This window comes from Papio anubis, chromosome 4 (genome assembly GCF_008728515.1).
Source record: "Papio anubis isolate 15944 chromosome 4, Panubis1.0, whole genome shotgun sequence".
Taxonomy (NCBI): Eukaryota; Metazoa; Chordata; class Mammalia; order Primates; family Cercopithecidae; genus Papio; species Papio anubis.
Genome location: NC_044979.1, coordinates 157,880,711 through 157,952,799, shown reverse-complemented (window position 1 = coordinate 157,952,799; position 72,089 = coordinate 157,880,711). Strand labels below are relative to the sequence as shown.

Below are 72,089 nucleotides of genomic sequence, written 5' to 3'. Positions count from 1 at the left end.
CTTAGGCTATTTACATTTAAGGTTAGTAATTATTTGTGAGATTTCGAATCTATCATAAGGTTGTTAATTGGCTGCTCTGTATTCTTGGTTGTGTAGCTGATTTAAAAGGTCTCTGGGATGTGTGCTTATATTTATTTTTGTGGTAGAGGTATTGTTCTTTAATTTCCATGCTTAGAACTAACTTAAGGATCTCTTATGAGACTGGTCTGGTTGAATTCCCTTAGTTCTTGCTTGTCTGAAAAAAATTTTGTTTCTCCTTTACATGAGATAAAGTTTAGTTTGTTGAGATATAAAACTCTTGGTTGGTGCTTCTTTTCTTTAAGAATACTGAAAACAGGTCTGCAATCTATTTTCCCTTATAGTGGTTCTGCTAAGAAGTCCATTGTTAGCCTGACAGGGTTACCTTTGTATATATCTGGCCTTTTCTGGCGGTTTTGATTTTTCTTTTCTTTAATGTTGACCTCGTGATCCGGCCTTTTTTTTTTTCTTCCTGATTGTCTTTAAGATTTTTCTCTTTAGTGTTGACCCTGAAACCTCTGGTGACTACATGTCTTGGTGATGTTATTCCGTATAGTCTATCCTAGGTTTTTTCTGAATTTCTTGTATTTGGTTTTCAACTTCTCTGACAAGATTAGGAAATTTTCTTGAATTATCCCCTCAAATATATTTTCCACATTGTTATCTTTTTCTCCCTTTCTCTCAGGGATGGCAATAATTTGTAGGTTTAGTTATTTTACATAACTCCATTTTTAAAAACTTTGTTCATTTTCTTTAATTATTTTTTCTTTATTTTTGCCTGACTGAATTTGTTTGAAAAACAATTATTCAAGATCTGAAATTTTTCTGCTTGGTGTATTTTACTGATAAAACTTTCAATTGTATTTTGTAATTCCGTAAGTGAGTTTTCTAACTATATAAGCTCTTACTAATTTATCTTTAACGTGTTCATCTCTTCCTTCATTTTCTGGATTGTTTTAATAGTTTATTGGTGTTGATTTTCAGTCTTGTTTTCACTTTGTTGAACTTCCTTGTCATCTGTGATTTGAATTCTTTATATGTTATATTTGTGTTTCCCTTTTGGTTGGGGACCATTGCTGGAGAAACAGTTTGATCCTTTAGGGCTGTTACAACATATACATTTTTCATGGACATGCTGGCACTTCTAATTTGTGTAATCATTTTCATGCAAATATGATTATTCCCTTTCTTTTCCTATATTACTGTTGGTTTTTTCTTTCCTTTCCCAGGTGGTGTGACTGTAGAGTAAAATGGGTAGGGCTCTTTAGTTTTGCTTCTATGGCCCTATGCACCTCTGTCAGCAGCTCTTATATTGTGCTGTGTCATCTGACCTCCAGGCCAACAGATAATGCTAACCTAAGAGAGCCAGCCATGACAAAAGCAGGTCAGTACATAACTCATCTTTTAATTTTACTGTGAGGTACTCTCTATTGTTTCAGGTGATGGGTTGGATAGTGGTGAGCCCAGTGCTCTTTGCTTCCTGCTCTATGTTGGTGGGAGGACAGAGCAAGGCAGAGCTAAAGTCCCTGGTTGGCTCACAAATACCCCTATTGCAAGCACAGGCACCAGCCCCAGTGAGCATGGCCGGGGGAATCTCCTGGTGAATTTTGCGGAGTCCTTTGCTGGAGTATAGGGGAACTGCAACAGCTCCTCATCATAAGGAGTCAGAAATGTGGACTGTTGCCCTATCACACTCCTGTTCTACAGCTGTGACTCTTAATTCAGATTTTATAATGTGGATATAAGCCTTGGGAAATGCCTGATTTGTGACTCTCCTTGGGAATGGTTTTGGGTCAGAACCTCATTGCTCAGCCTGATACAGATAGCTTTGTGGCTCTCTTGTTCTCCAATGTGGCAGTACTGCTTCTTCATGTAAAGCAGGGCCTCCACCTTTGGGCTTGTGCAAATGGGGGTTGGTAATGGTAATGGCTGCCTCAGTCTGACCCCAGGCCCTGAAGAAGGTGGTCAGGTGCCAGCAATGTTGGAATGGGGTAAGCCGTTCTCTAATTCCCCGGCCCCTAGATGTCCCACTGGACTGTGTGTATGGATTGTGTGTATGAATATAGAATCAGCTGGATGGGAAAGAGAGGGCTCAGGTTAGCCCAGGGCTCTAGTGCTGGCCATGATGGGAAGGGATAGGCTTGTCCCAGGGTCACAGGCTGACCTCTCAGGCAGGGGCAGGCAGAACACTTAGGCTATGGGAGTCCAAGAGAAGACTATGGGTGCTTGAAGGTTAGGTTTCCAGAAGGTCTCTCGGCCACAGCTGAAATCCGCAGGTCAGGGCAAAGTGGGTGCACTGAATCCAGAAGGACATAAGCCACAATTACCATTTTTTTTTCTTTTACTAATAGTCTTTTTGGTTGCAAGTCTAACAATTCTTTGGTTAATTCCAGATACTAAAGATTGTTTCTTAATTTTTTTCTAATATTTTAAATATTTTATTGCGTTACATTTTACATTTAAGTCCATGATACATTTTGAGTTAATTTTTGTGTAAAGTATGATATTCAGACTGAGGTTCTTTTTTTAAATTTTTTTTTTATTTTTTGCCTGTTAGTGTCCATATGACCCATATGATGATGAAAAGTCTATCATTTTTCTATTTAATTACGTTTACAACTTACTAAGAAGGGCCGGGCGTGGTGGCTCATGCCCGTAATCCTAGCACTTTGGGAGGCCGAGGCGGGCAGATCATGAGGTCAAGAGACTGAGACCATCCTGGCCACCATGGTGAAACCCCGTCTCTATTAAAAATACAAAAATTAGCTGGGCGTGGTGGTGCACGCCTGTAGTCCGAGCTAGTTGGGAGGGCTGAGGCAGGAGAATCGCTTGAACCAGGGAGACAGAAGTTGCAGTGAGCTGATATTGTGCCACTGCACTCCAGCCTTGTGACAGAGTGAGACAATGTCCAAAAAAAAAAAAAAAAAAAAACTTACTAAGAAATTAATTGGTCATATTTGTGAGGGTCTATTTCTGACTTCCCTATTATGCTTTATTTATCTATGTGTCTATTCCTTTCCCCAATATCATATACCCTGTCTTGAATACTGCAACTATATAATAAATATGTAGTATTTATAATATGTATTATATTATATATTCATATTATAATATGTATTATACATATATATTTACATTATAACAATATGTATTTATAATGTAGTAAACATACTACTATGCATATAGTTAATATGTGTGTATATATGTATTATACATTTACATATAATGTAAAGTGAGGACTACTTAAAAATCATGGTGTTATTTTAAAGTTAGAAGAGAACATAGTATGAGATATTTTGTTAAATATTCTTAAATTTATTCTTAATATTAATAAAATACTTTATTAAAATGTTCTGATTTTACATGTTTAATAACATTAATGTTCTTTTCTATTTTGCAGAAAATAAGATGATCACAAAAGTAGCTGATATTATTATTCTTAAATCTAAACTCAACTGCTTTTTTTTTTAATGACTATTGCTAGCTAAGCTTTCTATCTCTAATTATGCACCACTGCCCACATGCAAGTAGTATCCATTTCTTTAGTACAGTTACGTATCCCTTTGGCTTCTTTAATAAAGATATAATAGATATAAAACATCTTTAAATAAAAGTCTTAAAAATGATTTACATGTGGAGACTTGCATGCCTAGTATCACAGAAACATTTTAATCAATATACTAATGAGGCAGGTACTCTAGACAATTAAGATATTCCCTAGGGACTCTTTAAGCACTTCTGAAAACAAGTTCACAGTTTTGAGGACACTTTTGGACCATTTAGTGCAATGAAGCATTAGTTATTTAAATGATACCCTCAGGACCTAAAATAATTAAGTGGCATTAAACAACTTTCCAAATTTTCACATAAAAATTTTGAGGACTCCGATAAACAAAAAGATCATATACATGTTTTTATGTTAGTTGTTGTCATCAACTAAGTTTATATCATTGTTATTTTATATTACAAAGTGACAAAAACCTGGGAGGAGATTCTTTAAGGCCATCTACTTGTGTTCTCAGGAGTCTACATATTTTCCTTCTATTGATTCATTGAGAGAAAAAAAAAAAAGCCAAATTCTCTGGGATATCTCATAGGCAATTTATAGTTTATTTTCAAATAGCCTTCAATGCAATTCCTTATTGGCCAGTTTAAATTCTTTATTTCAGGAAAATTGAGATAAAGTAGTAATGGTGTTTAGCATATTGCTAACTAATAAATAAGTCAAACTTCAGAATTCGCTTATTTTTCTACTAATATTAGTTCTTATTACAGTAAAAATCCTTTGGAGATCTTCTAATTAGATTAATACTTTAATAAGCCACTGGTTTCCACAGAGTTCTTTTCGAGTTTGTTCTGGAGGCCAGAAAAAGGTAAAATAACCAGACTCTGACCATGGTAAGTCTGATAATAAGCATAAAATAGCACTTAATTTAATAGCAAGTAAAAAATAAATGTCTGTTTAGCAGGTGAATGATTAAGTGATTGTACACTTTGGCAGTTCAGCACAGAGCCAAGCAGAATGAGCTTGATCTCAGCTCCGTGATCTTAGCCCATGTAAGCCTTAATTTCGTCTAGTAAATAGCTTTGCTAAATGTAAATATCTTCTCTTACATATTTATATAATATCACTCAATGACAGTATAATATCTTTTTAAAATAATCTTAAGAAAAAAGTGAAGAATATAAATTCATATGCAGACACATATATTATGCAGAATAATTATGTAGATCAAGGCTCTGCAAACTGTAGTCACTCCCCCAAATTTACCTCACTGCCTCTTTCGTAAATAAAGTATTATTAGGAAATGGTTATATCCATTTCTTTTTACATAGTCTATGACTGCTTTTGTGCTAACATGGCAGAATTCAGTATTTGAAAGTAACCTTATGGCTCATGATATTGACATGATTTACTATCTGACTCTCTTCACAGGCACACAAAGATGTTAGGAGATATCTGATGTAAATTATAAAGAAGAAAAGATATGTAGAAAGAAATGCAGTACTGAATAGATTTAAATTACATAAAAATAAGTTAGTATTCTGATTTTTTTTTAAATGTACGATACATTAAAGACATTCACATCTAGAACTAAAAACTGATAAAATCAATGTTTCCTTAAAATTCGTTAGAGGCGGAGCGCGGTGGCTCACGTCTATAATCTCAGCGCTTTGGGAAGTCAGGACTTGAAGACCAGACTGACCAACATGGTGAAACTCTGTCTCTACTAAAAATACAAAAATTAGCCAGGTGTTGTGGCACACGCCTGTACTCTCAACTACTTCCGAGGCTGAGGCAGATTGCTTGAACCCAGGAGGCTGAGGTTGCAGCAAGCTGAGATTGTGCCACTGCACTCCAGCCTAGGTGACAGAGAGAGACTCCCTGTCAAAATAAATAAGTAAATAAATAAAAATAAAAGCAGTTAGGCTTGTTCTGTGAAATATTAATATGTTTATAATTTGGGAGGATATTAGTGCAAGTAAAAGAGTCGATGTTAAATCCAGAAGATATTTAAATAACAAATAGTGTTGAACACTGCATTTTGAAGTGCAAATAACAATGCATATTAATATTATTTTAAAACAATAAAGAGACTATGCAATCATCTCCAAAACAGATGCATATACAAAAGTAAATATGTATTATGTCACAAAGCAAACCTCAACATATCCCATGTAGTAGAAATTGTAGTTTTTATACAAACTCTACAAAATAAAAAAGCCTAACAGTGAAAGCAAAACAGCTATAGATATTTACAATTGAGTTTTAAATGTCTAAAAATTATATACTCAAAGAATAGTTCCGAAAAAAAGTTACACATTTTATTAAGAATAGCAGTAGAAAAAACACAATATATAAAATCTAGCCAAAGATGTAATGATAAAATGCATGCTCTTGAACCTTTTTACTTACAAAATAAAATAAAATTTATGAAGCACCAAATGAGGGAAATAGCTATCCCATTGAAACTACAACAAAATATACAAGCATGTGAGTGCCAAAATTAATTAGAATTCAGTTGAAAGCAACATAATTGATTATAAAATTCAAGTATGCTTTCTTGGATAAGGATTTTTAAGACCATAGGCTAATTTAATTGGATAAAACCTATTAAATGATATATAGAATAAACCTGAGAGACAGGTAAATTATTATAAGTGGGAGATGACATCTATTTAATAATTAATTAGTTCAATAGGTGGTTAGTTGCAAGGAGGTCCAAGTTAATTTAGAATAGGGGAGAGGATTAATTGTGGTTGATGAAAGGGAAGTGATGGGCAGATAGTGAAAGATTTAAAGGAATATTTTCAAAAGTGTCAATGTAAATTATATCTACTATTTGAGTTCACTGGGAATTAAAAGGATGGGAACTTAGCAAAGAAAAGATGATCAATTCTTCTCAAATCGATCTTCACACTTAATGTAATTCCTAGCAAAATTCCAGCAAGAACATTTGTTGACATAAAGTATATCTATCATTTGTCTGTAAAGGTATAAGCCCCAGGATCGCTAAAACAATCTTAAAAAGAATAAAGTAAAAGGGGTTATTCTACTTTATATCAAGCCTTATTACACAACCGTAGTAAGACAAAGTAGTACTGACAGAGAAATAGAAACAAGGATCAATGGAGTAGTATAGAAAACCCAGAAATAGACACATTTTTAAAAAATTCCCACATTTATTGTTATTTATTTAAAATAATTATTATATATTAAATATAATGTTTGATATATGTATAGATAATGAGGTGATTAAATGAAGCTAATTGGCATATCCTTCTCACATACTTGTGTGTGTGTGTGTGTGTAGTTAGAACACATAAAATCTACTCCCTATGCAATTTGAAGTATATATTACTTTATTATTATCTATAGTCACAATGCTTTACGATACATCTTTAACACTTATTTATGCTAACAAAAACATTGTACCCTTTAGCCAATATCTGCTGATGTACTCCCCCACCCACGGATGCCCTCAGCCCCCGGCTACCACTATTTTACTCTCTGCTTCTATTGAATCTACTGTTTCAGATTCCACATATAAATAAGATAATACAGTATTCATCTTTCTGTTCCTGGCTATCTTTACTTAGCATAATGTCTTCCAGGTTCATCCATGTTATCACACACGAGAGGATTTCCTCTTTTTAAAAGTCTGAGTTGTGTGTGTGTGTGTGTGTGTGTGTGTGTGTGTGTACACCACATTTTCCTTATTCCTTCATTTGTTGATAAACAGTTGGATTTCATATCTTGGTTATTGTGCATAATTCTGCAATGAACAGGGAGGACAGGAATGCAGATATCTCTTCAACATACTGGTTTCATTTCATATATGTACCCAAAACTGGAAATACTAGATCATATTATAGCTCTACTTTTCTTCTTCTTTTTTTTTGGTTTAATCTCCATACTGTTTTCCATTATGGCCATACTACTTTACCTTCTCAACAACTGTAAGGATTACTTTTCCTCTATATTCTCAATATTTTGTCTAATAGTCATTCTGACTAGTGTGCAGTGATATCTTATCATGGTTTTATTTTTTATTTCCCTGATGTTTAAGAGTGTTGACCATTTTATCATATACCTGTTGGGCATCATGAGCTCTTCTTTTGAACAATGTCTGTTCAGGACCTTTGCCCATTTAAAATCCAGTTATTGGTTTTCTTACTGAATTGACTTCCTTATATATTTTGAATATTAACCACTTATCACATGTATGATTTCCAAACATTTTCTTCTATTTTGTGGATTGTCTTTTTATTCTGTTTATTGTTTCCTTTGCTTTACAGAACTGTTTAATTTGATGTGATTTCATTTCTTCATTTTTTATATTTGTTTCCTGTGCTTTTGGGGTTATATTTTAAAAATTACTGCACAGATCAATGTTAAGAAGAATTCCCCTACGTTTTCTTCTAATAGCTTTACAATTTCAATACTTTTAAGCACTAATCTATTTTGAGTTGATTTATGTTCATAATGTCAGATAAGAATTTCATTTCAGGCCGGGCACCGTGGCTCACGCCTGTAATCCCAGCTCTTTGGGAGGCCAAGGTGGGCGGATCACGAGGTCAGGAGACTGAGACCATCCTGGCTAACACTATGAAACCCTGTCTCTACTAAAAAATACAAAAAACTAGCCAGGCGTGGTGGTGGGCGCCTGTAGTCCCAGCTACTGGGGAGGCTGAGGCAGGAGAATGGCGGGAACCCAGGAGGCGGAGCTTGCAGTGAGTGGAGATCTGGCCCCTGTACTCCAGCCTGGGCGACAGAGTGAGACTCCGTCTCAAAAAAAAAGAAAAAAAAAAAAAGAATTTCATTTCATTCCTGCCCATATGGATAGTGTATTTTCCCAACACTATTTATTGAAGACATTTATTTCTTCATTATGTCTTCTTGACAACTTTATTCTTTATTGAAGATCATTTGACTGTGATTTATTTCTGGGCTCTTTATTCTGTTCCATTGGTCTTATGTTTATCTTTATGCCAGTATCACGCCAGTTTAATAATTATAGTTTTAGAATATATTTTGACATCAGATACTGTCATGTCTCCAGCATTTTTTCCTGTTACTATTAATGGTCTTTCATGGTGTCATATAAAATTTAGGATAGTGTTTTCTATTTCTCTGAATAATGTTATTGTAACTTTGTTAAGGATTGCTTTTAAAGCTGTAGATCACTTTGGGAAGTGTGAACATCTTAACAATAATGAGTGTTTAAGTTCATGAAAAGAAGATACCTTTCCACTTGTTTATGTCTTCTTTGATTTTTTTTCATCAATTTTTTTTTTTGGTTTTCAGTGTAAAGATCTTTCATCTCCTTCAAAAAAATGATTCCTATGTATTTTAACTTTGCAGCTATTGTTAAGTGCGATAATTTTCGTAATTTATTTTCTGAATAGGTTGTTGTTACTGATTTGTAAATGCTACTTTTGTATGTTGATTTTGTATTCTGCAACTTTATTGAATTTGTTCTTGAGTTTTAACAGTTTTTTGTTGGAATCTGCAGGGTTTTACATATATAAGATCATGTCATCCACAAATAGGTAATTTTACTTTTTCCTTTCTAATTTGAATGCCTTTTATTTCTCTTGCCTAATTGCTCTGACTATGCCTTACAGTTCTATGTTGAATAGAAGTGATTAAGAATGAGCATTCTTGTCTTGTTCTTAATTTTATAGAAAAAGATTTTGGTTTTTCACTGTTAATTATTAGTATTAGCTTTGTGCTTGTCATATATAGTACTTTCTTTATTGAGATAAACTTTTTCTGTATCTAATTGGTGAAGAGGCTTTTTTTGTGTGTGAGAGAGGATGTTAAATTTTGTCAAATGCTATTTTCTGTGTCTACTGGGATGATTACATGCTTTTTATGCTTCATTCTGTTGAATTGATGTATTATATTTATTCTTTTGTCTATGTGAAACCATCTTTGAATCCCAAGATAAATCTTCATTTATCACAGTATATGATCCTTTCAATGTGTTATTGAAGTTAATTTGCTAACTTTTGTTGAGGATTTTTTGCATTCATTGTTGTCAGGAATATTGCCTATAAATTTTCTTTTCTGGGCTATCTCCTTGTCTTGGTTTGGTATTTGAGTAATTCCATCCTCATAAAATGAGTTTAAAAGTGTTCCTTCCTCTTTAATTTTTTGGAGGAGTTTAAGAAGGATTGATATTAATTTTTGTTATATGTTTGGCAGAATTTACCAGTGAAGCCATCAGGCTCTGGGCTTATCTTTGTTGGAAGTTTTCTGATTCCTGATTTGATCTCTCTACTCAACATTGTTCTGTTCAGATTTTCTATGTCTTTATGATTCAGTTTTGCTAAGTTTTATGTTTATATGAATTTATCAGTTTCTTCTAGGTTATCCAATTAGTTGGCATATAACTGTTCACAGTAGTCTCTTACGATCTTTTGTGTTTCTGTGGTATCACTGTGCTGTCTCTTCTTCCATTTCTAATTTTATTTAATGTAGTCTTCTGTTTTTATTTTTTTACTTTAGCTAAAGTTATGTCAATTTTGTTTATCTTTTTGAAAGATAAACAAAATTTTAACTTAACTTTCTTCCATTTACATTTTTGTAGTTTTTCTAGCGTCAATGTTATTATTTTTTTTCTCTGATCTTTACTATTTTATTTCTCTGATCTTTACTATTTTATTTCTTCTGAATCTTGGCTTAGTCTGTAATTTCAGGTTGTTTGAGATATGTTTTCTTTTTGAATGTAGGCATTTATCACTAAAAACTTTTCGCTAACAACTGCTTTTGTTGCAATCCATAAGATTTGATACGTATTTTAATTTTCATTTATTTCAAGATATAATTAAAAAATTTTTCCTTCTGATATTTTTGATCCATTGATTCGATCAGAAACATATTGTTTTAATTTTCACATATTTATGAATTTTCCGATTTTCTTCCTGTTGTTGACTTCTAGATTCATACCATTGTAGTCAGAATATAAACTTGACGCAATTTCAATCTTCTTGAATTTGTTAAGACTTGCTTGGTGGACTAACAATTGATCTGTCTTGGAGAATGCTCAGTTGTTCCTGAAAATAATGGGGATTCTGCTGCTGTTGGATGTAATGTTTTGTACATTTTTGGACTATGGTTATTTGGACTATAGAGTTATTGATGTTCACTCTTTCCTTATTGCTTTTCTGTCTGGATGATCTATCGTTGAAAGCTAAAGTTCTCTACTATTATTATATTGCTTTCAGTTTCTGCTTACATTTCTGTTAATATTTGCTTTATATATTTAGTAGCTCTAGTGTTGGCTACATACATAGTAGCATTATGATATCCTCTTAAGAAACTGACCATTTTTATCTTTACATAATGACCTTTTGGTTACTTTGGACAGTTTTTAACTTAAAGTCTGTTTTGTCTGATAGAGGTATAATCTTACCTCTTCTCTTTTGGTTACCGTTTGCACAAAGTATCTTTTTCAGTTCCTTTACTTCCAGCCTATGTGTGTCCTTAAAACTAAAGTGAATCCCTTGTAGACAGCATAGAGTTTGATCTTGCTTTTTGTTTTGTTTTGTTTTTGAATCAATTCAGCCAATCTATGTCTTTTGATTGGAAAATTTGTCTCATTTATTTTAAAGTAACTACTGATAAATAGGCAAGGGCTTACCAATGTCAGTTTGTTAATTGTTTTCTATTTCACAAACCATTTGTTTACTCTTCCTCTACTGCTGTAGTCTATTGTGATTTGTGGTTGTATGCTTCATTTTCTTTTCTTTCTTTTTCATGTCTCTACTCTTAGGTTTTCTTATTTCCTTTGTGGATATTATGTAGCTTACGTAAAACATTTAATAATTGTGATGGTCTGTATTATGTTGAGAACAACTTCAACCACGTACAAAAATCATCTATGTTTTAACTTCCCTTCCCCTCATATTTTATGTTGGTGATGTCACAATTTACATTTTCATATCATGCATCTGTTATCAAATTATTGTATCTACAGTTATTTTTAATTCCTTTGTCTTAAATACTTTTGAGATTTAATTGGACATTCATCATGTGATAGGAAAGGTCACTTATTTACTTCATTCAAATCAACTGACTGTTCCTTTAAGTTCCATTAATAAAATCCCTTCAGTTCTTTCACTTGCCACAGTGAGTAACATTTCTGCAACTGGCAAGAATTCTTTAGCACTCAAAGACTAAGGTGTAAGTTCGAAGGCTAAAGTGTCCCTTGAAAAATCCTATATTTACCTTTGTAGCATCATCTTGTTTTGAAGACATAAAGTACAACTTTGAATGACTGTATTTGTAGAAGTTTCCTGACATATTTGCTAATAGAGACTCTTTAACTTGGTCAACACTTATTGACAAGTTTGACAGGAATTTACAATCTTGTCAAAAGTCAAATAGTTGTCAATATATGACAGAATAAGTATTATCTGAATATTAGAATTGTTTCAATATTTGTTTTCTCTGTGAGCTTTTACAAACCATTATGCTATTTATTAAAAAATAAACATTTTCTGGCACTGATACGCAATAATGACAGCACAAGCAGAATGCTAATAAATAACAGCCTGAGGACCAGAAAACTGGGAAGATTATTGGCACCTCATATATTCTGTTTAATCAAACAAATGCATTTGCCTCTGTTGATCATATTGTGCATCTGGACAGGCACAGACATTACTAACCTAAGGTAGAGCTGCCAGCATGGAAGGGAAAGAAGGGTTTTCAAACATGAAAATGATTAAGGCAACATTCCCATTCATCTACAACTGTGGTAGAAAGAGACACTGCTACAATTCCAAGCAGCAATGATAATGAGCAAGATAATTATCCGCTTTGCATAATATATACATAATTTAATTGAGCCCAATTTTCCTCTTAAATTCCAAAAGGGAGGTCCTCTTTAATGTCACAAAGTTTACCCTAGGAAATTCTTCCCTATTCAGTATATTCCCTGGATGCCGGGAACTACATTGACTGTAAAAATCCCACTAATTTTCCAAACATCATTTAAAAATGTTTCATTAAAAATCGTTTTACCAGTTAGTACTTCAGTTTGTTTTCCTACCAAAACTGAGATTAAAAAAATCAAAGCTATGTTTTCAATCCACTTGAATGTTTAATAGTATACAGACTAAAACATGCATGCGTGTGCACAGGTGCACACATGGAACCATACACGCAAATAAAACAAATTAATGATAATAATAAAAAATGAAAAAGTTGTGATTACTAATTATTTTTAAAAAGCGATTTTGGGAAAACAAATAGCTACTTATTTCCTTGGTTTCCTTAACATATTTTTAAGAAGATATAAATAGTGTTGAGTTCGAAATCCATACATGTATTATTATTCCAAACTTTTGATAATACAGACATAAATGCAAAATAGTATTTTATTAGTTATATATTTACAGGCATTTATTTTTATATGAAATAATAGTATTCTCTACTTCCCAAAAACCTTATGTGTAAAAGTTATTTGAATGTCATTTTTTGGACACCTCAAGTAGTTATCAATTATGAAACAGTACAAAGAAGCTATGCCTAAGATATTAATATATTTATTGGCTAAGAACCAATTTTTGTCCTACGAATGTACGAATCTATTTATTTTCTATAAACTCTCCTTTTTTCCTGAATTTCACAGCAATATGTGTTCAGCATATAAAATTTGAAAAGTACAGTAAAGCATAAAGAAACCGCTCATAGCTACTTATGATTTCAATGCCTCCTCAAAGACAGAAAACTCCTGTTGAATTTGTTGATTTACAATTCTCTTTTTAAAAATATTTTAAGTAAAATATATTTTTAGGAAAATAACTGATAATTCCCCCACATTCCTGCATAAAATAACATGGTGAACTACTCCACCAAAAGTTTCACCCACTGGAGGAAATACATACTAGAAGATAGTAATATTGTTTGAATATTTGTCTCTGCCAAAATCTCATGTTCAAATGAGATCCCCAGTAATGGAGGTTGGGCTAGGTGGGAGGTGTTTGGATCATGGAGGCAGAGCCTGCATGGCTTGGTGCTGTCTTTGCAATAGTGAGTGAGTTCTCATAAGATCTGGTTTTGGTGTGGTACCTTCCCTACCCTGTTCTCCCTCTCTGTCTCTCCCTTTCTCTCTCTCTCCCTTTTTCTCTCTCTCTCTCTTGCTTCTGATATGCCTGCTCCCACTTTGCCTTCTGCCACAATGGTAAGCTTCCTGAAGCCTTCCCAGAAGGCTAAGCAGATACCAGAACCATGTTTTCTATGAAGCCTGCAGAAGCATGAGTCAGTTAAGTTTATGTTCTTTATAAATTACCCAGTCCTGGGAGACTCTTTTTAGTAATGCAAGAATGGCCTAACACAGACAGTTATCATTTTTTTTTACATGTGTCTTCTTCTACCCTAAGGAAAGTGAAGAATTTAACAGTTTGGGTAGGATGGTGAGAGCATGGTGTTCACAAGCCACATTTCCCTATTGAGCAAGTTGAAAGCAATATTATCAATTGCAATGAAGACATTTTATTGACTATGTTGTATGTTCAGACACAGTATATACTCTTACATTCATTTTCCATAGAGAAAGCAAATAAATAAGTGGAACTTGCTTACCGATTCCCATTATTTTCTATTCTGTTTGTTTAGGACTCGACCGTTGGTTACTTGGCAGTCCAAATGGCTAGGTTTTACAAGTAAAGTAAATAACAAAGAGACCTGCATGTATTAGATATTGATGAACAATTGCCCTCTCATGTTAAGGAAACCTAGTACTTTTATATATTGACTGGCAGTCCTTGTGAAATTCTCAAGTACAATGTCCAGTGATGGTGGGAATAGCAATTGTAACTCCAAAACATAATTTTAAAGAAACCACAGGTAAAACGTGCTTCCACTCTTTAATCACATTTATCATGTTTATAGAGCATTTACTATGTATCTGAGAATGTTCCAGTTTCTAGAGTTTTGTTAGTGAACAGCATAATAATAGTATGTATTACCAATTTTCTGTTCTTTTTAAGTTATCTCTATGATATTCATTTTTTAAATGTAACACACCATTCTTGGCTAATGTTTTTCCCCAAATTTTTCCTCTATTATCAAATATGCTGTGGTAAACTTTGTTTATATTCAAATTGCCCCAGTGACAGAGTCCCATCTACAATGTTGCTATGTTAAAGAATATGATAGAATTATATAATCTCAGTGACATGTTCCTTCAAAATCTTTATTAACAGACATGATATAGGCAGTGTTATCTGTTATTTTAAATTGTCTGTTTCAACACATCCTTACTAGCACTGAGAATTTCGATTTAACTTTTTTTTTGCCAGTTGGAGACACATAAATTGTAAGTTTTAAATATTTTACCTACAATCATGAGCATTTCATCATTTGTGAACATTTTGTTTATGTCCTTGATTATTTATCTTTTGGGTGAAAACTAAGGAAAGAAGAAAAACAAAAGATGAATAGCATGCTAAGTGCTTTACGATGATCCATCCAAGGATCATGTGTTCATCATGATGTGCTCCTGGATGGTCCCAAGACTCACCCTTCTAAGGTAGAACTGCCGGCAAGTCATGTTTCTATGAATACCAGGAAAGCATTACATACTTTTGTTTTCAAAACATGTCACAATTATATTTTTCTTTTAATAATAAATGTTTTAGCTTCCTTACCATACTAACGATGTAGTTGTCATCATTTCTCAGTATTTTTTTAGTTTTTACAATGAGTGCAATTCCCTCTGTTGCATTTTATAAATACTTGTTGCTACCCAAACAAAAGCATTATTGACTTTTGTTTCTTAACTACTGATTGACTTATTAATTTAAGGAGTTTTCATTTATTTGATCAAAATGAATGTTTAAATTTTTTTTTTTTTTTTTGAGATAGAGTCTCGCTGTCACCCAGGTTGGAGTGCAGTGGCATGATTTCAGCTCACTGCAAACTCTGCCTCCCGGGTTCACACCATTCTCCTGCCTCAGCCTCCCAAGTAGCTGGGACTGCAGGCATCCGCCACCACGCCTGGCTAATTTTCTTTTTTTTTAAAGGCAAAAATGTCTTCATTTGCAGACAAAATCATGTATGTAGAAAATCCTAAGTAATCTACAAATTAGCTACTAGAACTAATAAGAAAATTTAATGATGTCTCATTAAATTTAATGATTTAATGATGTCATATTTTTAAATATGTCAATATTTAAAAATTACTGTATTTCAACTTACAAGTGATGAATGTTTGGATAATGGGATTTAAATAATCCATTTACAACAACATCCAACATCCAAAATATAAAATACCTAGCAACAGACTTTATAAAAACATACAATGAAAATTAAAGCACGTTGTTGAGAAAAATAAAAAAAGAAAATCCATAAAAAGACATTATATTCATTAACTGGAACACTTAGTATTTTTAAGATGTCAGTTCTTATCAAATTTATGTGTAGACACAATTCAATCCCAATCAACATTCCAATGGAAAAGCGAAGTATAATACCTAGAATAACCAAAACAATGTTTAAGAAGTAGAATAAAATTGAAGAATTTATGCTATTTTAAAAGACTTACATTAAGCTACAGTACTCAAGTCAGTGTGGCATTGACCCAAGAATAGACATATAGACCAGTGGAATAGAATAATAGGTGAATTCAGAAATATATATATATTCCCCACAGAAATACTTGATTTTCAAACAAAATGCTAAGGGCTAATGTAATTAAACGGAGAAAAAATGGGATGGGGAAATTTTAGGTTCATTGGGTTCACATCAGTGGGACTTAAAACTGCGATTACTTTTGCACCAACCTAGTATTTTCAACAAATGACACTGACTTTATTGGATATCTATAGAGAAAAAAGTGAACATTTATCCTTATTTTGCACTATACAAAAACGTTAACTTGAAATGGATTATAGACCTAACCATAAAAGCTAAAACTTATAAAACTTCTGTAAGAAAACACAGGAGAAAAAATCTTTGCAACCTTGGAATTTAAAAAAAGGTATTTAGATAGGACATAAGAAGCAAACACCATAAAAGAAAATTAGTGGCCAGGCGCCGTGGCTCATGCCTGTAATCCCAGCACTTTGGGAGGCCGAGGTTGGTGGATCATGAGGTCAGGAGATCGAGACCATCCTCGCCAACACAGTGAAACCTCGTCTCTACTAAAAATACAAAAAAAAAAAAAAAAAAAAAAAAAAAAAATTAGCTAGGCATGGGGGCACCGGCTAATTTTTTGTATTTTTAGTAGAGAAGGGGTTTCACCGTGTTAATCAGGATGGTCTCGATCTCCTGACCTTGTGATCTGCCCACCTCAGCCTCCCAGAGTGCTGGGATTACAGGCGTGAGCCACTGTGCCTGGCCTAAATGTTTTCATTGAAATAAACAGTATAAACTGTCCCCCGTATGTGAAATATTAGTTTTTTATAATCAGTATTCTTTCTATTTTTTATAAGGGCGTAAGATAGAGCAAAAAATGCACAAAAACATTCTGGAAAATTATTCAGTTTTAAATAATGGGCATGTTATAAACAAGAGGTGGAAAAGTTCCATACCTTGTGTTGCAATCACCTTTCATTCAATTTTATTTTAAGAGACGGAGTCTTACATGCTGGACATTGTAAAAAGAATACAGCACTCTTAACCCTTAATGTTTCAGTTCCTGGGATTTTGTTACTGAACAGAGTATAAAAAGAAAGCCATAGCTTTTATGAAGTTCATATTCTAGGAGCAATTATTAATCCAGAAAAAAAACTAAATTGTTTTAACCCATTCAAAGATTATAAAGATGCTCCAGATTGGAAATCTAAATGTACACTCTCAAATATTAACAAATTAAATGGGGAAAAAATGCATTAAATAAACTTATTCTGGGGGTATATGTTTATGTTGCTGAATACAATGGTTTTCTTTCCCCAAGTACATGAATACAGTTTTCTAAATGAATTATAACAGTCTCAGATAGAAGTGGTGTTTGGTAAGTTTTCTTTTGTTTTTTCATTTCTCTTTTTCTTGCATACAGACTGTGACAAAAAAAAAAAAGCCTAAAAAACAATTTTTATTCCTACATTTGTTTTGGTTTTATTGTCCATTGCCTGTATGAGAATTAATGATATATTTTATAATCACCACCAGCAACAAAGACAGTTTGCTGTATAATTTTAAGGCTCAATTATTATTTTTAAATTTAGTTTTATTTTCTTATAGATATTTGGACAGCAAATTTAAGAAATAAGTTTGGCTGGGCTCGGTGGCTCACACCTGTAATCCTAGCAGTTTGGGAGCTCGAGGCAGGTAGATCACGAGGTCAAGAGCTCAAAACCTGCCTGGCCAAGATGCTAAAACCCCTTCCATACTAAAAGTACAAAAATTAGCCGTGCGTGGTGGTGGGCCCGTGTAATCCCAGCTACTGTGGAGGCTGAGGCAGAGAATTGCTTGAACTCAGGAGACGGAGGTTGCAGTGAGCTGAGATTGCACCACTGCACTCCAGCCTGGGCGACAGAGTGAGACTCTATCTCAAAAAATAAATAAATAAATTAATTAATTAATTTTAAGAATGCAGAACCTACAAGAAAAACAAATATTCCATGAATATATTTCACAGGGGAAGATCAAACATACATATAAAAGACAACTGGCAATTTTCTAAGTTATGATAATTAGTACAGTAAATTACATAGTGAAATCACTTCAACTCTGTTTAATAAACATATCTGAAAAAAATTAGATGTTTTGGTTGCTCAGTTAATGAGTACTGTATTTCACTGCTGTTTTGAGGAACAAAGAAGATACGACCGTACCTCACAGTGAATGGTAACAAAGAAGGATATATATGCCTTATTGGGTATGTAGATATGTTTCCTTTTAGTACAGTCACACAACATTTAGTTACGTAAGTTTGTATTCTCATTGCTATAATTAAAAAAATGAAATTAAATTAAGGTTGGATATTTTTCATATCATAAAGTGTCTTGGTTTTTAATATATTGCTTCCAATACATTACTGCATACAGGTGACTTTGAAGTAATAGCAAAGTGATTGATCTCCCTTCTAATTATTCTCAAGTTATATAGTTATGTCATTAGATAAATCAGCCTCATATATGACACATTCAGTATCTCCATCATATTGTCTAGCTAAACATCTGAGAAGGAAATGTATAAAATTTTATGTGAATTATTACACTAGATCTGAAATTACCTGCTCATTACCATTCAAATCATTGGCAGCTTAACAAGTCAACTCCAGTGATGAGAAAGAAACATATGTTGTCATACTGTACATATTGTTGTGCTTGGACAAAAATAGCATTGTCACACATAAGATACTAAAGGGAGTATTTTCATTGTAGTTTACAAAATTAAGTTCAAAGCTAATTCTGTCTTGTTTACTAAAATTAGTTGTATGTTTTTCATTAATGTGCAATTCATGTGTCTTTCTAAGGCACATATGCATTTCTTCTTTTTCAAATATCACAGTTTTGTAAATATTCGATAATAATTTGGTTGTAGTCTGGAAAATAATAATCACATAGCATCAGTAAATGTATACAAGATCTCATGCACAATTGAATTAAAGCAGATAGCATGAAAGAGTCTCATGGATTAAATCACTGTGGTAAAAGTTGAACAAACATTTACATTAAAGTTTATTATAGAACAAAATAAAAATAAATTGAAGCAAATAACTTATGTTGTATTATAGATAAAACAACATACTATATCAAGAAAAACTTCCTCCGTAATTTTGCTCTGTAACACTGTGTATTAATATTGTGCCTTGTGATTTCACGGTAATCAGGTTGTTCAGTTTTGTGATTTGCTGTTTATCACAAAAGACCTTCTGTTGTTCAATTAAAAAAAAATCCTGGAGAAGGAATCCATTAATGAGTAAAGCATGGCAATCATGTTGTCTTCAAATAATGTCTTTAAATAAATAATACATTCTGAATCTCAAGAACCACTTATCTGATTCAGTGACAAAACTGAAAGGGATTTGGTTCCCAGAAGTTTGTGCTGTTTGCAGCATTCTGGAAGTAAAGGGTTGAATCTGACTGAAGTGCCCTGTCTTCAAACTCAATTGTCTTTGATGACGATACAAAGAAAAAACAAAAGAGAAAAATTTATAAAACTCTCCAACTTTCCAGAATGCTATAAAGGACCCGAGTCGGAGGAGTTAAGTAATATCAGAAATGTTACACTATGACTGTTTGTTGCAATGTGCTACAGAGTTTGAACTGTTTTTTGCAGATGTGTCTTTAAAGGCATGAGACAGACTCCTTAGAAGTTTGTTTCAACTGAAGTATCTTACTTATATTATGGACATATTCAAGTGAACTGATATCATTAAATGTCAAAATACATCTCAGAAAATACTTTTACTAGAGATTCTATACTAGATCAAGAACTCGGTGAAATGATTTAGGCTTAGTGATACTTACTACTTCTCATGCGTAGACAAATTAATTATCTTTTAAAGTGGATTTTACCGTTTACAGATATGAATCTGAGGCTGTTCAGAAGGCAGTAAGCCAAAAACTTTTATACTTGTATTCTTTTGATTGAATAACCATAAATCTATACATTTTTATATAGAAGAGTTTGGGAGGAAACTGCCAGGCAATTATTTTTGTGACTCTGCGGTGGCATGGAATGCGACCTATCTTATAGTGTTGTATATTTCACAGAGATTGAAAATGGTATTACTCTTTAATTCCAGAATGATGAAAGGCATTGCACTCTCTTAAACAACTAGAACATTGACAGGAGGATAATTAGGAGCATATCTGCAGACGTTGCATTTTAATGAGAACATAATTATTCATCTGAGTTTCTCTAAACAAAAATTTTTGCATATGATATGCTGAACTCATTAAAGAAACACGGTATTTTGAGAAAAAAATGCAATGATATTTAAATGAAAGGTTAAGTGCCACAGTAAAAATAAGATATAAACTTTGAAAAGTTTAACTCATTGGCATCTGTAGTAATTGTATTTGTCGTATCATTAGGCAAATGATATTTTATAATATAAGTGAAATAACTAAAATATGTTGGCTCTCAGAAGAAAAAAGTTATCTATATACACTCAGTAAACATGAAATCATAACAAAGAAACAATCTTAGCATACATGTTAAATGTCTTAAAAATAGTTATTTAAGAAACTATTGCATAGTTCTCAATTTCTGACATTAACCCTCTTCTCATAACGAGGGTAATAAACTTCAATGACTTTTTATACAACTTTAAATAGAAATATTTAGGATCAAAAAAGCAGCCTATTTTAATTCATTCATTTTTAATAAGATTTCTTTTAATTATTGTATTTTAAAAAGGAGAGTAAAAACTTGAAGCAGCTATGAAATTTTTTATATTCTCCTTCCTAGGATTAAAGGAACCTAGAGCCTAAAGCAGAAAGCCTAGAAGAAATTTCACATACTTTACCTTTTTTTTTTTAATTTAACGGGAAAAATACCTGCAAAGAAACTCTTCAGCTTGAATCCGTATCATTTACCATCAAATTCTGAATTAGCTTGCAAACTAGGTAGTAGGGTCAATCAGAAAATTTTTGTGAGAAACAATCTGTAAAACAGCTTTAAAGGAAGAAAGAGATACTAGAAGTGAAATAAAAATGCCATTAAGTTTGGATGTCATCTTACAAGAATCGTTGTTTGCTGCGCTCCCTGGATTTTCATTTTTAAAATCATGTTATTTATTTTGTTTTTGGAACAGCGTCTCACTCTGTCACTCAGGCTGGAGTGCAGTGGTGCAATCATGGCTCACTGTAGCCTTGACCTCCCTGGCTTAAGCAATCCTCCCACCTCAGCCTCCGGAATAGTTAGGACTACAGGTGTGCCACCACACTTGTCTAATTTCGTTTATTTATTTGTAGAGACAGAGTCTCACTATGTTGCCCAGACTGGCCTCAAACTTCTGGGTTCAAGTGATTCTCCTGCCTCAACTTACCAAAGTGCTGGGATTGCAGGTGTTAGCAACTGTGCCTGGCCACCCTAAGTATGAATATTTTCATAATTGATCTGAAAGGCTACAAATGAGGTAGCAATAGGTGACTGGGATGAACCGAAAAGTGTTACTGGGTTCTGCCTCAGAAACCACTGTGATTTGAGTTCAGTAGGTAAATAGGAGAGAATTTGGGAGGAACTGAGATCCTTCCTTATATAAAAAAAATTGTAATCATCAAAACAAATCAGTTAACACTTCTGTGCTTCTGAAAATATCTTACATTGCAATCTCATGTTGATGTAAAAGAAAACTAATATCATTTAAAAATATTAAGTAATAAAACATTGCAACTGTTTTCTCAAATTTCCAGTCACTATTCCCTTGCATACAAATCTCTGTTGTTTCACATAATGCCTGTGCAACTTTGTTTTATTGCATGTATTAATTCTTCTAAAAAGAATTTTTTATTCTGAATCTAAACTCCATCAAAATGTATTTGAAAGCCTTTCTTTCAGTAATACTTTTAGTTAACTTTTCTTTCTCAGGTCTGGGTGTATTCAAATACTATTAACTTTGTTAGATAAAAGAAGCTGTATCTACCCAACTGATCCATATGTAAGTTCTCACTCCACACACAGACTAACAGGGTCAATTTCACTGACTTAATTTTATTTCAACAGGTTATTCTTTAAGTTTGACTATAAAGAGAATGTATCTTTCCTTCCTTCCTTCCCTCCTTCCTCCCTTCCTTTTCTCTTTCTCTTTCGTTTCCTTCCTTCCTTTCTTCCTCTCTTTTCTTTCTCTTTCATTCTTTTCTTTCTTTCTTTGTTTCCTCTCCCCTCCCTCCCTTCCCTCTCTCTTTCTCCTTTCTCTTTCTTTCTTTTCTATCTTTCATCTCCCTTCCCCACTCCCTCTCTCCCTCCCTCCCTCCCTTCCTCCCTTCCTTCCTTCCTATTGGGAGAACCTGCTCCTGATGTTTAACATGGGTTCTTTTCTATTTCCTAAGTGTCTCGGCTGGGTTGAGAAATAAAGGGAAAGAGCACAAGAGAGAGACATTTAAAGCTGGGTGTCCGGGGGAGACATCACATGTCGGCAGGATTTGTGATGTTCCCCGAGCTGTAAAACCAGCAAGTTTTTATTAGCGATTTTCAAACGGGGAGGGAGTGCACGAATAGGGTGTGGATCACAGAGATCACATACTTTACAAGGTAATAAAATATCACAAAGCAAATGGAGGCAGGGCGAGATCACAGGACCACTGGACGAGGCGAAATTAAAATTGCTAATGAAGTTTTCGGCAAGCATTGTCGTTGATAACATCTTATCAGGAAACAGGGTTTGAAAGCAGACAACCTGTCTGATCAAAATTTATTAGGCGGAAATTTTCCTCCTCATAATAAGCCTGGGAGTGCTACAGGAGACTGGGGCTTATTTCATCCCTTCAGCTTGGACCATAAAAGACAGCACATGCTTCCAAAGGGGCCCCTTTGTAGGTCTACCTTCAGGGCGCATTCTCTTTCTCAGGGATGTTCCTTGCTGAGAGAAAGAATTCAGCGATTTCTATTTGCTTATGAAAGAGGAGAAATATAGCTCTCTTCCGTCCGGCTCACCAGCGGCCAGTTAAAGTTACCTCTCTTGTTCCCTGAACATCGCTGTTATCCTGTTCTTTTTTTAAAATGCCCAGATTTCATATTGTTCAAACACACATGCTCTACAAACAATTTGTGCAGTTGATACAATCACAGGGTCCTGAGGCAACATTCATCCTCCTCCGCTTATGAAGATGATGACAGGATTAAGATATTAAAGAAAAGACAGGTATAGGAAAACACAAGGGTATTGATTGGGGAAGTGGTAAGTGTCCATGAAATCTTTACAATTTATGTTCAGAGATTACAGTAAAGACAGGTGTAAAAAAGTATTAGTTTGGGGAACTAATAAATGTCCATGAAATCTTCACAATTTATGTTCTTCTGCCACGGCTTCAGCTGGTCCCTCCGTTCAGGATCCCTGACTTCCTGCAACTAACTAACTTCCTTCCTTCCTTCCTTCCTTCCTTCCTTCCCTCCCTTCCTTCCCTTTCTTTCTTCTTTCTCTTTCTTTCTTCTTTTTCCCTCTCTTTCTCTTTCCTTCCTTTTTTCTTTATCTTTCTCTCTCCCATCCCTTCTCCTTCCTTCCTTCTCTCTCTTTTCTTTCTTTTCTTTCTTTCCTTCTTTCCTTCTCTCTCTCTCTTTCTCTCTCCCATCCCTTCTCCTTCCTTCCTTCCCTCTTTTTTTTCCCTTTAGAGACAGGGTCTTGTTCTGTTGCCCAGGCTTGAGTGCAGTGGTGCGATTATGGCTCATTGCAGCCTCCACCTCCTAGGCTCAAGATTCTTCCACCTCAGCCTCCTGAGTACCTGGGACTACAGGCATGCCCCACCACACCAGCTAATTTTTGTATTTTTGTAGAGACAGGGTTCTACCATTTTGCCCAGGCCGGTCTCTAACTCCTGAGCTCAAGAAATCCTCCTGTCTCAGCCTCCCAAAGTGCTGGGATAGAAGGCATAAACCACCATGCCCAGCTGTAATATACTATACTGTTCTTCATTTCTCTTCTTTTATCTTATCAACAATTGCCCTCCACAGTTTTCTTTAAACATTCCATATCATTATGAGTGTCTTAGTCTGCTGAGGTTGTTATAGCAAAATACCACAGCCTGGGTGACTTACAGGCATTTATTTCTCACAGATTTGGAGAAGGCAAAGTCTACCATCAAGGTGCTGGATCATTTTGGTTTCTGATGAAGCCTTTATTTCTGGCTTGCAAATGGCTACCTTCACTTTGTGTCCTGACATGATGGCAGAAAGAAAGAGAGCTCTGATGTCTGTGCCTTTTCTTATAAAGACACCAGTTACAGCACGGGATCCCACCCTCATGGTATCATCTAAGCCTCATCAGTTTCTAGAGGCCCCACTTCCAAATACCTTCCCATCAAGGGTTAGGGCTTTAACATATAAATTTGAGGGATGAAAAACACCCAGTCCATAGCACACAGGGATTAGTATCTTTGACTACATATTCTCATACTAGAATTTTCTCTGCAAACAATCTATTTGGAAAGTTGTCAGGAAAAGAAATGCATAAAAAGAATATACCTTTTTAATTACAGATTAACCTGTAGGTTTCCTGGCATATTTTCTTTGTCACCATCACTTGTAAGATTATAACAAGTAATTTATTTGTAATGATAAGCACACTAATATAATTTATACAAAATTTATTCATAAAAAAGAACATATTTATAGTTTTTTTCAAATAATGTTATTCTTAATTGCTTTCTAATACCCTTTATTAAGTTGGAGAGGAAATGGCATTCACTGGGAATTTGGTGTCAGCTAACATCTAGAGTTTGAATGTTATAGCTATACAGAATGGCTTACAAATATAGTAAATAGCCAGGTGCGGTGGCTCATGCCTGAAATCCCAGCACTTTGGGAGGCCAAGGCGGGCAGATCACAAGGTCACAAGATCGAGACCATCCTGGTTCAGACAGTGAAACCCTGTCTCTACTAAAAATACAAAAAATTGGCCAGGCATGGTGGCGGGTGACTGTAGTCCCAGCTACTCAGGAGACTGAGGCAGGAGAATGGCGTCAACCCGGGAGGTGGAGCTTGCAGTGAGCTGAGATCATGCCACTGCACTCCAGCCTGGGCGACAGAGCGAGACTCCATCTCAAAAAAACGAAACTATATATGTGTGTGTGTGTGTGTGTGTGTGTGTGTGTGTGTGTGTAGGGAGAGAGAGAGAGAGACAGACAGAGTAAATAGTTGGTTGCAGTATAAAATTCTATAGTGATTTTTCTGCCATAATCTCTTTGCCCATGAGAGTGTGTCTTGCATGTGAACCTCATAATTTCAGGCCTTGGATGCAGAGAAAGAAATGAGACTTACTAGGCTTATGGTATTAGCATTATTTTGTGCAGTTACTTGTTTGGATTCATAAATGTTTTTATAATATTTATTACAAAACTTCATCAACTCCCAGTTGTAACTGTGGAATTTGTGGATCCAAGTAGCTGGAAATTCTCTGAACTTGTGATTATGTCTCTAGTTTAAAGAATTATTTTATACCGAATAATTATTTTATACCAAATAATTTATTAAAATATTGGGAACACCAATACTTTTTAAACATTATAGTAGATAAATAGTAAGAAAATTAAAAAATCTAATTAACTCATTTTAAAGAGATCAGAGTTCAGTTTCTAAAATTCTTAAACAAGTTGGTCAATGGGGAATACTTGAATCTTTGTAGGTTACATTTTAATAAATTTAACTTCAAGGCTTTAATAAGTTGGTAAAAAGTAATTTAAGATGTTGGATAGAAAAGATACCCATTTAACACACATATATTGTGACGTACTTTGTTCAGGTAATTATTCAGATTCATGTGAGCAAGTAAGTTATTATGTCTCATAGAATTTACGGCATAGAATAAGTCATTTCCAGTATAATTGATATTACAGCAGTATATTGATCTATTCTTGCACTGCTATAAAGAAATACCCGAAACTGAGTAATTTATAAAGAAAAGAGATTTAATTTGCTCATGGTTCCACAGGCTATACAGGAAGCATGGTGACTTCTGCTTCTGGAGAGGACTCAGGGAGCTTTTAATCACGGCAGAAGGCAAAGGGAAAGCAAGGCATCTTACTAGGAGGAGCAGGAGGAAGAAGAGAGAGGGAGGAGGTACTACACACTTTTAAACAAGCAGATCTCATGAGAACTCACTATCACCACAACAGCAGCAAGAGGGATGGTGTTAAACCATGAGAAACCACTTCCATGATCCAATCACCTCCCACCAGGCCCCACCTCCAACATAGGGGATTACAATTTGACATGAGATTAGGGTGGGGACACAGATCCCCACTGCATCAAGCAGAGTCCTCTTCTTTACACACCTATTTTAGCATGTCTCAAGCAACAAGTAATTCAAATGAATGTAGTGGGAGGAAAACGTGAGAAGAGTATTCTAGGCAGATGGAACATCATGTCTTTAGTTTTTGTCTGAGAGACAGTATGGTATATATGATGACTGAACAAGAGGGAGAGTGACAGATAATGAGACTGAAAAATACAGGAGCTAAATCTTGAAAGAACTTCCAAGTCATACTAAGGAGTTTGGATGTTATCCCAGGTACAATGGAAATTCATTAGAAAATTATACACAAATGTATAAAATTAATCAGTATTTATTTAGAAAGGAAGATTTTGGCTACACTTGAGCATCTCACAGGTAAATGAGAATGAAACAATTGTGTTAATTTGGAAGAAAGAGATGATAATGACTTAGATGAGAGTGATAATAAATTGATTTGATAGAATAACCAGGTTTAATAGACATATGGAGATACAACCAATAGGACTTGGGTTTAAATTTTATGGACTGAAATAACGAACAATTGTATGGTATTATTTTCTCCCTATAAATGTATTCAGTACTGTTGAGAATTCAAGTTGGCAATGGACATTTAAGTTCAGTGGACTTAGAAACAGGAATAATTTTGGCAACAGGAATATCTTTGGCAACCTTTGCACATTTAAACACACACACACACACACACACACACCCCTGCTACAGCATATGTGGAGGACTTACATATTTTCCTGAAAAGTATGTCTGTCAGATTTTGGTGAAATGATAATCTCAGAGATTTTCTTCTGGAGAACATAATATAAATAAACCTACTGAATTCAGTGGGAATAGGAGCATCATAAGATTGTAGATCCTAATTGAGAACATCTAGCCACCGAAACCTGAACTGGCATAATTATGGTCAACATACCTAATGGCAAGGCAAACTTAATAAGCAGTTTTCTGCAAATGGTCTTCTATGGCCTTCCCATAGTTGTCATAATCATTACTTGTGGCTCTTGTGAAAATATTCATAGAATTTAGCAGAAATGCTACACCAGGATACTCCATAGTGAACTTAGAAATATATATTTTCCCAGCAGTTTCTTAAGATGAGGTGAATTAGAAAAATATTGGTATATTTCATAGAGATCCCTTGCTATGTAAAATAAGTCGGCATATAGATATTAAACTGATAGAGTCAGTAAAATACAATTCAGTTTATATAAAGAGATTCTATAGCTGGTCAGGGAAGTATAATTCCAGCTAACTATTTAGTCTCAAGCTTACCACAACTTTTTTGTTCAGGCTAGATGGTGGACAATTTGGGCTCTGTAGGCCACATGATATATGTCACAATTACTCAATTCTGCTATTGTAGTATAAAAACAACTTTAGATCATTTGTAAATGACTGAATGTGTCCCAATAAAACTTTATTTTTCAAACAGGCATAGAACTAGATTTGGTCCATAGATTAACATTTGCCACTGTTGGATTTACAGTATAACCACCACCTGGGAATTTCCCAAAAGGAGTCAGTTCTAATCTTCAGTGTCCCTGAAAATTGCAACCTTGTAGACTATCTGTGCTGTATCACTCTACGTATATAATCTGATCACTTCTCCATTTCTTCCCACCTCCAACCTCTGAGTGTTTACCTGTATGATTATGCTGTAAAAAATCATTATTATTAGTGAAACTTTAAAAATATAGCAAAAAATAATGCCAATTTCAGGGGCCCAAGATGTTAACCAGTGCTAATACACAGAGAGGCCTCTGTCTGGTGATAAACCCATTTTTCACTAAAAGGACTCTTTATACTAGGTTCCCGAGTTTATTCTTCCAGACCATGAACCATGAAGTAGGGCTTAACTATTTTGATAGAGTTCAGTAAGAATCATTGGCATTTCTCCTGCTTGCCTAAAGAATAAATTACAAACAACATCAGATCTGCGTGTGTGTTTGTCTATGTGTGTATTGGTCGTGTCAGAGCCATTATTAAATATTAGAAAGATGCATGGATGATGATGTTTCCAGCACCCAATTATAGTTATTTTCACAGATATCTTCTTATAACTGGATCAAAGCAATTCAGTCACTAGTATCAGATAACCAGCAATTAATCTTGAATGTCTCTTTTTCCTTATGTGAATAAGCAAAGAACAGTTCGCTTTCACATGACAGGGACAAAAACAAAATACAAAAAACCTGCCACAGGCATGTGACAGCTCTCTAGATCTATGCCAAAAGGATGTCAACCTTCTGAATATAACAGAGAAAATTATTTCAATTACATTTACGGTATGCTGAAATGATGTGAAGAATAGGAAATTGTGGGTTACCATGAAGCAGGTCATTTGAAAGTGACTTTTCAGTCAGGCAGAGTGGTGAGAGCTTTCCTTCTGTGTATTCCTCTCAGCCATTTTGCCCCTCTGACTCAGTAGAGAAAGTGCAGAGCCTGTGGCATGTCGACATGCTATATGGAGGCTAAGCAGATTCTAATGGGAGACTTTTGGGACAAAGTCGACGTTGTCTCAGGTAATCATTAAACATTTGTGAAAATGTTATTTTTAATGCTATAGGGCCTCAGTTGAGATAGAACATCTGGCTACCAGACTTCAGATGACTGCAATTTAGAGTGTGCATGAGGAGGTTGATACCATATAATCCTCCTAGTCACAAAATAGGGCTTCCTCTTCAGCATTCTCTGATAAGTTGGGTACAGTTTAGAGGTGACAAATGTTGAACATAAACTACAGTTCTATGAACATGCCACTTACAAGGCTATTGTTTAGTCTTCTATGTCACTGCTAGTTTACTCCTAGCTAAAATTATTTCATTCTAAGTTTTTTGTTTTTACTAGAAATGAAAGAAAATAAAACATCAATTACAGATGGTTTTGAGTGATATGCTGGCACTAGCTAGAAGTAGATCATTCCGGAATTGTAGCAAAAGAAAGAAATTCTACGTTGGTCCTTTTTGTCCATGATTTCTGTTGTTGTTTCAAATCTTTTTATCAAATTAATGTTTTTGAAAATGCCCCATAACTGATATAGAAATGCATCTTTCTAAATTGTATGCAGTAGTTCCATCTATAGTAATGATATATTCCAATTAGAACATCTCCAACTAGCACACAGAAAGAAATAAAGCAAAAAATATGTTGAGACTTCTGAGGCAATAGTCATGAATATTCCTTGTTTATGCTCATTTCATGAATGTAGAGGTTGATAGAGTGCCAGAGTGGATTGGAAGGAAACACAGAGGGGTTAGTAGTGCTTCTAATTTTTTTTTTTTGGCCCCGATATTAAAATATATGGATCTTTGTGTGTCATTGTGCTTTGTATTGCTTATGATTAAGTGTTAAGTGTTCTGGCTTTCATGGACAATATAGTTGAATAAGGAAGCACTGAAGTAAACTACTATTCAACATAACTTAGAAGTAGATCACATAACTACTTCTGAGTAGTTATGTTATTGAATATAACATAAGTTATATCGAATAACTTAGAAGTTACTGGTGTAAAAAAAAATTCATTTTTGCTGCAAAGGTGTTGCAAACATAATTGAGTTGCTGCTTACATCTCTGTTCTAGTTATTTCCTACATGCTTCTGAGTTGGTGATGGCAAATTCCTACACATTTTTTCTGCCAAAAGCAGCATAAATATTGTTTGGAGAAACTGATTGAGGAAAAGCCACTGCATATCATAAACTGACAGAGTTAAAGATTAGATTCCACTCTGGATCCTAGCAAAATCATGGAATGATTTTCTATATTTCTATTTCCAGTGTTGTAATCTGTTCACTTATGTCCCACTTCATTTGTGGTGTCTTAAAACAAACAGCACAGTTTTATGAAACCACAAATTGTATCGCAGTTATACAAAAATAATCAAAGAGAAAAGGAAAAAAATGACAGAAAATTTTATGTAATAAAAAAAATTGTGTAAGATAAATAATTATTTTGCATTATAATTAAAATAAAACACATGCTTTTTGTAGAGCTTAATGAAAACAATGGTTTTATTTTGGAAAGCATAAAATTGCAGAGTTTAACTTTTTTTTTTTTTTGCCCTAGTTTATGACCATGCATATTTGCAAGGAGACAGGCCAAAATATTAACTGTGGGTAGGGCCAGAACATTTCTCAGAAAACTCCCTAGGATTCTTCCAAAAATCTCAGTCATCTATTAAATAAGCTGGTGAGTTTTGTTATGGGTTTTATTTCTTCTTTAGCTTTAGCATTGCATTGGGTTGGTTTCAGACACAGTATGTGATACAAGAGCTGTCATGTATAAAGTTTAATTAGGAGGTGGATTCAGGGAACAACAATAGGGAATGGGAAAGTGAGACAGAGGAAGGAAGAAGTCTAATAAAGAAGATGTTAATGACCAGTTTATTGCTATGGATAACTGAAACTTTTTTTTTCCCCCACTGGGACCTCTGGGGGACAGCGTAGATCTGTCCTACTCCAGATTCCAGGAAACAGAGGTAGTTTTTCGCCAACTTGAATGCATTTTCAGCTTAATGCTATCCCTGGGGTGTTAATTACTGGCAGTGCCCATCCATCACACCTCCGCACCTGATAACTGCACAGAAATGTATTTGAGTTTCATTTTAGGATTTATGTTTTTCTTAGTACTTTGAAAATTATGAACCCTATTTGTGAAGGCAAATTTTTGTCCATTTAGAAGCTGATTTTTACAGACTTCATCTGATCCACTGTGACTTGTGTTGAAATATATTGCATTCTATTTCTTCAACTTTTCTACTGCCAAATGAAGCTGAAAATGTATTAGCTACAAATTGATTTTTAAAAAATTTTATCATGATGAGGGATACTCAAAGAAATATAGAAAAGCAATCAGTTAGATAAATAAAGAACATAATAGGGAATTAACCCAGAATAGATATTATAAAATGTTCATTTTATATAAAATTACTTTATGACTAAGATTATCATTAAAACATCGTAATAATAGATTTTTGTTTTAAAATCATTTATATTAACTTAAAGTAATATTAACACTGAAGTAAAATGTATATGATGAAAATTGTACATATAATAATTTGTACAACTGGATGTATTACCACAAAGGCAACACCCAATGTGATGAACACTCACATCAAGAGACACAACACTAATATTTCCAGAACCTCAGAAGCACTAATCCTGTCTCATTCCAGTCACTAGTACATAATCATAATTTGATTTCTACAAACAGGTTATTCCTGCTTACTTCTGAAATTCATGTAAGTAGACTATGTGTATGTATTCTTTTGCAACTGCTTCCATTCAATAATAAATTTTATGGTTCATGCATGTTATTGCATACAGATATATATCATTGAATGCCATTGCTATTCAGCATTTCATGGCATAAAAATACGTGTTTGTTTCATCTTTCAGTTGTTGAAGGATGAAAAGAATATCTACACATATTTTTGTTCATGCACTTATGAATAATGCTGCTTCAGACATGTGGAACATTTGTCTTGGTTGATATTTACAACCATTTATGTTGCAAATATACCTAGAAGTGAAATTACTGGGTCATTAGTAATGTTAGTATTGGTTTAATTGGATGCTACCAAACAGTTTTTCAAAGTGGTAGTAGCAATTAATACTCACATCAACAATGGACGTGAATCCCAGTTGCTCTGTAATTTAGCTAATACTTAGTATCATCAGTCTTTTTGATTTTAAATTACCTGATAAGTACTTGGTGACATTGCATTTCTAGGGGTTCACAGAGTTGAGCAACTTTTCAAAGGTGCTTATTGGTCTGTTAGATATCCATTTTTGTAAAGCACCTATCTAAATTTTTTTCTATTTTTTTGAAATTAGGTCATATGTCTTTATGTAGTATTCCTTTACATACATTATATATACATCTTTTGTCAGATGCGTATTCACAAATGTTTTCTTTCACTCTCTTACCTTCTTACTTTCTTAATGGTGCCTGTAGGAAAAGAATGTCTTTTTTAATCTTAATTTTCATTTAATAAAGATTTTAAATCAATCTTTAGGTTTTTTTTTCTTGTAAACTCTTTTTCCATGCTAAATAAGAAATCTTCATCTTCTGTAATGTCATAAATAGTTATGGTCTGCATGCTTGTGTCTCCCTTAACCTTTGTTTGTTGAAACCTTACCCCTTAATGCTATGGTTTTAGGCTGCAGGGCCTTTGAGATGTAACTAGGTTTACATGAGGTCATGAAGGTTGAGGCCCTAAAGGGATTACTGCCCTAGAAGAGAAAGAGACTAGAACATTCTCTCTCTCTACTGCTTTCTCTCTCTGTCTCTCTCTGCAGAGAGAAGATAGGCTTTCACATGTCAAGAAAAGGGCCCTCACCAGAAACTGTATATGCTGGTACCTTGATTATGATCTTCCCAGAATTATGAGAAATATATGCTTTTTATTTGAACCACTCAATCCATGGTACCTTCTTATTGTAGCCTTTAGTAAGACATAAAGGTATTCTATGTTTTCTTATAAAAGCTTTACTTTTTTACAGTTTACATTTAAAACTACTAAAGATTCTTAATTGATTTTTATTTATAGTGCGATACTATGAGTAACAATCATTTTTGTCCAAATTCAATTAACCAAGCATCATCTATTGGAAGACTATCACTTTTGGGGAAAAAAAAACAAAAAACTGGCCATCTTTGTCATAAATCAGGTGACTACACATATGTGGGTTTATTTCTGGACATTATTTTGTTGTATTGGTCTACTTGTATATTTCTATAGTTGTACCTCAAATAATCTTTATATGTCACTCTCATATTACCTATCCTCTCTATATATATCTATTTTACTTAATACAAATTATTTACTCAGTAATTCAAGTGTGACCATAATAAGCCCACAAGTTGTGATATTATACCTAAAAGACACTCAAAGAAAAATAATGTGAAATTATTTTTGAAAAATACCTAGAAAATTTCAGATTTCTGAGAATTTGCTAATTTATTATAATTCTGATTTAATTATCTGACACTCAGACAACTTTTTGACATGTTTACATGATTATCTGTATTCGTATTATTGCCTGCATTCTTTTCAACTTCTGTAACTATTTCCACACGTCTGTGTATAAGTCTACACACAAGTTGGGAGTTTCAATCCCCTTTGAAAATAAAGGGGAAAAAAAGAAAGTTGCAAAGATTATTAAAGAAGAAATAAACTATCATTATTACCAAATGACATAATTGTGTATGTAGAAAAATCACACTGTAGTTGCACTATTATAATTAATAAATACATCTAGAAAGGTAATTAGATATAAAATCAATTTAAACATAATAGTTTTCCATATATTAACAATAAAATATCAGAAATGTTATTTCCAAAATAATATGACTTGGATAAACATCAACCTTTACATTATCAAATACTAACACAAAAAGGGAAAAAATTAAGAAAAGATAAATTAGAACTTTATGCATTAAATTAGATGCATTACTGAGAATAATTAAATAAATCTTTACAAATATTCAATACACTTGTTCATGGATTGATTGAGCCAATACTGTAAAAACTATGTTTCCTACCCAGTTTTTCTATATTCAGTACAGTGCCATTCAACATCTCAGTAAGTTCTGAGTATAAAATTCAACAAAAATATTGTAATCTTTTCATAGCAGTGCAAAGGTTCTATAATAGAAAGGGAAGCTAACCTAAGGTGGAAAATAAAACTGGAGAATATAGAGTACAAAAGAGTATGCTATTTTCTAGGATAATTATAATAATGTTATATTAACACTGTCTTAACACTAATACACTATCTAACAAAGATAGGCAAACAGAAAATAATTCATATGAGAATTATATATAGGTCCAAGCACAAACCCATAAATATATGAACACACAATTTATGATAAAAGTGATACTTCCAGGTAGAATACAAATTACAATTCTTGGCCGGGTGCGGTGGCTCAAGCCTGTAATCCCAGCACTTTGGGAGGCCAAGGTAGGTGAATCATGAGGTCAGGAGATCGAGACTATCCCGGCTAACACGGTGAAACCCCATCTCTACTAAAAAAAATACACAAAAAGTTAGCCAGGGGTGGTGGCGGGCGCCTGTAGTCCCAGCTACTCGGGAGGCTGAGGCAGGAGAACGGTGTGAACCCAGGGGAGGCAGAGCTTGCAGTGAGCCGAGATCGCGCCACTGCACTCTAGCCTGGGTCACAGAGAGAGACTTCGTCTCAAAAAAAAAATTATAATTCTTTTCAACAAACAAACAAATAATACTGGGTTAATTAGATATATACTTGGAAAAATTAATCAGAACCCTACTGTATATCATACAAAAATGTCAATTCTTGGTGAATTACAGACCTTAATATGAACATTAAATATTACAATTATTGTCAAAAATGTCAAAAATAAGATAAAATAAAAATCCAAAATGTCAGGCAAATATCCACAAGTTATATAAGACAAAGAAATTCTATTAAAATCATATGTGTTTGTTCACACACATGTATATACACAAGAAATAAAATCAATTAGAAAAAGAAAGTTCTACAGTAAAATTGCAAACTCTTTTAACAGTTACTTTAAAAAGTGTATAACAAATAGCCTATAAAACATTGAAATTTGTTTAACTATAATATACATCAGTATTTATGCAAATTAAGGCCACTATAAATTATCATTATACATATATATACACACATGGGAAGACCTAAAATAAAGTAAAATTCATGAGTTGGTAAGACTTTGAACGACTAGATTCCTCTTACATTGCTTTGGGAGACTTCAATTTTAAATTGTTAAATTACTTTGAAAAATTGTCTCTGCGAATGATGAACAACATATATCTTATGTCACAGCAATTCTATTGCTATCTTATATATATATAAAAAACACAATTGGAGCTATCATTACCAAAAGACATCAGATACAGCAAGAACATTTATAATAATAAAAATCCAAAAATAATAAATGTTTTATGTTACAATGTCAAATTAATTTTGATATATCCACACAAAAGAATTCTGTACATTCATGAAAGAATACTAAATATTACAAAGTCAAATTAATTTTGATATATCTACACAATGGAATTCTGTAAATTGATGAAAGAATACTAAATCACTTGTAAAGTCGTGAATAAAAAAGAAACCTAGCACAAATGTGTGAATATTATATTGATTTCATTTCTTCAGACAAGAGCAAAACTCTGTCAAAATAAAGGAAGGAAGGAAGGAAGGAAGGGAAAGAAAGAGAGAGGAAAGGAAGGAAGGAAGGAAGGAAGGAAAAAGAAAGAAAGAAAGAAAGAGAAAGAAAGAAGGAAAGAAAGAAAGAAAAGAGAGAGAGAGAAAGAAAGAAAGTTCTTCTATTTAAGAATTTAAGAGGGTGACAGGAAGGGCAGGGAAGGGAAGGGCGTGGTCTGTGGCCTCTGGCTAGGGCTTCACCCCTGCACCTGTGCCCATGAACTTGTGTGAGAACAAGCATTTCGGTTTTCCTGCCCAAATGTTGCATTTCCCAAGACCACCCTGGCCCACTATGCCCCGCATCCTCTGCCTATAAAATCCCCAGACCCTAATGAGAAGAGACATAAGCAACCGGACGTCAAAGAAGACGGCAGAAGTTAGACTGGAAGAAGCAGCTGCTGGTCATTGAGAGGAACACACCAGTGGGAGAAGATACAAGGGGCTGGGTCTAAGACAGTGGGAGAAGACACAAGCGGCTGCACCAGTCTAAGAGCACACGCATAGAGGCTGGCAGGCCAGCGGGCCATCGACCAGCAGAACGACGTGAAGTTTGGGTAGGGGGGGAGCCGGGGCTGCTGAGCAGCCCAGCTCCAGGGAAAAACCATCCTCCCACTCCATCTCCCTTCTGGCCTCTCCATCTGCTGAGAGCTACTTCCACTTAGAAAAACCTTGCACTCATTCTCAAAGCCCACGTGTGATCTGATTCTTCCAGTGCACCAATGGAAGAAACTCCAGAATACAGAAAGCCCTCTGTCTTTGCCATAAGGCAGGGGGCTAATTGAGTGGCCTAGCACAAGTTGCCTACGGAAGGCTAAAATGAAACAGCATACTGTAACACACGGCCACTGGGACTTCAGCTGTACACGTTCACCCCTCGACACTGCTGTGGAGTCCGAGCCCCACAACCTGCCCATCTGCACACTCCACCTAGGAGCCTGAGCAGCGGGGCTCTGAAGCAGCAGCAAGCCATACTCCCATTGCATGCCCTGCGCAGGGGACAAGGGAACTTTTCCAGTTTCATTATTGTCCTAGGTTGTCTATTTACTCTGTTGACTGTTTCTTTTCCTGTGCAGAAGCTCTTTAATTTTAATAAGTTTCATTTGTCATTTTTGTTTTTGTTGCATTTGCTTTTTTGAGATTTTAGTCATAAATTCTCTGCCTAGGCTGATGTCTACAAGTTTTCCCTAGGCTTCCTTCCAGAATTTTTATAGTTTAAGGTCTTATATTTATTTTAATCTATCTTGAGTTAATTTTTGTATATGATTAGAGATAGGAGTCCAGCTTTATTTTTTTACATGTGGCTAGCCAGTTTTTCCCAGGACCATTTATTAGATAGGGTTTCCTTTCCCCATTGTTTATTTTTGTCAGCTTCGTCAAAGGTCAGCTGGTTGTAGGTGTCTGATTTTATTTCTGGGTTCTCTATTCTGTTCCATGGATCTACGTGCCTGGTATTTCAGTACCGGTACCATGTTGTTTTGCTTTCTATAGCCTTGTAGTATAGTTTGAAGCCAGGTAATGTGATGCCTCTGACTTTATCTTTGCTTAGGAAGCAATTAGTATTTATTCATCTTGATTTCTTTTAAACCAGACCACACCCCAACCTCAACCCTACCACTCTGTTTCCTTGATTATTTGATTTACATGGCATAGGACTCTTTTGACACATTCAGGTCTGTTTCACCATAGATCAGTCTATAATTTTAAATTGTTGTGATCATTTCCACACATAGCAAACTGATTTTTTTTTGGGTGGGCAGGTGGTGAGAATACTAAAGTAATGTGTGAATTTACACATTAAATTCATTAAAGGGTGTAATGTACAATTGTTTCACTGTTGGCAGTGATAAGCTTCCTCAGTTGCATAAGTTGATAATGGTCATGTTCCTCTATTGTAAAGTTACACTTACATCTTTATTTTTCTTTTCTCTCTTTCCTTTCCTTTTCTTTATTTCTCTCTCTCTCTCTTTCTCTCTCTCTCTCCCTGATGGAGTCTCACTCTTTCACCCAGGCTAGAGTGCAGTGACGTAATCTCGGCTCACTGCAACCTCTGCCTCCTGGGTTCAAGCAATTCTTCTGCCTCAGCCTCCCTAGTAGCTGGGATTACAGGCACTCACCACCACGCCCAGCTAATTTTTGTATTTTAGTAAAGATGGGGTTTCACCATGTTAGCCAGGCTGGTCTCGAACTCCTGATCTCAAGTGATCTGCCCACCTCACCCTCCCAAAGTGCTGGGATACAGGTATGAGCCACCACGTGTGGCTTATATTCTTTTAATTAGTTTGGACAATGATGCTTTGTAATCACTACAGGTATTGTTCCTGTTTTTTAATGTCATTTTCTAAGTCTCGTCAGAGTGACATTTTAAGAAATAAGAATCTTTTTATTTGATCACTGCAGCTGAAGTGAAATCTCGTTACCCTTCCCACCTGTCATCCCTCAGCTTAATGTGATACAAAGACACACCTTCAACCTCAATTTGGCTACACTAAATTCGTTTTCTTTCTTCCTTTCACTCAAATATGCTCCTTTTCCTATATTTATCTCTTTAAAATCTTATTTCTGCATCATTTATGAACGCAGGATTTTGGAAACGATCTTTCAAATTAAATTTAAACTTCATATCTGCCCCGTGTGTCCCTCCGTAATCTGGTCCCTGTTTCCTTCTCCTCATTAACTTCCTTTCTCCTGCCCATTTGTCAGCTCACTTATGTGACCCTTGTCTCTTTACAGTACCTGAAGCCTGGAAAGCCTTTTTTCTCTAATGCTTGCATACTTTCCCTTTGTCTAGATGGATATTTCATGATTGTCTCTTTCCCCAAATCCAAGGCTTTCCATTTTTATTTTCTCCTCTTCTTATGTGTGACTGTGTTCCAAATAAAATTAATTTCAGGAGAACACAGACTACCAGTTTGATCCAGCTTTTCACTGTGGCACCCCCAGCTCCTAGCACACCAGATTGCCCTTAGAATATGCTTGCTATGTATTTGGTGAATTAATATGAAAATCAATGTGTCTTTGATGTATCCTTTTCTTATGCTATCACTCTAGTACTGATTAAAAGCTGTACAGACAGTTCCTGACTTACAATGGTTTCACTTATAATTTTCTCCTTTATGATGGTGTGAAAGTGATAAACCATACTTTGCATTTTGATTTTTTCCAAAGCTAGTGCTATGTGATACAGGACTCCCTCAGGATGCTGGGCAGATACACTTTCAGTCAGTTATGCCATCATAAGGGTAAACTGATACTCTCCAGTATACTGTCTACTATGTTGCCAGATAATTTTGGCCAATAATAGACTAATAGAAGTGTTGTGAGCACGTTTAAGGTAGGCGAGGCTGAGCTATTTTCAGTAGGTTAGGTGTATTATATGCATTTCTGACTAAACAATATTTTCAACTTATGATGGGCTTATTGGAAAGTAACACCATTGTAAGTCAAAAAGCTCTGTACTTGCTATAAAGAATGATGACGCTGGGTACAGTGACTCATGCCTGTAATCCTGGTGCCTTGGGAGGCTAAGGCAGGAGGATTACTTGAGCCCAGAATGTCTAGGCTGCAGTGAGCCATGATGACGTCACTGCACTCACAATGAACTTTGTATTGCAGCTATTTTGTAAGGGAATATTGATTTTTGATAATGTAGTTTTTGTATAAATTTTTAAATAAAGAAAACCTCATCATCTCTTGTCTTGCCTGCACTATTAAAGGATTCATATTTAATGATTAAGAACTGAATACAGATCATTCCTAATTGATAAAATATAATCTAATTATTTCATTAAACTAATACTTTATTTAAATGAGTAGATCATTCATTTGATATTAGAAAGGATAGTCACTCAACATGCGGCTTAAGTATCTTGAAGATATTCTACAAAAACAAAATTATATCCATTATCATGTAACACAAACAAAATGAACTTGCACACACACACACACAGGCATACACACAGAGACCCACACACAGAATAGAAGTGAAAAAGACCAATAATTTATCAGATAACGTAATATAGATATAAAGAGATTCATTGAAAATATTTTTCTATTTGTTTCTTTTTGTTCTCATATTTGCCTTAATGATCTTAAAAATACTTTCTTTTAAAAGATTCATTACATTTTTAATATTCAATTTGATTATCCATTATTATTAATGTAGCTAATTTTGAGTTTCCATCATGTACGTTACAATATGGAGAACATATTCAATTTATTACTTTACTCAAATAGTAGGTAGTCTAAATGAAGTATTCATAAATGGAAAGATCTTTAAGTTAGTCACCATATTTTCCACAAAAACATTCATTTTCATGTTCACTGCTTTGATGGAAGTTATGTTGAAATATTGTTTTATTTTCTGAACAACCATCTGTGCTTTGTCATTAAGGGTTTTAATCTTTTAAAGTGAAGGTAATAAAGTATATTGTGGTTAAGAGTAATTTCATGAAAATTAAATAATTTTTGATAATTATTTAACTGGTTTAATTGTAAAATATTCAGCCATCATCCTCCCTTGATCAGCAGGATCTAAGAATACTTGGAGGAGAAAATATTGCCCTTGAGCCACACCATGAACCACTAGGTGGTAGCATATCCTTTCTTATTTAATAAAAATAGTCACCATTTCCATTTATTCTTTTAAATATTTAGTGGTAAAGAATGATAGTACTTTATTTGCAAAGACAAGTTTAGTGCTGTTTTATGTTTGTATTGTTACTTCATTTTTTGATTTTGGGTTTTTCCAATTTTCCATTTTATAAATATAAGAAGCTATAATGATTTTTATTGTTGAGGGTTTTGTTCAGAATACATAGCAATAGTGTTTCTTAATTTATAGAGAAATTTAAGTATTTTTTATCATATATTAAAATATTATTTCTGTTAGTCTATATTTTGAATACTTAACTTTTATTTTGTAGGAAAATACTCTCCATCCACACACAAAAAATTATGGATATAATTGTTTTATTGTAAATACAGTATTAATGGGAAGCTATTCTCATTCAGTACTTCAGAACTCTCGGAAAAGCCGAAAGGTCAATTAAAAATAATATGTTGTTTCAAAGGTTATGCCACTGAGTAATTCCTTTTTTTCTTCGTCCCCCGCTCCCCCCAAATAGTCCATTGTAACCCTGTAAGAGCAGGTTAACTACATGTGGTTTTCAATGTTTGTAGTAATATCAGCATACATTTTATATAGGCACCTGCTTGAAAGTGTTGCCACTTGTAATTGGTATAGGTTGGTGTAAAAGTAATTGCGGTTTTCACTATATAAACGAATGGCCCAAAGTACAATTAATTTTGCACCAACGTAATAGATTTACACCCATCAAATAAGATGATTACTAACTGCTACAAATAAACAGAATTGGACCTTCTCATATGCTATCGCTAGGGATCGAACTTGGCATAAAGCCTTTTTAAAAATGGTTTGTAAAACAGATAATCATTGACATGGAAACCATAGTTCTAGAAATGTATTTGAAAATATATTTATGAAAATGCACAACAATTAAGCTACAAAGATGTTTATTATAATATTCATAATAGTGAAGAATTTGATACTGTCTACACAATAGTATCCAATTTAAAAATCATTGACAACTCGTATAATAGGAAACTAAATAACAAATATGTTTCTATATTAATTCACATGGAAAAAAATAAATGTTATATTCTTTAGTAAAATGGTAGGTAAAAAATAATATTGGAATCCAAGTCATGTATGTAAGAAAAAACTGATAAGCCATGTGCCTTATTCTGTATATATTTCTACATTTATATTTGTATATATATCATAATCCATGTACTAAGGCAAAATAATCTATGCTTTGCAGCACCAGAGTATAGATCCATATTCAAATTCTATATTTATGTTAAATGTATAAACTTGTGCAAGAAATTAGTAATACATACAAAGTGTACTTTAATGAAAATATTTACAAATACATATTATTCATTATTATGTGAAATGAAAAAGGTTTCATGTGTTTCTTGCCATTTCTTAATTTAAAACAAATTTAAACATATAAACAATGAAAATAAATACTAGTAGTAGAACAGTTCACAAAGTGTTTTCAAGTGAATTAAATTCTATAAACTTACGAGGTATAATTTATATAATAGCTGTGATAACTAATCTGGACTCCACGGGCTAGTGAGTAAAAATGGGCTACCCTGGGGAGTATATAAAGAAATTCTCCTCTGGATTTTTTAATATAGTAAAGTATTTAACAATAATCTTACTTGAATGAAAATAGGAGTGCTGAAAATTCTATAAAAAATCAAATGTATGTACATATTATATATAAAGAAAAATGCATTTCTTGGTATTTTCAGTAAGGTCAATGCTCATTTGCATTTTTCATTATTCATAAAATATTTGATTTTAGTCAATATATCATAGAGCAAATCAGAAACCTAAAATATATCAAATTAATCAAATTCCATTAAACTATTAAGTATGGAAATGGTTGCTTAGATGTATATTCCTGGGTTATAACTCTCATTCTGTATTTAATTTTTTTTCTTTTATTTCAGTAGGTTTTGGGATACAGGTGGTTTTTGGTTATATGGGTAAGTTCTTTAGTAGTGTTTTCTGAGATTTTGGTGCACCGGTCACCAGAGCAGTTTGCATTGTACCCCATATATAGTCTAATTCCTCATACCCTTTCCACCCTTTCCCACAAACCCCCAAAGTCTAGTATATCATTCTTATGCCTGTGCATCCTCATAGCTTAGCTCCCACTTATAAGGGAGAACATAAAATATTTCCATTCCTGAGTTACTTCATTTAGAATAACAGCCTCCAACTCCAACCAAGTTGCTGCAAAGGCCATTATTTGATTCCGTTTTATGACTGAGTAGTATCTATGGTGTATATATACCACATTCTCTTTATCCACTCATTGGTTGATGGTTCTGTAAGGCATCTCCACACTGTTTTCCATTATAACTGTCTTCCTCTTAATCATATCACTAAGGAGTTCTTACTGAGCTCCTCCTGGCTGTAAAGCAAAATTCTAATTATGATTTATTTATTTATTATATTAGCAATATAAGTTTTTCTAATTATTTTCAATTTTCTATAGCCTCTCTAGAAGTCATGGACAGAAGGCTATAGCTCAGAGGAGGTGCACAAAATTCTTGAACTTTAGCAGATACAGGAGGAGAGAAAAGCAGTAAGGAATAAAGAAAATAATAATTTCCATTAATACTTATATTAGAATGAATTTTACTTATTAAATAAGTGTATATTAATGTATATATTACATATGTATATTCTTATTTCTTCATAATACAAATCATATTTAATAAGATACAGAAGCATATAATGAAAAAATATATGTATATATTAGTTTATATATTAATTAGAGAAAAATCAACACCTTACCAACAATGAATCTTCTGCCTCCTAAACATAGCATATCTCTTCATTTCTTCTGTGTTTTTAGTTTATCTCATCAGTGATTTATTACATGTTTATATTTTAGTTGATATAATTTGTTACATTTTTTCTTATATCTTTCATATTTTCTGTTGCTGTTATAAATGATATGTCCTTTTAAATTTTGCTTTTTATTCCTTTGCTGCTGAAGTAGAGAAACATAAAAGATTTGGGTTATTGACCTTGTACTTTACACAGTACTAAACTCACTTATCAGTATTTTTGAAAATTTATTGAATTTTTCATGTAAATGTTCCTGTGTCTGCACATGAATATAGTTTTGTCTCTTTCTTTTCATTCTATTTTTGTTTTACTTATTTTTCTTGCTTCATTGTGCTGACTGGGACTTTCAGCGTAATGTTGAATAGAATGGATATCCTTATTGTCTCCCTAACCTTGGGGAAAAGTGGTCTGTCACCCATAGTTATTATAATTTCTGGTAATATAGGTCTGCTGGTGATATATTTACTCAGGTTTATTTGTTTGAAAATTTTTTACTGTCTATATTTTAAAAATATATTTTGCCTGAGTGCAGAGTTACAGGTTGACAGTTGGATTGTTTTGGCTATAGTAAGAATGTCATTACATTCTCACAGTCTCTTTTAACCTGTATCATTTCAGATTAGTAGCATATTTTTATTCATATATTTGTTTTTCTGTATCTAATTTTTTTTTATATCTATTTGAAGACTTCTCTTTTATTACAGGATTTCAGCTATTTGATTTTATGTACCTGGTGTAGTGCTTTATATGTTTATCTTGCCTTGGGTTAATTGAGACTTTAGGGTCTGAGAGTATAGAAATTTGGTAAAATCTATAAATATTTTAGTACTTTCTACTTTGCTATTTATTGTACCCCTTTCTCTTTCTGGTACTCAAGTAATATATGAGATTGACTGCTTGATATTTTTCCAGTATGTTGAGGAGAGTCTGCTTAGTCTTTCAGTCTTTCTTTCTCCCCCTCTCTCTCTTCATTTTGGATATTTTCTGCTTTTATATCTTCTATTTAATAAATCTTATATTCAGTAGTGCCTAAAGTTCCTTAAAATTTAGATGTAATTTTACCTTTGAAAGTTCAATTTGGTTCTTTTTATATCCTTAATTTCTTTCTCAATATATTTATAATTAGTTTTGCACATTGAGCAGATATGCATGAGTATATATGGCAAACATATACTGGCTTTTTAAATATACTTGTCTACTGATTTGTCAGTTCTGTTTCTATTGAGTGATTATCCTCCTGGTTATTTTTTTCCACTTGTTTATGTGTATCAGGGTATCAGATATTGTTAATTGTACAGTGTTGAGTGTTGGATTTTGTTTTACTCATTTAAATAGTGTTAAAATTTTTTCTGAAAGTTAAGTTCTCGAAGATCGGTTCAAATCCTTAAATGTATATTGGTAAGTGCTCTTAGGATAGGTTCAGAGTAGATTTTACTCTAGGGTTAATTAACCACACTTGTTAGGTATGGCTAGTTAGAGATCTCTGATGAACACACTGTGTATTTAAAATGGTCTTTCAATACGGACTGTCTTCGTGTGAACTCTTGGAATTTTTTTTTTTTTAACTTGTAGCTTCCTGAGAATTAATTGTTCTTTTCCTAAAAGATGCTCTGTCTAGGCCTCATAGTATTTCACTGATGCATTCTCAAATAGGTGGGCAGCTGAAAACCCCAAGGGGATTCTTATTCATATTCCCACATTCCTTCTCTTGGAGTCACCTCATCTAAGAAACTCTATTCCAGATTATTAGTACCTCAGCCTTTTCATCTGCTGATCCTTGTTTCATCAATTCATTGAGAATGTCAAGCCCTTTTTGGCCTTCTCCCTTCCTGAACTACAGAATATCTGGTCCCTACATCTTAAAGCCCACGAGCCACCTGATTTGTTTTCCTTCTCCTGTACTTGTACGGTTCTGTGTTGCCTGTTCTACAAAAAATTGATGCTGTCTATATTTTGTCTATTTTTATAGTTGTTTGTATTGCTTGGGTAATTTAAGGCCGTGTTACTCTTTCAATCATAAAATCAATGTCAAGAAGCAATGCCACATGAATTTTTTTTTCTTTTTTCACATTCTGGACTTTAAGTAAAAAAAAATCACTGGCAACTAAAGTTAAAGGATGAGTAAGTGAGTTCGAAGTTAAGAGACTGTGTGTTTCTTAGTAGAGGTTTAGCGTTTTTCCTTCCCTGGAGCCACATATTTACATTTCAAATAGTAATGAACTTAAGATTTGCCCCTCTGATCCACAGGAAGGAAGATAAGGTATTTTTCCTTTTTCTGAGGACAAAATGGGAGTTGTACAGCCTGCCCTGATTAAAATGTGAGATTTGTAATTTCGGAGTTTCCTGTGATGCAAACCCCCATATCGGATATGTACCTAACATCTGAATCTCATTATGTTATTGAGATATTGGGGCATGAGGACTGTCATTAAGATATTATGCAAGAAAATAATCTTCCTTTGATCCAAAATCTTATGTTTACTGTCAAAGTAGTTATTTTAATAAATACAGTATTAAAAACTTATTAAACAAATATCACATCATCTTATTTTACAATGCCATTATCCTTATGCTTAAACCATAGTTTTCATCAAGGTAATATGGTTAGTCATGTATAAAGGAGAAATTGCAGTTAAAGGTAAAATATTACAGCAAAGATTTCAGAATGTATTTCCAGGAAGTAGTCTACGGTCCTAGCTTATTGTTAAAGGAATTACTAGATTACTTTCTTACTTTGATTTGACATGGCTTTAAAAATAAAATTTTGTAAAACTCATAGCCCTATTATCAATACATACTGTAATCATGGACTGCATATAAACAGAACAGTCATCAGCAAATGTAAAAATTCGATGTTTTTAATTTACATTTTTAAATAGACTTTATTATTACTTGAGTTACCTCTGTTTGTGATATATGTGAAAGCGTGTTTGATTTTTTGTAAAGCAGTATTTTAAAATGAGGCCTTGTTGTCCCAGGAAAGATACTTCTGAATATTACAAGTAGCTATGACTTATGTATATATACACATCATAGTTTTAGAACAGCGACACTTCTAAGAAATATTTTTCAAAATAAGTGCTCTAAAGCTGACATTGGATTGTTTTAGGAGTATAATTAATGATTTTGCTAAAAAGTCGCTTTTTGTAAGGCAAATGCCCAATGTTGCTTTTTATCCACAGACTTGGGTATCTTTAAACTGCCCTTGTTAATTAGAAGTCTGTATACACACATACGCACAGATGAGTTTTGTTCCTTAATATTTTCACATACACAAGTATTTTGAAGAAGAATTTTAAGAGAAAATACTTCCCAATGCAATCTTTGTTTAAAAATAAAAGAACCAAGAGGTATAATAAGTACTGTTTAAAGCTCAATCATTTGGAAGGTAAAATCATTTGTATATTTTTGCCTTATTAAGACGTTTATATTCTGAAAGTTAGTTTAAAACTCAAATAATCGATGAAGTAGATACCAAGTTAAAACCACAGCCCTGGCTGGGGGTGGTGGTTCATGCCTGTAATCCCAGAACTTTGAGAGTCCCAGGTGGGTTGGTCCTTTGAAGTCAGGAGTTCAAGACCAGTCTGACCAACATGGCGAAACCCCATCTCTATTAAAACACAAAAAATAGCTGGGCATAGTAGCAGGTGCCTGTAATCCCAGCTACTTGGAGGCTGAGGCAGGAGAACTGCTTGAGCCCGGGAAGTGGAAGTTGCAGTGTGCCGGGATCACGCCACTGCACTCCAGCCTGGGCAACAGAGCAAGACTCCGTCTCAAAAACAAACAAACAAACAAACACAAAAATAAAATAAAATAAAACCACACCCCACCTATCCTGTATCACAGGCAAATACTGAATTGTGTTTGGACGCAGAGCACCCTGAAATAAGGCCATCCTGCCTCCCATAGCACTTCTGCACATAGTATATACCCAATAAATGATTATAATTCACTTATTGAATGAAAACCAACCGTGAGATTTTATGCTTGTCTTACACTAGAACATTCCACGTTTTAAAAATTTGTTCTTGAATTATCTGTACTGATGAAATTGGTGCACTTTTTAAATTACGATGAATTACCAGGATGGTCCTAGCCAGGCATTTTGATCTCCAAGGGTAAAATAGTCATCATACGTCTTCAGGGCTACCACTGACTTTCCAGAACGAATGTCACCTGAAGCCTCACCTGTTCTCTTTCCTGAGCAACTTCACTTTTGATTTTCTAATAGTCTACCTTCCATCACTGACAGTTTTCTTATAGCTTTCATTTATTTGAAGCTTCCTCAAGCTCTTAAGTATTTGTTTTTCAAAAGCATCTGATTATTTCCTCAAGACTTCATTCTTTTTCCTTCACATTTTATCTTTTTGCTAAAAACAACATGAAGCTGTTAGTAATTCATGGTCAAATATACAGGAAACAAAATGAGTATGTCATTTGTCAATACTAAGAAACTGTTCTTATTACATAAATTCCTTAGAAATTATAATCTACTGAAAATGTAAAAAAAAAGGTAAATCATCACAGAATTTAACAATGGAGTAAGGTTTACACTTAAATATATATTTAATAACTCTTTGCTTATTTTATATGAGTTCAGCAAACAAGTAAATAATTTTTTTTTTTTTTTTTTTTGAGATGGAGTCTCACTCTTTCACCTAGGCTGGAGTGCAGTGGTTTGATCTCGGCTCCCTGCAACCTCCACCTCCCAGGTTCAAGCCATTCTCCTGCCTTGGCCTCCTTAGTAGTTGGAACTATAGGTGGGTGCCACCATGCCCGGCTAATTTTTTTTTTTGTATTTCTAGTAGAAATGGGATTTCACCATATTAGCCAGGATGGTCTCAATCTCCTGACCTCATTATCCACCCACCTTGGCCCCCCAAAGTGCTGAGATTACAGGTATCAGCTGCTGTGCCCAGAATGTAGGAGTAAGTATAATAAATCTCTGGCCGGGCGCAGTGGCTCACGCCTGTAATCCCAGCACTTTGGGAGGCCGAGGCAGGTGGATCACGAGGTCAGGAGATCGAAACCATCCTGGCTAACATGGTGAAACCCGTCTCTACTAAAAATACAAAAAATTAGCCGGGCGTGGTGGCAGGCGCCTGTAGTCCCAGCTACTCGGGAGGCTGAGGCAGAAGAATGGCAGGAACCTAGGAGGTGGAGCTTGCAGTGAGCTGAGATCGCGCCACTGCACTCCAGCCTGGGTGACAGTGCAAGGCTCTGTCTAAAAAAATAATAATAAATAAATAAATAAATAAAAAATAAATTTCGACTGAAGAACAAGTTGACCATAATTCATGTATTTTTCATGGAAGTTCTGACAATTTAAATGAAAGTGCTTCATTTCTTTCTGTCTTTCCCTCTTTTCTGTCAAAATAACTTCTAATAACTCATTAATAAATCACATGACTTCAGTTATTAAATCAGGACTGAAACAACTTCATCTACTGTTTTATGAGTAACTTTAGCTCCATTCTGCTAAATCATCTCTCACTCCAAATTTCCTGTACCAAAACCGATGGCAAAGAAGATTTGAATATTCAAATGTTAGTGTTTAGAATATTTAGATCTAGATTTGATTATTTTTACTTCCTATTATTTCCAAAGTTAGTGATGTAACGTGTATTTTATGAACAATCTTGTGGTCTACAAAATACCATATGCATACAATACATTTTGCTTGTAATCAGTCACACAGTACTACATAAATATTTGCTTTGTATAAATACCTATTCTTGAAGAGCAGCAAAGGAAAAGTGTATATATGGCTTTTATTGCAAAAGCTTGAAGAGAAGCAGAGCCATTGTAAACAAAGGAAGTGATAGCAGGTCCCTATAGAATTAAAGAAAAGAAAAATGACGAAGTGCAGAGATTGAGACAGATATATCTAGGTGAAACATTCCAAGGTTCTCTTTCACCATTTTGTAACAAACACTAGAATCTAGAACTTAGAACCGCAGCTCAAAGATTTACCAAGTGGTCTGTGTTCCTAATATGCTCACAGGAGGTTTAGATCGATAGAGATATAGAGAGAGATATACATAAAGAGTTATAAAGTTAAGCTTGTAAGTAGAATCAGCAAAGAAGAATTTGGGCCAAAAAGTTAAGTTTATAGATAAGAGTATCCAAAGAAGAATTTGTCCAGTATCATTCTACATTACCGAGGGACTAAAGGCATTCATGACTCAGAATGTTTTAATTATTTTGCTTTGTCTTACTACCACAAAGTTCACCTTAGTCTTTTACCATAGTGTTAATAACTCCATAGCAAGGAAGTTGAAGATGTAATACATGTGAAGGGATCTTTGTTAGTATTTAGAAACAAATTTAATATTATGATGATCATATTATTGTGTAGCTTAGAATACTCTATATCTTTTTTTTCTAGGACAGAAGCATTATTTGCATTCGACCACTTCTATGTTTTGTTAAGATACAGAATGATTTAATTGGTGATTGATTCCTCATAGCAATAGGAAAATATCAGATATACTCCTTTTTTAAAAAAAAGAGACTTATGGTTGCAGGGCTATGATAAAGGGGAAACAAACTGCCATAAAAGAGCGTAACAAGAGAACAGCTGGACTTTAACCTCTAGATGTGAATTGGTGGGAAAGAATGTAATTCTAGTGTTCTCAGTCATAGTACCATTCCCATCCCATGAAGCAGTTACTACGTATCTATCAGCAGCACACTGATGGTTCTGGACAGTTAAGGAAGACAACAGGAATCTCCTGGAGGTTCATGAAGCCTTGACCAATGACACAGTTGCTGCAAGGTAAATAAAATCAGAACTATCACCACTTATGCATGGTTTATTTTCACTGTATGATAGTACCCCACTAATATTGGGCATAGGGTAGCAGGATGGACAGAAATTTTAGAGGCACAAAAAATAGAAGGTGAAGATAGCAAGATGAATACCACAGTGAAAACAAAATCTCATAGGTTTTCTGTAAAGTGGTTACAAAGAGAAACATCTACAGGTTACAAAGGTGGTATCTGAATTGGAAAATACACAGACATCTACAAAGTCAGTTCATGTTCAGATGCCAAGAAAGCCTTAACCTGTCTTACAAGTATTTGAAGCCATGATAAACTGAGCCTAAATAAAACTGCAATGTAGCCCAGATTCCGCTCAAATACAAAGAAAATTAATACAACCACCACCAACCCCCCACCTTACAATAAAAACAGACTGGAAACAGAAGTAATGTGTAGGCTTTTCTGGGGATAAATTGCCTACTGCAGTCTCTACTATTTTTAACAAGTAATTTACAATATGCTACCAAAAATTTCAAAATTCATAAAGGAAAATGTATCCAAAATTTAGAACATAAACAGTTAACAGACACTGACCAACACTAAACAAAATGCTCCAGAAATGTAGGATAATATCAAAAGGTATAACATTTGTAAAATTGGAGTCCCATAAGAAGTGAAATTAGAGAATGAAGCAGAATAATTATTTGAGAAAATAATGCTAGAATTTTTAGAAATTAATAAAAAATAACAGGCATAGTCAAGAGGCTCAGTAAAACACAAAAAGCATACATAATAATAATAAAAGCAAACACTCAGATAAAATGCTTCACAGTGGACCCAATTCTCTCAAAAAAAAAGTATACGAAAGCAGAAAAGAACTAAAAAAGAAACAGGTATGATAAACAGAAAATGAGTATTAAGATATTTGAATTAAAATATAGTGTGCAACTGTGTTAAAGGTAAAGAAATAAAAAAGTTCACTTAAGTGGTAAAGATTTTCAGGTTATACTTGAATGTAAAATCTAAGTATGTATTTTTTGCAAAAAAGTTCTTTAATTATAAAGTTTGAAACAGGTAGATTGAAAATAAAATGTAAAAACATTAAATGAGATGTATCAATAGTACAAAAATATTTAACTTAAGAATGGTATATTAATACATTAATATGTTAAGCTCTATTAATATCAGACTATATTAGTCTGCTTGGGCTGCCATAACAAAATTTCACAGACTGGGTGGCTTAAACAACACACACTTAATTTCCTTACATTTCCTGAGCCTGAAACTTCAAGCTCAATATTCTCATAGTGTTAGTGTTTGGTGAGACTTCTCTTCCTGGCTTGTAGATGGCCACCTTCTCGTTGTGTCCTCACATGGCCTTTTTTTGTGCATGTGCTGAGAGAGAGAGTTAGTTCTGGTGTATCTTTCTCTTACAAGAACACTAGTCTCATAAGATTAGGACTCCACCTTTATGATTTCATTTAACCTAAATTGTCTTCTTAAAGACCATATCTCTAAACACTGTTACTGTTACAATGGGGCTTGACTTCAACATATGAATTTGGAGGAAACATGATTCAGTACGTAACACAAAGTAGAATTCAAGATTAGGTGTATTGCCAGAGTTATTTTATAAAGATTATAAATTTTTTAAGAAAACAATTTTTAAGTATGTTTAAATCCAATAAAAACACATTATTTGAACATAAACGGAAAAGTCTTACTATGTTAAACAAATATTGACAGAACTAAAGGAAGATATGCAGATAAATCCACAATTATAGTTGGATATATTAACATGACACTTGCAGTAATTGCTAGTGAATGCAGGAAGAACAACAGGGAGAATTTAGGATATCTAAACACAGGACTGAGCTTGATCTAGTTGATGTTCTTGTTAAATGTACGTCGAATATTCACCAATATTGTCTGTATAATGCCATATTCTAATTCATGAAATGCCTCAGTAAATTTAAAATAATATGTAGTTTGTTCTACTGTAACAGCACTAAAAGAGAAATCAATTGTAGCAAGTTATTTGTAAATCCCTAACATTCCAAAATTAAGTTATCCATTAGTAAACCGTAACATAGATAAGAACACATAAAGGTAATTAGAAAATATTATAATGATAGAAAATTTAAAAGAAATATCCACTTTGAAGATGTAGCTAACATAATGCATAGATGAAAATTTATATCTTCACATGACTATGATAGAAAATAGTATATATCAATGATCTAAGTATTCGCATTAAGAAAATAAGGAAAAGAAACACTAAGCGAAGCAAAGTGAGAAGTAAGAAGGAAGAAAATAGTAAATGTAAGAGTAGAAATCAATAAAATAGAAAAAGTCAACAACAATTAGAATTTGTTTTTTGGAAAAGATTAATAATAGTGATGACACTTTATAATGGTAATATAAGAATGACATATAGAATACACCAATGTTTGTGTGTGAAAATGCATGGAAATAAGAGAATATTATAAACAATTCAATGCCAATAAGTTTATCAAAATAAATGTAATGGAGAAAAATCTTATAATACACTCAATATCTTGTAATACACCACTTTACTTATACTAGCCCAAAAAGAATTACGAAATTTGAGCACTTTGCTATTTAAAAAAGAATTTATAATTCAAAATTACCTTTCCTCAAAGAAAATTTCAAACCTAGTTTATATCACTGCTTAATTCTATTAAACATTATAAGAAGAAATACTAAAATAATAATCTCAGGAAATCAGTAATAAGAGTAACACTCTGCTCCTTTTATAAGCCCAGAAAACACTGACACTAGAATCCGGCACAAATATTACCAACTAAAATATGAACACTTTAAATGAATAGTAAGGCATTAAACATAAAAATCTATAAAAACAATGCTTCATAGAAACAGAGAAATTTAAAAAATATAATTGTCTACTTACATATAATTATGTGTGTGTGTATGTGTATATATATACTATTCATGATTCTAAAAAGATCTCAGAAAACTGAGAATAGAAGTTGTTTTCATTTTCCAGGACTGCCTTAGGAAGGTATCATAAACTAGGAGGCTTAGAACATAGGTAATTTATTCTCTCACAATTCTGGAAGTCAGAGGTCTGAAATCAAGGTGTCAGTACAGCCACTGACCCTCTGAAGACATCAGAGAAGGATCTATTTCAGTCCTCTCTCCTAAATTCTGGTGGATTTTTGGCTTATGGGAGAATAACTGCAGTCTTCACGTGGTGTTCGCCCTATGTGTCCATCCTTATCTGTATTTTCCTTTTTTTTTTTTTAAGATTGTTGCCCAGGCTGGAGTGCAGTGGCATGATCTCGGCTCACTGCAACCTCTGCCTCCTGGGTTCAAGCGATTCTCCTCCCTCAGCCTCCCAAGTAGCTGGGATTAAAGGTGCCTGCCACCACACCTGGCTAATTTTTGTATTTTTAGTAGAGATGGGGTTGGTTTCACCATGTTAGCCAGGCTGGTCTCGAACTCCTGACCTCATGATCCACCCACCTCAGCCTCCCAAAGTGCTGGGATTACAGGCATGGGCCACTGTGCCCGGCCTACATTTTCTTTTTTATAAATATATTAATTGTAAACAAATTAGGGGCCAAACCTAATGCATCTGACCTCATTTTATATTAATCAATTCTATCTGCAATGACCATATTTTTGAATCAGGTCACATGCTGAGGTACTGGGGATTAGGACTTATGTATTTTAGAAGCATATGATTCAATCCATAGCAGAAGTAAACTTCTTTATTCTATAAAAAAATAGCCTATGAAAAGAAATGTCAGTTATATCCTAGTTTGTGGTGAAACTCTAGATAACATCTTCCTATGAAAAGGAGAAAAGGGGGCCAGGCATTGTGGCTCACACCTGTAATCCCAGCACTTTGGGAGATCAAGGTGGGTGAATCACTTAAGCCCAGGAGTTCAAAACCAGCCTGGTCAACACACTAAAACCCTCTCTCTACTAAAAATACAAAAACTAGCTGGGATCCGTGGCATGCACCTGTGATCGCAGCTACTCGGGAGGCTGAGGCAGGGGAATCACTTGAACCCAAGAGGTGGAGGTTGCAGTGAGGTGAGATTGCGCCACTGCACTCCAGCCTGGGTGACAGTGCAAGACCCCATCTCCAAAGAAAGAAAGAAAGAAATGAGAAAAGGAAAGATATCCATTATTAATGTTTCTAGTCAACAATTGTTCTGTAAATTCTAGCCAGTAGAGTAGGGCAAGAAGAAAATAATATTTCATAAACATTGGCAAAGCAAGAGTTACAGTATCTTAATTCATTCACAGATACAATTATTAATTTATGAGGTCTTAATGAATGCTCAAAAACAAGTAGAATTAACAAGAGAATATAACAATGCCACAGAAACAAAACTCAATAGCATCTTTGTATAATGGCAATAAACAATAAAAAATTGTTTTTTAAAAAAATATAACATTCACCGCAGCTTCAAAGATACAAAATACCTGCTGTGGTCTGAATGTGTCTACCCAAAATTTATATGTCAATACTTAATCACCAATGTGATAGTATTAAGTGGAGGAGCCTTTAGGAGATGATTAAGTCACAAGGGCAGAGGCTCCACAACTGGCATGAATGCCCTTATGAAGGGGCTGGAGGAAACTAGGTCAGCCCTTTTGGCTTTCTGTCCTTCTGCCAAGTGAAGACACAGCAAGGTGACTTCTTGAAAACCAAAACTAGACCTGGCTGTCACCAGGCTCTGGACCTGCTGGTGGCTTGATCTTGAACTTCCTAGCTTCCACAACTTTGAGCAATACATTTGTCCTTTTTATAAATGACTCCATTTAAGATATTTTGTTATAGCAGCAGGAACACACTAAGATAACACCCACGAGTACATGTAATGTATAATGTATTACAGTTCTACCTTGAAACACAGAAAGCATCACTGTGATAAACTAATAGAGACCTATATCAATATAAAATTATACCATGTTTATGAACTAGAGAACACAAGCCAATTGATATATCTGTTTTCCCCAAACTGATCTATTTATCCATCACAATTCCAATTAAAATAGTAGCAAATAACTTTCACTTTTGAGCAATATGGAGTAACAGAGAGCAGATTTGCCTTCCTGCCTGAAACAACCAAATCAAAACAATCAAACAAAGAAAATTAAAATAAAATACATGAACCAATGGCTTAGAAGACAATGGACATCATGCAATGAATGACAGTGATTGCTAATACAAACTAGATGAGCTCTAAGGTTGCTCTCACTTAACACCTTGAGGGAACAGCACTTGGTGATGGTAGTGGTGGTGAGGGCAGGGGAGGTGAGAAGGGTCAAATTGGAGGTTCACTGAATCCCTAGGTTGAAGGGGAATAGCTGGGTGTCCTGGAAACAAGAGAAGTGAAACTTCACAGGGTAGGGTAGGAGAGAGGAGACGGTTGCACAGAGAGAATTCCAGAGATACTCAGAAATTCCCCCTCAAGTACAGACCAGAGTACTTACCAATGTATCCCTGTAAGGAAAATACCTGTCTTAAACACCATGCATTTTAAGACTGTATGCGTTTTAATTTACAGCTTAATTTTACTCAAAGTAAGCTCATTCTCTGGCAGTTCACTATTCCTCAAATGAGTAAACTGAGAGTCAGAAAGATCAGATGGCTTGTCTTAATATCATAAACTTATTCTCCAATGGGAATACAAAATAAACTAGATTTAATGCACTAAAGTTAAATATACAATCACATAAGAACCTCAAATATATGGCTCAAATGTAGATGCTCTACGTCACCCTAAAGATAATGGCATTCCATCAAAGGATGTGTTGTTTTATGTGGCAAGAGTTAAATAATTACTATTTTAAAATCATTTTGCAAAATGTCATAGATCATTTAGTATCTTGATCATGATGTATAACACATTTATCTACAAAGGGAAGAAACCAGAGAAATGCGAATGGGATGTTTGGATCAATATTTCATTATTATTTTCAACTACATTGAAGAGGTTCAGTCAACCACTTTAAAACTGTGGTTTGCTAACTTCCTCCTAGAGTGATCTCTATCATTATTCATGCTCTGATGTAGCATAAAGAAATCACTTACAAGTCAGACAAAAATTAAAAGCAGTCAGGCCAAATTTTGAGGAGACAAAAATTAAATGCATGAACACTTCCCTTATCTTATTTTTCCCACAGAAATTATGAAATGGTGGATAAACCCTGCTAATATCATCAGAATAATTATTACATGATGAATGAGATTATCAGACAAGATTTATTCTGTGTAGGTAATTATAAAGTGGAAGGAATTTATTATAAAAAATTTCTCATAATCTACATACAAGTTGACATCTTACGAAACACAAGGTTCTGTTTAGTTATTAAAAATGCATAATAATTTTTAACTGATTTCATGTTTTTATATTTTACATGCTCCCGTGATTTTTCTCTACTACAGAAACATTCACAATGTCTTAGACAATGTTATTAAGTACATCTGTACTTACCTAAGTAAATTTCTTATCAAACTTTATCCATCCTGATCTCCCTCATTTCCAAACTACAATCATCTCTTGTAACTGAAATACTCCTCTCTAAACCCATTATTTCCCTGGAAAAATCCTGTTCATCGTTTAAAAAAAAAAAAAAAGAGTTTAAATAAAATTTTTATTATTGAAACTTTGATGATATTACCATTTTGTTATTATCTTCTTCAAATTCTGCTAGAAGCATCAATATATTCGAGGATACCTAACTGTGATGCAAATTTGACAAGTAATTTGCTGGAACTAGAGGTTTTGAGTCAGGAATAAAACATGCATCCATGAACAGATTTTTAGATAAATGTTTTTATAGGTAACATATAGTGAGACTTTTACACACCATACGTACAACAATTGTGATTTGAATGATAATAGCAGAAGAATATAGGTATATTTTTGTCGGAATATCTCAACCACAAAACTAAATACATGGCAAGTTCGAATTTTTTCATCCTTCTTTCTTGTGCTTATTGTATTATCTTATGTGTTGGTGAAGTTAGCTTGCATGGCTTCCCTCTTCTCTACCTCATTTTTCACAACATCACTGGATATTGTGTCCAAATCCCAGCCACTCTTATGCCATTACCATCGTTTTTCTGTGGTTGTAGTCTATTACCGATAATGACTCCACGACTGTCTACACCCTAATTTTTGACGCACCTTGATGAAAAATAAAAATATCATTTATGCTGAGTTTTGTTACATAATGTCAAAAGGTGGAACGGATTTGTTTACCTGAAGCAGTGTCATTTAGCTACAAATATTTTTATTAGAACATAGTAGTCAAGGGTGCAGCCTCTGTAGGCAGGCTGTGGAATCACTGACTCTGACATGTGACTGAATCACAGCTTCTAATACTTCTAAAAAGTCATAATGACACATTCCTCATTGGGCGGTGAAGGTTATGCAGATCATGGGAAATAGTGTAGATAAAGTGTTTATCAGAGTGCTAGGTAAATTCTGAGCACTCAAGAAAGGGCGACGGTATTGTATCATTATTAACATTAAATAGTATACTATTTTTCTGCATTTGTTAAGTGGCCCTTATAGATTAAACAATAATTAAGTACTTAGAAACAAAGCAGAAGTAGAAACCTAAAACTACCATGGGGCAGATCAAGATGGTGGGAAGCAAGGCTATGCCCTTGGTTCATCCTCCACCTGCCACCACAAAAACACCAAATTTTAACAACTATCTGCACGCAGAAAAGCATCATCACAAGAGCCAAAACTCAAGTGAGTAATCACAGTACCCGCTTTTAACTTTGTGCCATGGTAAAATTCATTGAGGAGTGTGGGAGAGACAGTGTTGAATCGCGGGTGTCACCCCTCCCCTATCCCTGGGCAGTGGCCCTGTGGAGCAGAGAACCTGTGTACTTGCAGGAGGGAGAGCCAGTGACTGGCAGACATTGCATTGAACTCAGTGCTGCCCTGTCATACCAGAGACTAAAGCCATGCTGGGCTCATTCAGTGCTTGGACAAGGAGAGAGCATTTGGACCAGACCTAGTGAGAGAGGAATCATTTCTCTCCTCAGGAGAGGAGAATTATTCTAGCAGTGGGAACTACAGTTTCTCAGCAAGCCTTGCCACTGCAGGGTTGACGTGCTCCGGGATCCTATATAAACCTGAAATGCAATCTGAGACACAAGGACTGCAATTCCTAAGTAACTCCTAGTGCTGGGCAGGGCTCATAGAGCACTAGGGTGGCATGTGACCTAGGAAGACACCAGCAGGACAGCTAAAGGCAGCTCGTGCCAATCCTCCCCCAACCCCAGGCAGTGCAGCTCACATCAGTGACAGTGTCTCCTTTGTTCTTAAGGGGAGGAGGGCGAAGAGTAAAGAAGATTTTGTCTTGTATCTAGGATAGCAGCTCAGCTGTAGTAGGATAGGGCACCAGGAAGGGTCTTGAGGTTCCTATTCTGGTTCCCAGACCTCTGACATTTCTAAACACATCCTAGGCCAAAAGGAGAACTGCAGTCTTGGTGGGAAGGACGCAGTCCTAGCAGGACCTGTCATATGCTGACTAAAAGGTCCCTGGAACTTGAATAACCAGCAGCGATAACCAGGTCGTACACCTAGGACCTTGGACTCTGAGCTGTGCTGACTACAGATGTGAACCAGCACATTCCCAGCTGTGGGAACTCCTTCTGTTGGAGAAAATAAAGGGGGAAAAAGATTCCTTCTGTTGGAGAAAATAAAGGGGGGAAAAATAAAGGGGACTTTGTCTTGCACCTTAGGTACCAGTTTGGCCACAGTAAGGTAGAGCAACAGGCAGGCTCTTGGGATCCCTGAGCCCAGGCGTAGACTCTTGGATAGCATTTCTGGACCGGCACTGGGCCAGAGGGGAGTCCACTTCCCTGAAAAGACTGAGACCCAGGCCTGGCAGCATTCACCACAAGCTGACTGAAAAGTCTTTGGGTTTGAAGTGACCATAGGCCATGGGCCAGTGAGGCGGTACCCACAGGGAGAGGCTCCTCTGCCTATGGAAAGGGGAGACAAGCACAGGAATGATTTTATATTGTGTTTTGAGTGCCAGCTTAGCCACAGTAGAATAGAACAGCAGGCACATTTGTAAGGTTTTTGACTCTAATCTCTGGCTCCCAGAAGCATCCACAGACTTATCTGGGCCCTCGGGGAGCTTGCAGCCCTCAAGGAAAGAACACAGACTTGGCTGGCTTCACCATTTGCCGACTGTAGAGGCACAGGTCCTTGAGTAAACATAGGTGGCTTCAGGTGTGACCTAGCACTCCGAGGGGTGGTGGCCACAGAGGTGCTTGTATGACCCAGTACCAGGCCGCTCAGCACACAGAGAGACTACATTTGTATGGGAGGCAGTAAGGGAAAATAACAAGAGTCTCTGTCTGGTAATCCAGAGAATTCTTCTGGATATTATCCAAGACCACCAAGCAGCACCTCTACAAGTCTGCAAGAATTACAGTAATATTGGGCTTGGGGCCCAAACCCTTTCCAATGCCTGGAAAGGCTTCTCAAGAGGGACAGGCTAAGTAAGAAGCTGTAAGGGTCTGTTGAGTTCGCTTTCATAAGACACGTCAGGTAGCACCATTAGATCTGCAACTCTTGCTTTAGAAATAACTAAATACAGTAAAATCTCACAGAACTTTCCTTGTGAAGCATCTCTAATAACTCCAAAAGATCGACAAGGATAGTAATTAGTGCATTAGAAAAAAATAAAAGACGCAAAATATTATTTCATTTCTTAGAGTTAAATGTTGTGTGCATCTCTGTGTGTATATATTAGATAAATTTTCTAAAAACAGAGAGAGATTTTCTTTTTTTTACTCTAAAAGCTTGGCACCAACGAAAATAATTGAAATTACTAAGTGCCTTTGAACACAAACTACAAAAGAAAATGGGAAATTTAGGAGAGATGATAGAGTGGAGGTGGCCAGAAGAGATGAGTGTGCTTGTAATCTTAATTATACTTAATATTTTAAACATATTTGTAAGAGTTCTTACCTACATTTTAACTACCTGTAATAAAAACTCTACACTGTAACATAAACATAATTTAAATTGAGAAATAATGACAATTTCCATTCAGATAAAGTTTTGAACTATCATATCCCTTTTTCCCATGCTTCTGTTAGAATATGGCTGTGCAACTCCAAGTACTCATCTACAGAAGAAAAATAAATAATATATGTGTGTATGTGTGTTACATGATACATATGATTTGGGAAATATAATTAAAAAAATATCCTCCCAACCCAGAAACCTTCTTCACATAGGCAGACCGAAAGAAAATAATTTAGTATTAAAATATTATATTTTAATTTTAAAGTATTTATTTCTTACTAATTTACCTTTTATCATTAGATTACTGTATTTTCATTATTTTAATTTGCATTACAATTAGTAATTTATTGCTACTAATAATTAGTAATATACATTATTAAAACAATTTTTTACTGAATAAGCATTAAGCTAGAACGTAAAGTACACCATACTAAACTCACTAGGAGACGGCAAAGTAAAAAGAGTATCTCACTCTTCTACATAGCCATGCAGAAACAGCCCATTAATATATATTCTAAGATGAATAATAACTAGTCCTCAAGTAAAAGGAAGGGATGGCATCAGTTTTCACACATATCCTAAATTCATTTGACAATTGGAGTAATTATGTGTTTAGCTAAATGGCTTAATTCAAAGGGAGAATAAACTTCTCACATTTTTATGGCAAGATGTACTTTTGCAACTTGGAATTAGGTTTCCACCTCCATTAAGCTACTATCCTCCCATAGAAAGTGGGAGATTATAGAAAATAAATGGTTGACTCAATATTTTGTGATTCTAATTTCATTTTCTTCAAAAACATGTCTTCAGAAACTGTGGCTGAGGCTCCAAGCATCAAGCATTTACTAAACTTATGCCATACACATTCTTACATTTTTATATTAGTTGCAGAAATTATCCAATTTAATTTGGATAGCCCATTTAAAGGCAGCAAATATGTGTAATCCAGGTATATTAATTTCTTTAATTTCCACAAATGGATACAACAGGAAAAACAGTCATGGAGAAATGTTTTTACCACAAATACATGAATGGAGAAAAGAAAAAAAAAATGTACCAGTGTGCAGATTTATTTCTTGCTAAATTTCTGACTGCCATACTCTTCTCTTAATATGGTTACTATATTCTGCTAGAAAATTAGGTGTCTTTTTAATATCTCGCCACTTTGGCATACCTCTGCTCATTGTAAATGAAAGCATCCTATTGCTTATCGTGGGAAAATGATTTGTAACCCTTGTATTGTACCAATGTTAATGCTCTTTCCTATGTAGCTTTCATATGCTTGAATTTCTACCCTGTCTTTAAAAGTTTCCCATTAGAATTTATAAGCATCTTTTCTGAACCATGCCCCTTCTCCTGTGATCTCAATTTCCTTTTCTTTTTTTCCCTCCTGTTCCTATTTGTCTCAATCTTCTTGCAGTAGTCTTCCGACATCATTTCAATTTTGCAGCATTTTGAATCTCTTGAAATGGACGTACAGAATGTCCTAACTCATTTATTCCTAAACTAGCCTCTCTGTACCACTGTTGTATGTTCAACTATTGCTGGCATTGACTTATAAATGGCATGACTTCAAGTGAGATGTTTTGTCCACAACAAAATTCTCTTAATTCGGTTTTACAATGTAGAGATTCTGCCATTTCCCAAATACCACAGCTGAAAACTTCAAGTACATTTAATTCTATCCTTCTCCATGGCTGCTAGTGCTAATCAGTCACCTATAAATTTATTGATAAATTGTTTAATATGTAATTATTTGTTTGGATCACATAATGCTATCATTTTATATTAGATCCTTCACATCTCAAAATCATTAAAATCTGTAAACTCCAATTCTCAAACTTTACTCCTGTGCCTCTTGCTACCTGACATATTTCTACCATTCCTCTTTAAATGCAATATTGAAATCTCCATTTATTTATTTATTTATTTATATTTTTGAGACAAAGTCTCACTCTGTCGCCCAGGGTGGAGTGCAGTGGCACAATCTTGGTTCGCTGCAACTTCCACCTCCTGGTTCAAGCAATTCTCCTGCCTCAGCCTCCCAAGTAGCTGGGATTATAGTCTCCTGCCACCATGCCTGGCTAATTTTTGTATTTTTAGTAGACACAGAGTTTCACCATGTTGGCCAGGCTGGTCTCGAACTCCTGACCTCAGAGGATCCACCCACCTTGCACTCCCAAAGTGCTGGGATTACAGGCATGAGTCATCACGCCCAGCTGAAATCTCCAAATCCTTTTTGGGGAATACCTAATCTCTGTAGTTTACCTTCTGAGAGTTTCTACAATTTGGCCTCTACTTTGCTTTCCAACCCCATCTTTCCTAAATGTTCTGTGGATAGACACTTTATGACAAGATAAGTATGAAAAAAAATTCTTTTTCTAAGGAATACATTTCTCTTCCACTATTTTCAAAATAGTGGTTCTGATGCTGAACTTTATCCTGAATGCATGATCACAATTATACATAGATAAAAATCAACCCCTTTTGTGTAATTCCGAATATTCTCCATTTATCCTCCAGATCCAATCTCCACAGTCTTTACCCTTGTCCAAACTTTTATGTGCCCCAGATAGTTAATACTTTTAAGTCTCAATTGCTTGCCAATAGCTGTATTTATCTGCTGAAGACCTCAGCTTCTGATAGGCAGTTCTTATATCCAGCACTACATGACAAAAAATATAGCTTCTTCTGCATTTCAAGACTGGAGGTGATGAATGTTTTCTGATGTTACTATTCCTGGATGCCTCAGAATCTTCTGTTTTCTTAACTCTTCTCACACATTTGTAAATGATCCTTTTATTTACCCTTTTTAATTCTTGACTGTGCCAACCCTTTGTTTTTAGCATCCTTCGTGATGCAACTGGCAACACTAAGCTCTTTATGAAGCCAGAAGCATCCTACCCGCTGTAACAATATTATTCAGACACTGCCAATGCCCGCCAGCCAAAAGACCACTAGAAGCACACTTGTATTTAAACAAAGTTGGGCATGGTAGTTCATTGCAAGGAAAAGTATAAACCAGAATTATGAGACATTTCACTAAAATTTTAGGAAACACTTACAGAATCTGGGGTTGTGTTTGGTGATTTGGAGGATGGTTCTTTAAACCAAGTTTTTTTTTTTCCTTTCAGGAAGGAGAAAGGCCAAGGTTGTGTATCCTATTCATCAGATCTAGAAAGATGAAAAATTGAAAGGAGGTTGAAGTTTTCATTGGAAGGAAACAGCAGTAAGCTGAGAAAAGGAAATGTTTGATACTTTTGGGGTATGATCAGTGACTTTTTTTTTTTTTTTTTTTTGTCTCTAGGCTTAGCTTTTTGTCTCCTTTGTGGTGCACAATGTGACCTTGTCTAATACTGGTTTTCTGTGAAATTGTTTACATTCAACTGAAGGTCATTGAAGGATGACTGTGCATTACAGACAGCTCCTGAGGACACCAAAGTCTAGCAGTGAGGGTCAGGTCAGTGCCCAGCTACCTGGAGCTGCTTATTCTCTTACCACTTAACCTCTGTAACAACATTCTCTTCATATATTGATGTTCAGTTCAAACACTGCCCACTTTATTATGACATACACAATTGATTATAATTCTTTTTCTCAGACATAATATTTCTTTTGCTGCTTTTTTGTACCACAAATTAGCTTTTATGAACTTCAACTGTTTATCTTACTCCCCTCAATTAGATGATAAATTTATAAAAATTAGTAACTGATTTTATGTTTTATTTTCTCTTCCTAAACGCAGTGCTTTATATGCAGCATATATGTGAGTGCACATGTGTGTATCTTAATAAATAAATTTTAAATTAATACTGATTGTACACATTAAAAAGTTGCAGATGGCTTCAAAAAGATGGGACCCTGGCCTTTAGTGATAAACACATTTTTACAAAATGTTCTTGACAACATGAAATATGTAAATTTATTTCTCTCATACATTAAATTGATTAGTGAATTTAGAGAATTAAAAAAAGATGCTCTTTGACTACTACATCTTCTACTGTATATAGAATTTCTAAAGATATGATTCTCAATAAATTTCTGGAATAATACTGCTCAGTCAATATGTTAATTATTTAATGTTTTGATTTTAACAGAATGTAGGCTTGTAGCATCTCATGGAGAATATTGTTCTCTTTAAAATTGTTAAGATAATGAGCCTGAACTAATAAAAATTATACTTAACATTATGGTGATACTTTCTGCAAAGCATGCAAGTTAATGTTTGCTATTTATAAATATGTACATATGGTTCACAGCATCAGCACCCAATTAAAACCCAAAGGGAAGACACAAATGCATTGGCACTCATGTCTAAATAAGTGCTTAATTATATTTACATGGGTTTATGTTAATGAAAACTATATCATTCATTCCTTTCTACTTTCATGCATAAACCATCTTATTTGGTTGTCTGCTTTGACTAAGGCTTTCCTAGAGGCAAGTGATTTCAATCTGTACTATATAATTTGGTTATAAATATTTTATCCCTTTCCATATTACTAAATGTTAGAAATATTACGTATTTATTTATAAATTTTGGTTTTGAGCCTCCAGTTTTTTTCTTTTATTATACACACTAGCTTTAAAGCCTACAAAAGCAGAAAAAGGAATCAGCACTTTTTCTTTTAGAGAACACTATTTTGGGTATGAAATCAAGTAAAAGGCCATGGAAATCAGGTGAGTTTCCTGTTTATTGCTCTGGGATAGGAAATTTAATATAATTTTTAAGAGAAAAAATAGAGCCCTATTTGCAAACATGATATGTGATACTCCCAGTGAGTTCTTCCCAAGCTCATTTTCACCTCCAAGCAAAAGGAGAATTAAAAAGCAACACTACTTTCCAAAGTGTGTCGTTCTGAAGGTGGAAAACACAAGTTCTACATGGGAAAGGTTAACACAGGTTCACTATATTAAAGCAAACAGTATATCTGGGCATGTTGTAATAAAAATCTTGGATTAAACATGAATCGACTGGAAATAAATAATATGGCAAATATAAAATCTCGTAACAGAATGGTTAAGTAAATTTGAAAAAGAAGGGTTAAAAATGTAATACTTCCAAAAGACAAGTGACCAAAAAATTCCCTGAAGTGTCTCATATGATAAAATTAGAACCTTTTGTTAACATGAGCTCAAGACCACAAAGATGTAATGACTAAGCAGCTAAATGAGATGAAAATAGAGATTGAAGTGCAATTAGAAACCATGAGGCATACAGAAGTCACTGATGAAAATCTAACCAGGCTGGGCATGGTGGCTCATACCTGTAACCCCAGCACTTTGAGAGGCCGAGGTGGGTGAATCACTTGAGGTCAGGAATTCGAGACCAGCTTGGCCAGTATGGTGAAACTCTGCCTCTACTAAAAATACAAAAATTATCTGGGCATGGTGGCGGATGCCTGTGATCTCAGCTACTTGGGAGGCTGAGGCAGGAGAATCGCTTGAAACCGGGAGGCAGAGGTTTCAGTGAGCCAAGATTGCAATACCTCACTCCAGCCTGGGTGACACACTGAGACTCTGTCATGCACACACCAAAAAAAAAAATCTAATCAAAGATATGAAGGGGAACTTTTGGAAAAAATTAGAAAAGAGACTAGTAAATTGGAAAACTAATAAGTGATATGGAAGACAAAATATTATCATCCAGTATAATAAATAACACAGAAATAAAATTATTTATGTCTAATAGAAGAAAAACATAAAAAATGAAAAATAAAAGTACATCATATAGCGTATGTTTTTTTTTTTTACTTGAAAAAATTCAGAATTATTTACCGTCAATTCATGTTAATCTTTAAATAGGATATGAGTGATGGGTTCATTATTAACAGGTTTACACAAAGGGATGAAAAGAGAAGTAGAATTTTCTGAAATAATTTACAATTCATTAGAACTTTATAATAAAATAAATTAATTACTAAATGTAGGCAGAAGGTGGATCACCTGAGGTCAGGAGTTGGAGACAAGCCTGGCCAACATGGTGAAATCCCCGTCTCTACTAAAAATACAAAAAATTTCCCAGGCGTGGTGGCGGGTGCCTGTAATCCCAACTACTCAGGAGACTGAAGGAGGAGAATCACTTGAACCCGGGAGGCAGGGGTTGCAGTAAGCCGAGATCATACCACTGCACTCCAGCCTGGACAGTAATAGCAAAACTCTGTCTTCAAGAAAAGCAAGAAAGAAAAGAGAAAAAGAGAGACAAATTCTCAAATATGAAACAATGTGTCTCTGGCTGTGGAAAACAGGCATGTTTCCGGCCCTGTGTAAGTCTCAAGCATTGTTCTCTCTAAACTTTTCAGGTGGTTTTCTCTGGATTTCGGTAGTTTCCTCACACACACGCACTAATTTCTACTCAACTAAATATTCTGGATGAATATTTTCATATCTCTGGAGTTTTATTTATTGCAATTTTCTCTTCTCCTGTGCTCTTCTTTATTAACTCTAGCTGTCTTGACTTCTCTGAACTTTTAGCTGTGTCTCCTCACTTGGAGTAGATTTCCTGGATTTCCCAGTCCTGTGTCGTGGTCTATTAACATTCTCTAAGCAATAAATTGGGGCAATCATTAGGCTTACCTTGTCCATTCCCTTAGTCGACTGAGACAATGAATCATTACTATCAAGAAAAAATGAGTTGTCAATACACAATGTAGGCAGGGAGAAATACACTTAAAAGTCAGAACATAATCAAGGACACTTCTTACTACTCTAAAGCTTGTGACAAAATTAATAGAAAATTCAAGAACAGGCTAAAAAAGCAGGACTGTTAATGACACAAATTCTGCAGGAATAAAGGTTGCTGTAAGGAGTCAAGTAAAGAATCACAATTATTTGACATGCTTGTTGAGAAAAAAGCAGATACGGACTATGCCATGGTAAAAATAAAGAATTTATAAATACCTACTATGATCATGTGAACCGTTTAAAATCATTTGTAAATATTAACTGATGCTTTTGAATTGGCTCTTTTACTATCAAAATAAAATGTGTTAAGTAAAATAATGTTAATAGTAGTTAATCCTATATCTCAATATTTAATTTCAAAATATTAACTTTTAAAACAGAATTACATGCCAGCTAAAACAATGAACATCATTTATAGTTCATTACCAAGATGAACTAGGTGGGATGTTTTACTGTTTTGAAGAGAGGGTTAGTATGTCCTTGTGGTGTAAGCAATAATTCCCGTATGATTTATGGAATCATAATATTGCTATTGTCTTTGGAAGTTAAATAGAGTTAAAAAATTAAATATGAATGATGACTTTTTACTGTTGCTTCATTGCTCAAGAAAGAAACTGGGTATATTCACTAAATTCTCATCTCTATATGGTGCAGCACAGATTTAGTTTGGTCATTGCAACTCTTGTTGCTTGTAGGAGCTTTCAAAGAAAAAAAGTGAAGCAGTGAGTATCATTCTTACAATTTTCTGGTTATTAGATATGCTGATGATGGAAAGATATAGATGGTATTTAGGGCCCAGCTTGTCCTCTCTTTCCTTCCACTCTTTACTCATATCGCAGAGTGCTAGCTCAGCAGAGGTGGTGGCCTCCCTGGAACCTTTCATGAAATCCCTCCTTTTGGAGTTCTCCTTTTGAATTAACTCTCCTCATAACCTCATGTAAAAATTTAAATATTTACATGGCAAAAGATTCAATGTAAAAAACACACACTCTCTAGTATATATCATTATCTAATGTGATTTGTATTTTGTGTATTAATGTTATTTATTTTCTGACTCTTATTTTAGAAACCAAAATGTATGTCTCTAAGGCAGGAATTTTGGTCTCCTTTATTTACTGACAGTTTCCAGTGCCTAGAACAGAGACTGATACACAGTCATTACTCACCATATTGTTAAGTATGCATACATAAATATGCATAATAAGGAACTCGTATTTATTATTTCAAAAACAAAGTATACTAATATCTTATAAAAATGAATGTATGGCCGGGTGTGGTGGCTCATGTCTGTAATCCCAGCACTGTGGGAGGCCAAGGCTAACACGGTGAACCCCCGTTTCTACTAAAAATACAAAAATTAGCCAGGCGTGGTGGTGGGCGCCTGTAGTTCCAGCTACTTGGGAGGCTGGGGCAGGAGAATTGCTTGAACCTGGGAGGCGGAGGTGGCAGCGAGACGAGATCACACCACGGCAGTCCACCCTGGGCGACAGAGCGAGACTCCGTCTCAAAACAAAACAAAAAACAAAACAAACGAAAAATATGCTGTACCTGAAACCAAATAGAAATAAAATATTTTTGTTGAACTAAATATGAATGAGTAGCTCAGCTAAAAAATCATAATGAGCTCTTTCTTTAAATGTTTTATGTAAGTTTGGTTCTTCTTTTTCTGTTTTCTTCCCATTGTGCTCATCCATTTAACTTAATCTAGGCCAAGTAGTTTTTAATAGTTCTTGTTAAAAAGAGATTAGTAAGGCAGAGAACGGCTCTGCTGCAATCAAAGTAAGTACTTTTTCCTGGTCCTACTTAACATCTCTTAGGAAAGTAACTGAATGATAATTTGACCTTACAGAAATAGCTCCAGATACAGTATTGTAAAATGTGTCTTATAACGGTTATAATATTTATTCATATTAGAGTATTTTGAATAAATGTACCAAAGTTTGGCACCAAATTAACATGGCTACCATTTTTGTTGTCTCATGTAATTGAAACTACTAACTCATATTTTATCCTTTTTAATATAATTAATACCAGAAATTCTACCAAAATCATTTATATTATACATCAACAGCTCACTTGTGATATTGTATCTAGGTACATCTGGGTTTGCTTTTTCTGGTTTAATTTTTGTTCCCTAAAATTTATCGAAATTGTATCAAAAAGGGTATAGATAGCAAATGCACATGGGAAATAACACTTAAAATTAAATATCACCAGGGGAAATTCAAATTAAAACAATAATTTAAATCTATATATTTGTCCATATCTTTACACATTGATGGATCTCAGGAAAGAATTCCAGCTCTGAAAAAGGAACCTAACCGCATTAACAATGTTGGAAAGAAACTCACTGAAACTGGTTAGTGCAAAAGGTGCTGATCTAAGTAATATTGGAAATGAGTCTTTAAAACACATTGCAAAAGGAGCTGTATGTAACACTGTACTGTAGTTTAAAAAGTTCTCATGGTGGCACAGGTTGACAATTCTTATGCCAAGACAGATTTATGAGATTTTTAAAATAAAATAAACGAATGGTTGGTAGATGGATTCAAAATCTCAGTGTTGGAGTGGAAAATTATAGACAAACCAGGAGAAAATGCTGGAATGACCCATGTAGTAATAGAATAAATTTGGAAGCATCAGAATATACTCCTGTTTAGCTTGATATAGACACAGATTTGTGTGTGTGTGTGAGTGTGCCTGTGTATAGAAATAGATACAACTTTACTGACATAAATATATCTGCTTAAAAAGGCACACACCACCATCTCAGCTAAGTTTTCCAGGTTAATATCAATGCGGATTAAATCATACTGATAAAACACAGCCTTGTGATATGATGAAAATGATGCTTTTCCTCCATGACGTTCCACTCCAAAAGACAGAAACCAAGTCTAATAATGAGAAAAGATCATGAAAACTCTCATTCTACAAAATGTTTGACTAGTCCCCCCTAAAACTATCAGTCAAAAATAAGAAAAGTTTGCAAAACTGCTCCAATCAAGAGGCAGAGACATCTAGAGGGACATAACAAGTAGAAGCAACGTGTGTCTTAATTATCTTGGGCTGCTATAACAAAGTACCGTAGACTAAGTCTCCTACAAACAAGAAAAAATGATCAGTTCTGGAGGCTGGGGAGTCCAAGATCAGTGTGCTAGCATGATCAGGTGCTGGCAAGGGCCCTCTTCCAGTTTACAGGCTTTCATTGTGTCTTCACAGACAGAAAGAGGATAAGAGAGCTCTCTGGGTTTTCTTTTATAATGTCACTAATTCCATTAATGAGGGTTCCACCCTTATAACCACATCAACTTTGAAAAGCTTCATCTTCACCTGTCCCTCTAAATTCCATATGTTGAAATTCTGACCTTTCCAATGTAATGGTACACGTGAGGTACATTTAGTACATTGCAAAGTGGCACTCTATAGAATATTGAAATTAAAAAAATGTAAATATTATGGAAATTGGATTAATGTATGGACTTTGACTAATAATTGTTTTTAATTACCAAATAAATTTAAAAACTTAAACTAGAAGAGGAAAATGTGAACATATTTCCTAAAAAAATAATAAGAAATGCAAAGAATGTATATAGCATAATCTTTTAAATTTGTCATAGTGTATAACTGGTACAGCTTTTTATGCATTACTGTTATTATGTAATTTAATATAAATTGTTGTGATAGATGGGAATGTATGACAGTGCCATCTAATAATTTTTGTCTTTTTATTTTCTTGACAAATTACAAACCCCACTACCATAACATTAGTCAAAGACGTAGCTTAAATCATAGCAAGGCAAGGGACTTAATCCAATCCCCTTATTGAAAAAGTAGAACAATTATAGTCATACTCTTGTAAATATAGTATTTTTGTATTCTAAAACAGGTTATAAAAACATATATTTTTAGTGCATAATAGAACAATTGAAAACTTTTACATGAAAACATACAATCCTTCTGTGGCAATTCATTTAAAAAATTAAAAGTTCTACAGATTTGTTTTAGAAAGAAAAATACTGCTTGTTTCCAAGGCACTGTAATTTACATGTTTAATTCACTGTGGATCAATAAGGATTTATAAAGTGAAAATCAATACCATTAGCAATTTATGTTTCAAAGGATATTAGATTTTTCATGGAACTATTGGAAAAGCTGGATTCACATTTTGTCAGATAAACACTTTTTTTTTAAACCAGTGAGGATAAGCCATGACAAGTAATAATACAAATAAAATAATGCATAGTAAATCAAGCACAGGTAACCATATATATACATACACATACATATATTTATATACACAGTTTACTATATATATAGTTCATTACTTGATATTATATATATATCTCATATATATATGCCTGAAGTAGTGAACTTATTGTATAATGACATATACGAAGCTGCTATATGATGATTGTATTCTTACTGAAGGTACGTATGTGGTTAGCAATGCCATAAATAAGTTCAATTTTAACAAGCATAATAAGTAATTCGAATCACAATTATGCATGATCATATTCAGTCATATGAGAAAACCATACTGTCATAAAAATAAACTGAGAATAAAGTACCTAAAACAAAATCACTCGCTTTTCTCATCCTTGATTTTTATTTGTTTTAATAGATATGCTTAAATATCAGCAATAGCATCAACTAATACTAGAGTGGCTAAAGATGTAATCTAATTTTTTCCTATGGATTGCTCAAATATACCTCTTATTTGTTAGACCTATTACACTGTACCCATTTTTAAAATGACTTTACAATTACTCATCTAGATAACATTATTACATTACTAAATTTCACACTGACAAAGTTAAAAATACATTTATTTATTAGCCATACTTTATCTTCTCTGCTGAATGTGTAAAGTCCTTTAGGAGTTTGCAAGTTTAATTTGTTCATAGTTTTAATAAAATACTGAATATAGAATTTTTAGGTTCATTTTGGTCAAAAGGAGAAATACTTTATACTTCTCCATCTAGATCCACATATAGTTGTGCTGTCAATTAAGGGCTTTCTGGTGCACAAGAATCTAAAAATGAATACAATGAAGAAAATAAATAGTCCAATTTCAGAGCTAGTATAGGTCCAAAGAAGGTTTTCTCTAATCTCTCTGATAGTTATTAAATCATTTTCTAAGTAATTGAATATAGTAAATAGATTTTGCAAGTTAACCCCTATACAGATAATCACAAGTATAAAGAGAGAAAGTACTTGACAATGCAAGGGCTACCTCAAAATATGCATGAGTCAGGCATAGTGGCTCACACTTGTAATCCCAGAGGGCTAGGATTTCCTTTTTTTTTTTTTTTCCTGAGATGGAGTCTCGCTCAGTCGCCCAGGCTGGAGTGCAGTGGTGCAATCTCGGCTCACTGCAAGCTCTGCCTCCCGGGTTCACACTATTCTCCTGTCTCAGCCTCCCCCCCAGTAACTGGGACTACACGCTCCCACCACCACGCCCGGCTACTTTTTTTTGTATTTTTAATAGAGACGGGGTTTCACCATGTTAGCCAGGA

General features: G+C 34.4%; 2 long non-coding RNA genes across 3 annotated transcripts; one reads left to right on the top strand and one right to left on the bottom strand.

The window, feature by feature from the left end:
• Positions 1-29,876: 29,876 nt before the first annotated feature.
• Positions 29,877-46,601, bottom strand: LOC110742787. The gene is made up of 2 exons (XR_002520859.2): positions 42,998-46,601; positions 29,877-30,963 (listed from the first exon to the last, which is right to left on the bottom strand). It is a non-coding gene; the product is annotated as an uncharacterized LOC110742787 (long non-coding RNA).
• A 2,437-nt stretch (positions 46,602-49,038) lies between these two features.
• Positions 49,039-63,699, top strand: LOC103882681. Of its 2 annotated transcripts, none has more exons than XR_001900552.3 (4): positions 49,039-49,119; positions 49,745-49,832; positions 63,024-63,154; positions 63,282-63,699. It is a non-coding gene; the product is annotated as an uncharacterized LOC103882681 (long non-coding RNA). The 2 variants fall into 2 exon arrangements; XR_644590.4 differs by having other exon boundaries at positions 49,046-49,119; positions 49,742-49,832.
• The last annotated feature ends 8,390 nt before the right edge of the window (positions 63,700-72,089 follow it).